This window comes from Schistocerca nitens, chromosome 6 (assembly GCF_023898315.1).
Source record: "Schistocerca nitens isolate TAMUIC-IGC-003100 chromosome 6, iqSchNite1.1, whole genome shotgun sequence".
Classification (NCBI taxonomy): Eukaryota; Metazoa; Arthropoda; class Insecta; order Orthoptera; family Acrididae; genus Schistocerca; species Schistocerca nitens.
In genome coordinates this window covers 327,280,935-327,353,023 of record NC_064619.1, presented here as the reverse complement: position 1 = coordinate 327,353,023, position 72,089 = coordinate 327,280,935, and positions in this window count along the sequence as shown.

The following is a 72,089-nucleotide window of genomic DNA, read 5'->3' as shown; positions in this document are numbered from 1 at the left end:
TCAATGAGCGTAGTTAAAAGCAAGATCGGGGTCTGACACTTGGCGTGCCCCCTCGTAAATTGCGTGCGTTGGGATTCAGTAGACAGAATGCGTCCACTTTCCTCGACTACTCATTGACATGTTTGGAAACTTTCTTTGTTGTAGTTGCACTTTGCATTATGAGGGCTGGTTTTCCTGATGAGGATCTACTTATGGACTTTGCTCCTAATTTACGTTACTGTGTAGTAGACCTACTGCAACTACTTAAACCGGAAACGTTTGTTTGTTTGGATACTCCGCTTCTTAGTTGCTACATTTCGCTAAAATATTTTCCTTTTTTTCAAAACGGCAAGTTAAGATGACCACTGCAACATGGTAAGATCAGTAACAATTTAATACTTTGAAACAGTTATGTGTGGTGTACGAGGAGTCTACTGTTGTTGACTGAGGAATACATTAAACACGAAAGCTGCGTCCAATAACAATAATTAACTTTCGGTTACATGACAAAACACAAGTCGAAGCACTGTCAGTTCATCTCAGTACCCAGTAAAACTTAAACTGGAAAGATCGAAAACATACTTTTGTGGGGAAGGCAAACGAATGACTGCGTTTTATTGGCCGCACACTAAGAATACGCAACAGGCCAACTGAAAACACTGCCTACACTACGTTTGTCCGTCCACTGCTATAATATCCTTGACAGACGTGATTGACTGTGCACGCAAAAACGTCCAAGGAACGGTAGCACGCTTTGTAATGTCACGAAATAGGGGAGAGAGGATCCCAGATTTGATAATCGAGTTGGGGTAACATTCATGAAAACATATGCGTTTTTCGTTGCCACGAGATCTTTTCACGAAATTTCAATCACCACCATATGTTCTGAATGCCAAAACATTATTTCCTAGGGTACTTACACAAGAAGAAACCATAGTAATAATGTAATTCAAGGCTCGCAAGAAAAGATTTAAGTAGTCCCTTTTCACGCACACTGTTAATGAGTGGGACGGTAGAGAAATAATCCGAACCTTCTGCCAGGCACGTAAGTCCGGATTGCAAAGAAATCCTGTTGATGTAGTCATGTAGATGTAACAACGAAATTATGTTGTAATTACGACATGTGACTTTCACTTGATCTGAACATCGAAGTTGTTTACTGTTTATTTACTTTTTGTTCATTAATTTCAGCCATATACGAACACCTAGGCGCGTTAAAGTGATATTGAAATAAAGTGTCATGCATGGACCAATAACAATAAGTTCCCACCTACTTGTTATAGTACTGCATTATCTGCCAGCGTATTCAGAAGTGGATATCGCATACGAAGTTCCTAGGGTGTTTGTAATGGATATTGCAGACGACTTCGACAAAGTTTGAATGTAGCTTCGTAAAAGTTCCGTGATCAAACGATCTGAGTTGCTGGCGAATACAGTTTATCCTCACTAGACAGTATATATTATCATTATACATGAGGTGAGTAGGGTTTCGCCGCGTTGCGGTGGCCGAGCGGTTCCAGGCGCTTCAGTGACGAACCGCACGGCTGCTTCAGTCGCAGGTTGGAATTCTACCTCGGGCATAGATGTCTGTGATGCCCTTAGGCTAGCTAGGTTTAAGTAGTTCTAGGTCTAGGGGCTGATGACCTAAGCAGTTAGGTCGCATAGTTCTTGAAGCCATTTTTTGACCTTTCGCGTAAATTTTCTTTACATAAACCGTCGTATCTTTTGATTGCGTTGACATAGAAGCTCACTTTTTTACACCAGCAAGGGACCGGTTACAGCAAGAAGTGCGATACATTTCCGCTTATTATGTCCACCCGTTCTGGAGGTAAACGGGTTTTAAGGGTTGGGTAGACCGATAGACGGTCAAGAAAGTGAGACTAGTAGGGTTCCGTTTTTACCGGTTTAGGTGACGAAATCCTAACAACGAAAACACTGAAGATGAGGGCCGCATAAATAACACCCGCTACTCTTTATTCGAAATGTTCTAGTTGCTGTCGATACATAAGCATATTAGTCGTAGCTACGTTTTCGATCCAAATCACGTTTACAGGAATGCAAATAGAATGTATTTGCCTATACACGTGGTAATTCACATCCCAGTATTAATGCCACCGCGTTTTAGAAGTACGAACATTCTCATTGCTAGCTAGCTTAAGAAACACTTCTGCTAATGAACGTTTTCTGGCTGTGGCGAGTCTAGTGGAGAATTCGAAACAATGCAGAATACGTTTGGCAGCTATGTAGCCGTTTATTTCCTGGGGTGGTGCAGAATTATCCTACAAAATTTACTCTCTAATAACAGTAATTTGTTATTTCGATAATCATCCCGAATGATTGTCGCATAAGTGGTGACATAAAGGAAGAAAATTCATGTTTTTGAGTCCAGAAAGCTCTATGCAACAGAAACTGCAGATTTTTATTGCGAAATTGCCGGCTTGTTCATGTCTGGGGTAATAATAGAGGGCTGTTTGCCTAGGTTGTCTGCTAGCATAGTGAAAGGAAGGTCTGGTTTGTTTTCGGTTCTAATCTCTATGGAGGCAGGTAGAATATCAGTAAAGCAATTTTAAGAAATTCTCGCGCACCCAATACGATTTATCGCTACCTTTATTCTGTACTGGCGCTCTGTGGATGTCAATATGACACTCTTGTAGAATTTCATACATGATACTGCCTCCTTTTTCCGCTTCTGTCAATAATGGAATTGACTTAAGTGTGGCACTGAATGATGTTTAAGTGAATTTCGTTATGAATCTTCACGCATTGCTAAATTTGCACACTTTCATGGTAGGTCAGCAATGGTAATCCAGTATGACTGGTCTGAACGTTGACACAGACCGTTTCGCGGGCGAATGCGGATAATATTTTGCTAATTCGTAACGGTCTGGGGTTTTTTGTCTGTTATCTGGATAAGCTGAAATTCATTTTTATTCGTCCGTTTCATACAAATTAGCGTTTCTTCTTTCAGTTCTGTCCTATGTTTACGTGTTGTATTTAACACACTAATCAGCATTAATATAGTCTTAGAAATTATGGAATGCAGTCTAAAAAAGTTCAGATAGTTTGTCAATTTCACGCCTGCGCATAGTATGTTGGTAGCACTTCGTCGCCTTGCCTGTTATGCTGTGTAGCAGACTTTAAAGCCGTGCGGATCAGCATAACGAAAAGGCGAGGGGTCTCGCTCGTTTTGTCCACGACTGTACTTGAGGACAATATTATGGAAATGGAAGAGGATGTAGATGAAGATGAAATGGGAGATATGCTACTGCGTGAAGAGTTTGACAGAGCACTGAACCTACTGACAGCCTTGGGAGAGCCAGCCCTGACAAAACTCTGCCATATGGTGAGCAAGATGTATGAGACAGGCGAAATACCCTCAGACTTCAAGAAGAATACAATAAATCCAATCCCAAAGAAAGCAGATGTTGACAAATGTGAAAATTACTGAACTATCAGTTTAATAAGTCACGACTGCAAAATACTAACGCAAATTCTTAACAGACGAATCGAAAAACAGGAAGATCAGTTTGGATTCCGTAGAAATGTTGGAACACATGAGGTAATACTGATCCTACGACTTATCATAGACGATAGTTTAAGGGAAGCAAACATACGTTTCTACATGGTGTATAACTTTGCTTCCGCCGTTTGCCGATAAGTGGCAACAACGGTAAGTAGCGGTCGAAAGAAACAGATCGCAGACGTCAGGCAGTTAGCTTGGACCTCGGTCAACATAACCTCATTCAAACATTAGTCGATTCGTGTCTGCATCATAAAGTTGTTCTTGATTGAAAATGTCAGTTTACGAACCTTATTCTCGTCATTTGCGGGAGGTGTTACTGTTTTCTTTCAGTATGAAGAAAACAGCAGCTGAGTCTCATCAAATGCTCTCAAGTACGTATGGTAAGAACTCTGTTAGTGAAAGAACGTGTCGTGAGTGGTTTCAACGCTCCAAGAACGGTGATTTTAACGTCGTAGACCGTCAGAGTGGTGGAAGAGAGAATGTTTTCGAAGATGTAGAATTGGAGAAATTGCTGAGTGAAGACTTGCGTCAAACTCCCATTTCAAAGCGTCTATGGGCATGATTAAGAAACAAGGACATTGGGTCCCGTGTGAGCTGAAACCAAGAGACGTTGAACGGCGTTTGTGTGTTTGTGAACAGTGGCTTCAGAGGCAAAAACGGAAGGGATTTCTGCATGCGGTTGTGACCGGGGACGAAAAATGGGTTCATTACGGTAACCCTAAACGCAAAAAATCATGGGGATATCCCTGCGTTTTTCCACGTCGACAGTCAAACCGACTATTCACGCTTCCAAGATCACGCTCTGCATTTGGTTGGACCAGCTCGGCGTCGTGTACTATGAGGTGCTAAAACCAAATGAAAAAATCACAGGTGCTCGTTATCGAACGCAATTAATGCGTTTGAGCAGAACATTAAGAGACAAACGGCCGCAATGCAGCGAGAGGTACGATAAAGTGATTCTGCAGCACGACAGTACTCGACCCCACGTTGCAAAAGAGGTAAAAACGTACTTAGAAACGTTAAAATGAGAAGTCCTACCCCTACCGCCGAATTCTCCAGACATTGCTCCCTCTGATTGTCACCTGTTAAGATCAATGGCGCATGGCCTGGCTGACCAACACTTCCGATCTCATGAAAAAGTCAAAAAACAGGATCGATTCGTGGGCCCGCTTCAAAAGATGAACAATTTTCTCGACGCGGGATTCGTACACTGCCCGAAAGATGGGAGATAGAAGTGGCCAGCGATGGAAAATACTTTGAATGATACATGTGTAACCAGTTTGTTTCATTAAAGCCTCATATGTTGAAAAAACGGCGGAAGCAAAGTTGTAGAGAGAGCTCTTGAAAATGTTGACTGGAATACTCTCTTTCAATTTCTGATGCTGGCAGGGGTAAAATACAGGGAGCGAAAGTCTATTTACAATTTGTACAGAAACCAGATGGCAGTTATACTAGTCGAGGGGCATGAAAGGAAAGCAGCTGTTGGGAAGTGAGTGAGACAGGGTTGTAGCCTATCCCTGATGCATTGAGAAAGCAGTAAAGGAAACAAAAGAAAAATTCGGAGGAGGAATTAAAATCCATGGAGAAGAAATAAAAACTTTGAGGTTCGCCGATGACATTGTAATTCTGTCAAAGACAGCATAGGACCTGGAAGAGCAATTGAACGGAATGGACAGTGACTTCAAAAGGAGGATATAAGATGAACATTAAAAAAATCAAAACGAGGATAATGGAATGTTGTCGAATTAAGTTGGGTGATGCTGAGGGAATTAGATTAGGAAATGAGATACTTAAAGTAGTAGATGAGGTTTGCTATTTGGGGAGCAAAATAACTGATGGTGGTCGAAGTAGAGAGGATGTAAAATGTACTGTCAATGGCAAGGAAAGCGCTTGTGAAGAAGAAAAGTTAGTTAACATGGAGTATAGATTTAAGCGTCAGGAAGTCATTTCTGAAAGTATTTGTATGGAGTGTAGCCATGTATGGTGTAACCTCTCCACACGAATAATGTTTAAATATTTAATGGAAATGGAGCCAAATGTAAACTCCCACAAAATTGATAAATGATAATTGACCAAAAACCACAGAATAATATTAATTAGATAATGAACCATGAACCGTATGTAACATCTCAACACAAATGATTAAACCTGATAAATTTTATAAGGACAGCAGCGCTGACCTTCGGCCCTGTATTCTGAATAAAAAAAAAGTAAAAACTCTTACCTCAATAATAACTGCATCTATATCTGCTCTTATTTATCGACACAGCTTCGTGCAATGCTGGCGTATATATATATATATTTGATTTTTGGAGGAAATGCATAGGAAATATTCTTTAAATTGAAATGATTGTTTTTCTTTTAATGAGTTACTTTATAAAAGAAATTATTATTGGGGCATTTTGTGAACAAATTAAATTACAATTAATATACATTATTAGATATGCGCAATGCTGCTTCTTTACCTTCTACAAAAATACTCATCGTCCTGAATCGTGACCAGCGTCGCGAGCAGAGCACACCGCGGATGCATGCCGACTCGCTACACACTACTGTACCAGACTGCCACTATTATCCAACTGTCGACTCGCGTGGTCAAGCGCAGACTAGCAACGATAAATAACTCTCTGGTCAGAGATTCTGTCATGTCTCGCCATCGCTGGTAATGAATACATACGTGTTTCATAACCCTCCACTGGGGGGGCAAAAATTTGGCAGCGATGGTGAGTCATTTGGACTTGCCATGAGCAACAAATTTTTTCTTAACTAATTAACTTTACAATCACAAAATATATACATATATATAGGTGCAGAACATGAAGTAAATATAGTGCACATGCACTGAGTACAGAACATATCAGGCAATGACAAAATGTATATACAATGAGTACAAAACATATTCACAAATGGCAAAAGTGCACACGCACAGTAGTACAGAACATATCAACAAATCACAAAAAATGTATATGCAATGAGTAGAAACCATGTTTACAAATGACAGAAGTGCACATGCACTGCAGTTCAGAACATATCAGCAAATTACAAAATGTATATGCAATGAGTAGAAATCATGTTAACAAAAATGATTTTCACTATGTTACAAGAATTAGGATAGGAAAGGGAAGGATTGCGTCATGGTTGTAGCACTTTAAGTTGCACGCAGCTGCACTGAAAGTCCATATCTTTCTGCAGAAGCACAACACCAAGTGAGACAATCTGAAGTTCTTTTCCCAGAAGTATTAATCAGTGTAGCCAGGACACTGAAACGTCGTAGTAATATTCCATGTTATCATTTTGGTAGTACATTAGGTGCACCAAACAGTGGGACCATAATAGCATCTCCATCGTTCACGGTGGTGGACAGCATGTCCTGTCAACACCACATTCTTGTAAGGTACGCCAACGTAGAATTAGTGCAAAAACCAAATATAGTGCTCCATGATCATGAGGATATACAGGACAAACGGATATTGCAGTAATTCCAGGTAATTAGGTTAGAAGGTGAAGGACATTAAGTCACATACTAGTCTTCATTGAGAATTACACTAGTAATGGGTGGCACTCATTGCCCAGTTATTGAACATTTCTGTACCATGTATGTAGTATTACAGAATAATGTTCATGAGTAGTTTTACAGAGAACATTGGCATTCATTATCTAATTGCAAACCATCAGAAGTCATCATTGAAAACAGGAGCTAATAAATGACATTGTGTTACATAATAATATTCATGAGACATTTTACAGAGAACATTGGCATTCATTGCCTAATTGCAAACCATCAGAAGTCATCATTGAAAACAGGAGCTAATAAATGACATACCGTTACATAATAATATTCATGAGACATTTTACAGAGAACATTGGCACTCATTGCCTAATTACAAACCATCAGACGTCATCATTGAAAACAGGAGCTAATAAATGACATAGTGTTACATAATAATATTCATGAGACATTTTACAGAGAACATTGGCACTCATTGCCTAATTACAAACCATCAGAAGTCATCATTGAAAACAGGAGTTAATAAGTGACATAGTATTACAGAATAATGCACATAATTAATCTAATTATAGTAATCATTGGCAGACATTGGCCAGTTACAAAGCATTATACTATATATTCTTTTGCTAGCAATGCATTGCGTTGGGTAATTACTGTGGAATGAAAATATTTGCTTTTGAGTTGTTGCTGCAAATGAAGATGTGTAACGTCATTCGTCATGAGTCAGCTGTAGCAAGATTACGAAACAAGTAGAGTATATGTAATCACATTCATAAATGACATGGGTTTAATGAACAACTGCTTATGGCACATTAATTTCATAAATAATTTCTCCTGCAAAATATACAAAAATGGATTATTAAACTGAAAGAAGAAACGCATGTTATGCTGAAAGGTAGTGAACTTCGAATTAACAGGTAGTGAAATGTGTATAAAAAATATGTGTGTTCCCTAGCTGTCCTTTCCAAAACCTTCAGTCATCATACTATGCAATATAACACATACTGTCAAAACGAACTGCAACAAATACTTAAATAACTACATAGCATAAATACATAAACTTCAACATTTTCATCATCTGTAAAGAAAAAAACTTCATTATCCATATTATCATAATTCCATTATTATCATCACCTGTAAAGAAAAACTTCATTATCCATAGTAGCATATTCTTCATCATTATTCATCATCATTCATTATCATCTGCAAAAAAATTCACTTCATTATTCATTATACAACTATTCCTTATTTCTAGCATATTTCCTCACTAAAACTAAGCTGTGTAGTTCTGTTTGACAGCCTGCATCAATCACCTCGTATTCTGAAAGAAAAAATTAGTTAAGACTGCTATTCTACGATGTGTATAGTATATTCTTGTTGATGCTTGTTAATTCTGATCCATTTACTCTTCCTCATGAGGTATTGCATCTTCTTTTGTTCTTTCCGAAGGTGAAATTCCCATTTCTGTTTAATTTATTTCCTTTACACGTTCTTTCTTTCTGAAAATGATGAACAAAGATTAATGTCTTGCATTTAATTCATATACCCATTAAATGAAAAGTGGTTTATAGTAACACAATTGAGCATACAGCATAGCATGACAGAAAACGTAATATGTGAAAAACATAGACAGTGTTCAGAAGCAAAAATGTACACAGTGTATCACAATGTAGCAGCAAAAAAAAAAAAGTAAAGTAGTCACGATGTTGAGATATCATAAGGCAAAATGTTAAAGTCAACTGGTGTTTGCTATATCTTAAATATTTCATAGTGCATACAAACAAAACAGGAAAACAATCATATATACATAAAAAATGGAAAATATGCACGGTCTGATGTGTAATGACAAGAGTAGCAACCTGCTAACCTTACTTTGTTGGGCACTTGCCAAGAAAAAATACGACAATCATCAGTAAGTAGTCACATAAATATAATTGCAAAAATGGTCATAAAATGTGTAAGTTCATCTGGAAAAATATGCACGGTCTGATGTGTAACGCAAAGAAGAGCGACCTGCTAACCTTACCTTGCCGGGCACTTGCCAAGAAAAAATACGATAATCATCAGTAAGTATTCATGTGAATATAAATGCATAAGTGGTCATAAAAATAGGAAATGGCATTACAGTCTGATAAATCATAAAGTATCTTCATTCAATAAAAGGTTTGACGTTCGATATTTGGTGGTTTCCTTTGGTTTTTCTGGTTCTCAAAGTTTCGACGTGTACAACATTGGGGTGAGGAATGCTGCGAATCCGATATGGACCTGCGTATAGAAATTCAAATTTACTGCACCTACCTTTTATTCTGTTGGATAAATAGTGTGTATGTACACGTCCAACGTGAAAGTCACGGCGTGTACAAACCTGTTTTTGCTGTCTTCTCCGGCGCTCTGCGGCACGTTTGATGTTGTTCATCGCAATGTCAATTATTTCATGGTGTCGTAGTCGACGAGATGTAGGAAAGTTTACTAATTCTTTAATTTTGTTAGGTGTTTCAACATTTTTCAGTATAACAGACGGAGATAGCATAGTAGATTCATTTGGTGTGGAATTAATTACTTCCTGGAATGAGAGTATGTGTGTGTCCCAATCAATATGTCTTTTATGGCAGTATATTCTGCACAGTTTACCAATTTCTTTCATTAATCGTTCACAAGGGTTCGAAGAAGCATGGTACCTGGATATATAAATCGGAGAAATGTTTCTAGCTCGTAACATACGTGTCCATATAGCAGATCGAAACTGTGATCCATTGTCGAAAATTACTTTCAATACATGCCCTACATGAAATAGAAAATGTTTTATAAATGCTCTCGAAACGGTTTTAGCAGTAGCTTTGCGTAACGGAGTGAAGGTAACAAATTTTGAAGTGAGTTCAACAGCGACAAAGATGTAGCAAAAACCTCTATTAGTTCTGGGAATCGGACCAAAAACGTCTACAGCGGCCATATGTCTCAATTTAACAGGTACAATGGGATGTAATGGAGGAATATGTGAAGTTGTGTCTGACTTAGCTTTCTGGCAGATTTTACATGACGCTAAAACTCGTCGTATACGTTTCTCCATGTTGGTAAAATAACAGTTCTGTCTCAGTATAAGAAAACATTTTCTGGCTCCATAATGTGCGTAACTTAAATGAGTATACCAAATTAATTTGTTAACAAGTTCGTCAGGAAAGCATAATAACCAATTGTTGCTGTCAGGATGAGAGCGGCGAAACAGAATGTCATTGCGTACAGTGTAATGGTTTCTAATCGTAACATTTTTCCTATCTTGCCAGAGGTGTTTAATCTCTTTCCACACGTTGTCTTTATTCTGCTCTTGTGCTATGTCTTGTAATGACGACGAAATGAAATTTTCAAATGCAACTTGTTGAATGTACATGACGCTGAAATTTGCTTTGCAGAAGTTGGTTGCGATGACTTGCTGAATGTTACTGAGAGAACGAGATAGTGCGCCTGCTACAACATTTTGTGTACCGGGAATGTGAACAATTGTGAAATTAAATTCCTGCAAATAAAGTTTCCATCTACTTAATCGGTCGTGAGTAAATTTAGCCGAAAGTAAAAACTGTATCGCTCTGTGGTTTGTGTAAACGGTGGTATGTCTTCCATAAAGAAAATGCCTAAATCTCGTAAAAGGCCAAACAACACATAATGTTTGAAGTTCTGTAACAGAATAATTTCGTTCAGCAGGTAACAGAATGCGACTTGCAAAAGCGATGTTTTTAATTACTGTACATCCATCTTCTTCAATTTCCTGGAAAATATGTACGCCTAAAGCGGTGTTAGAACTGTCGGTGGCAATGGAAAAATTTCTGGTAAGATCTGTGTGCGATAAAAGTGGTGCATTCAACAAAGCATGTTTCAAATAACATTCTCGTGAACAAGATTCTGCGTGTCAAAATTATTGCTTACGTTACTGGAATGTGCAACCTGTACTGTATGTAGTCAAATTCTTTCTGACGTGTTATTATTCTCAGGAGGATGCTGCAGCATTTCAACTATTTGAACTGTTCTGTTATTTCTTCGAGACGTATTACGTTCTGGATGATACCTATTGTCTGGTTCATTCATGATAATATGTTGTTGCTGATGTTCTTGCTGCTGATAAGACCGACTATTATTAAACGTACGCTGAAAATTGTGACCATTATTTTTACGTCTGTCATGATAGTCATTTTTATACGGTGCATTCCGATAGGAATTGAAATAGTGTGTCTTCTGTACATACTGATTTCCTTGTTGCTGTGTGTTACTATTTGTTGGGGGCGACGCTATACGCGTACGCGGCGAAACATTAAAGTTTGGTTGACCTTGTACATTACATTGTTGGTTAGGTATGCTAACCGGTTGGTTTTGTTGCTGTTGTTGGGAAAAACCTCTGTTGTTACCAAAACGTGGTTCCTGTTGCTGATAATTTTGACCATACTGATACTTAAAATTTTGTCTGTTGTTAAAGTTCTGGTAGTTTTCGTTCCTGAAGCGTCTATTAGCTTTGCTATTGAAATTGCGTGGCTGATCGTAATTGCTGTATGTTTGTTGACCTTCGTTATTATATGAAAAATTTTTGTTTATAAGGGAATAATCCGATTGCTGCACTTCTAAAAGCTGTAACAGATCTCTGAATGCCGAAATATTTTCTTTTTGCTGACCCGTTAAAAGTGAACTCTTAATGATCGTGGCAATTTAGAAATGCATAATTGTATAAGTGCAGATTCACTGTATGGTTCACTTAAGTGCTGATTTTGTTGGACCATGTGCTCAAAAAATTGCGTGACACTGGGAAAATTTGAGTTCTCATAATTCGGTAAACTAATGAGTTGATCCTTAATTCCGCGCTGTGTCGTCTTCGACCAATACGCTGACAGAAAAGCATTCTGAAACTCTTCTACTGAATAGCATTGCCTCGCGATCGGTCTCATACGAGTTGCCGGTTCGCCTTCCAAAAAACTGCAAATAAATTCAAGTTTGTGTGTTACTGGCCAAGTCGGTTGAAAAGCAAAGCTAAATTGTTGTATCCAATCCAAGGGGTGAATCTGTGTTCTGTCATTTTTAAATACTTTAAATTTTCTCACTGATAGAAAATGTTTGTAATCAAAATTATCGTCTCTGTACGTCTGAACAGGTTCAGGATTGAATGAGAATCAATTTGCCTGTGACTGTTCGGAATCTAAGTCACGTACTCTCTGTAAATTACCCAAATTATACTGACTGTGTGAGTGTGAGAAATGTTCGGAATGTGCCGCATGTTGTGACGTGTTATTAACTGAAATATTTTTTATCTCTGTCACTTCTTGTTGTAAAGTTGACAATTTTCTACGCAATGTATTATTAGACGAATCTATCTCACTGATTGTCTGTTGTAGATTTTGGAATTCAGGTGTTTGGTTAAACGAAATCGGTGAAGTATCGTCTGATTTGCTGTCATTATTACTTTCAATAACATCAATACGACATGCCAATTCATCACATTTTTCAGTCAGTATTTTTACCTGATCATCGTTTTTAGTGTCAGAAGCATCAATTTGTTTTTGTATTTTACGTGTGGTTTCGCTCAATTTTTTAACGTCTGCTTTGATGACATCAGAATCCTGTGTTAGTTCTAATTGTTCGAGTCTGTCTGTCACTGTCTGAAAGTCTGCTGTGTGTGTGTCTGTTTTCGATTTAAGATCGGAAATTTCATCACGTAATTCTGTGTTCAACTGTTCGATGGTATTAATTTCGTCTGACACTGTAGCAATATTGTTGTCTACGTATGTTTTTGCCTTCGCAAACAATTTACGTTTATCATCCTGTCTCTGTGCGGTGATTGTTTCCATGACTTGTCGTTTTACTTTATTCTGTTCCTGTATAAATTTACGGAAACGCGTATCACTGTTTTGTAGGTGAAGATTAAAACGTTCATCAGTTTGAGTGTTCTGTTGGTCGAATTTCGCGTCTGTCTTTGCATCCATTGTGCGCGAAAGTTCTGCTGTCATTAATTTAAACTCGTCGCGTAATTGTGTTGCCTTTTCAGAGCATTGTTTACCGACTGTACTAATTTCGCCTCTAAGTGATACTGTTGTAGCTGTTTGCATATCCCTTAATTCTTGAGCAACTGATCTAATTTCTTAGCTACTTTTCCTAGCACAAGCCTCAATTTCCTCACGTAATTGTACTTTAGTATCATGACATTGTGCGGCAACGGCTGTAATCTGTTCACTAAGCTGTCTGGAATTGTCTAATTTTTGATTCAACTGTTTGGAATTGTTGTCTAATTTTTCATTAAGTTGTTTGTGATTGTAGTCTTGTCTTTCATTCTGTTGTTTGGAATTTTCATTAAGTTGTTGTTTGAAATCTTCACTAAGTTGTTGTTTGAGATTTTCACTATTTTCATTAAGTTGTTTGAATTTTTCATCAAATTGTTGTAGCAATAGTGCCATAATTTGATCCAAGCCAATATTACCTACTCTATTCTCTGTGCTGTTTGATAGCGTACCTGCAATTGTCACATTTTGTGTGACCATTTGGTCATTCTGTAATTTACAAGAAAGTTTGCCAATCGGATGTACACTGTTAGTCACTACACCGGAATTAAATAAATCTGTCGTACTCTGATTACACTGTTCATTTTCATTAGAAAAATCTGTCCGTTCGTCACGTAAATCCTGCAAACCGGGTGTGTTAAGCTGGGCAGCGCTCATTGCAACAGAACGCCCCTCGTCATCAATTGTCGTCAAATTAACAGAGGACACAATTGAATTCGTTTGTTCAACGTTAAGATAAAAATCATTATTAATGGTCGGTACGCACTGATTGTCAGTAAACGGAGGATTGTCATCATTGCACTGTGTGTCACTATCGGTCAAGTTGTTTAAGTCGGCTATTTCACTCATTATACGTCGTGATGTACTATTAACAGTTTTGCGCGGCATTTTGACACAAATCAAAATTATTCACAAATGAAATAAGCACAATGCAAAAAGCAACAAACACAAATACAACAAAGAGCAACGAATTGCCGATGATCTGTGAAAGAAAGTGACACGATTAGTAAATGCGTTGCGCCAAATGCTAATTATATTTAAGTAAATAAGAGCAGATATATGACTACTTCTCAGAAGATTCACAAAGAAATACGATCGTGGTCCGGATGTCGCCAAGTGTAACCTCTCCACACGAATAATATTTAAATATATAATGGAAATGGAGCCAAATGTAAACTCCCCACAAAATTGATAAATGATAATTGACCAAAAACCACACAATAATATTAATTAGATAATGAACCATGAACCGTATGTAACATCTCAACACAAATGATTAAACCTGATAAATTTTGTAAGGACAGCAGCGCTGACCTTCGGCCCTGTATTGTGAATAAAAAAAAAAAGCAAAAATTCTTACCTCAATAATAACTGCATTTATATCTGCTCTTATTTATCGACACAGCTTCGTGCAATGCTGGCGTATATATATATATATATATATATATATATATATATTTATTTTTGGAGGAAATGCATAGGAAATATTCTTTAAATTGAAATGATTGTTTTTCTTTAAATGAGTTACTTTATAAAAGAAATTATTATTGGGGCATTTTGTGAACAAATTAAATTACAATTAATATACATTATTAGATATGCGCAATGCTGCTTCTTTACCTTCTACAAAAATACTGACCGAGCGAGGTGGCGCAGTGGTTAGACACTGGACTCGCATTCGGGAGGACGACGGTTCAATCCCGCGTCCGGCCATCCTGATTTAGGTTTTCCGTGATTTCCCTAAATCACTCCAGGCAAATGCCGGGATGGTTCCTCTGAAAGGGCACGGCCGACTTCCTTCCCCATCCTTCCCTAATCCGATGAGACCGATGACCACGCTGTCTGGTCTCCTTCTCCTAACAACCAACCAACAACCAACAAAAATACTCATCGTCCTGAATCGTGACCAGCGTCGCGAGCAGAGCACACCGCGGACGCATGCCGACTCGCTACACACTACTGTACTAGACTGCCACTATTATCCAACTGTCGACTCGCGCGGTCAAGCGCAGACTAGCAACGATAAATAACTCTCTGGTCAGAGATTCTGTCATGCCTCGCCATCGCTGGTAGTGAATACATACGTGTTTCAATGTAAGTGAAACATGGACGGTAACTAGTTTGGACAAGAAGAGAACAGAAGCTTTCGAAATGAAGAATGCTGAAGATTAGATGGGTAGATCACATAACAAATGAGGAGGTATTGAATAGAATTGGGGAGAAGAGAAATTTGTGGCACAACTTGACTAGAAGAAGGGATCGGTTGGTAGGACGTGTTCTGAGGCATCAAGGGATCACCAATTTAGTATTGGAGGCAAGCTTGGAGGGTTAAAATCGTAGAGGGAGGCCAAGAGAGGAATACCCTAAGCAGATTCAGATGGATATAGGTTGCAGTAGGTACTGGGAGATGAAGAAGCTTACACAGGATAGAGTACCATGGAGAGCTGCATCAAACCCGTCTCTGGACTAAAGACCACAACACCAACAAGAATGAATGCGTAAAATTTCCAATAACAATTTTCCCTATTTGAGGTTTCGAATAAACCTGCGGTTTCAGTACATAGATTCCAGACTATAGCCCAATTGTCATACGTTCATCCTCAGGAAACCACAAACTCACTCTTTCTTTAACTAAACAGTTTCTCATGCTCCATATTTCGTGTGCGAGAATGCCGGTCGATTTGAGCAAAGAAAACAAACTGACTTGAATTTCACCGAATGTCCTCCGAAGCCTGTACGTTCGGGGGATAAGATCGGCTATAGTGTCACCGCGAACCTATTGTATAAACCGGGGACGTAGAAACGACGGAGAGGCTTCGTCCCTCCGTAGCCTTCAGTGGTTCACAACCCCACAACAGGCCACAGCAGTCCACCGATCCCACAACCGCCCCACACCAAACCCAGGGTTATTGTGCTGGACCCCTCCCCCCCCCCCTCTTCCTCGGGAACGTCTCTTACCACACGGGTGGTAGAGTAATTTGGTGTGCGCGTACGTGGAAACGGTGTTTGCGCAGCAATCGCCGACATAGTGTAACTGAGGTGGAATAAGGGGAACCAGCCTGCATTCGCCGAGGTAGATGAAAAACCACCTTAAAAACCATCCACAGGCTGGCCGGCACACGAGACTTCGACACTAATCGACCGGGCGGATTCGTGCTGGGGACCGGCACGCCTTCCCGCTCGGGAAGCACCTCCTTAGACGGCGCGGCAAGCCGGGCGGTCTACGGCGCACATAGTGGCATACTGATTTGAAAAGATCGGCCGTCTCCGTCCGATGTCGGTCGTCGGCGGAATCCACCGATATCGGAGCCACTGTGACTGCAGTGACACATTGGGAACAGAGCAGCAGCGTCGATGTCATTAGACACGTGCCTGTCTGCTAACTGGAATCAACAAAACATTGCTTGCCTGCTTTCAGCAAGCCAATGGCTAACGCACTACTGAGACACGATGGAGGCGCGCCGCGTCGGCTATCCTGCAACCTTTCTCAAACTATATTAAAGAAACTATTCAATGAAAAATATGTTTATGATGTACTGCCAGTCTTTATCTAAAGGTCATAATTATTGTGATACTTAGGAATTACGTACGTCAGAGCACGAAATTGGAATCGTATGCAACGAAAAATACGGATCACTATGAATCGGCGTTTGGTGCTTATTAGTCCATGTATTACTGCATACGATATTAAGCTGACATACTGAATTTCTCTTCAATCCTGGAAGGAGTTCTTTATCTGCCTCGGATCTCTGGAAAATGGGTTGTATATACGTTCACTTCCTATGATGCGCCAGAAAATGAAATATTCATAACGTCCCTGATATCCCCTAAATGGTTCGAGACGAGATTTTGCCAAATGACAGCACGCAAAGAGTAGAATATTTTTTCATATAGTTAAAACGTGGAACTTTCTTCTGAACAGTGATATACGAGTAAATAAAGATTCATTCCAGTGGAATAATGCATTTTTAAATAGTTGTCGGTAGCTGGTGACATGAGACTTAGTGGACTTTGGAAGACGGTATGGCCGAGCGGTTCTAGGCGCTTCAGTCTGGAACCGGGCGACCGCTACGGTCGCAGGTTCGAATCCTGCCTCGGGCATGGATGTGTGTGTTGTCCTTAGGTTAGTTAGGTTCAAGTAGTTCTAAGTTCTAGGGGACTGATGACCTCAGATGTTAAGTCCCATAGTGCTCAGAGCCATTTGAAGACGTATGTGAAGAAACTCTACTTTTATTTTTGTACCTAATGTGCTTTCTCATAAGCTACTTATTACCCAAAGTCCGTCATTTAAACCGAGCTAGGTAACGCAGTTATTGGCACTCTGGACTCGTATTCGGGAGGACGGTGGTTCAAACCCGCGTCAGGGCATCCTGATTTGGGTTTTCCATGATCTCCCTAAATCGCTTCAGGCAAATGGTGGGATGGTTCCTTTGAAAGGGCACGGCCGACTTCCTTCCCCATCCTTCCGTAATCAGGTTGGACCGATGACCTCGTTGTTTGGTCCCCATCCCCCCAAATCAACAAACCAACCAACCCTCATTTAACAATCCACTGCTTCAGGATTCTGTCGCAATTGCAACTGCATTACCATTTGGTGACGTGACTCAGTGTAAACTCCACTTTGTTTTGGCTAAATAAGCAGATTTTAAGGTGGCAACAAGACAAATGTATGTGTTACTTAAAATTCGTCATGACGACACTCCTTTGAAAGTAAAAAAAGGTTAACAAGTCAGATGAAAATAAATCACTACCCCCTTTCAGCGCATTCCTGTAACCCAGTCAGTTGTTCTGAAATTTAGCGAAGTATTTGCTAAAACAAAACGGAGTTTACATAGTGTCACCTCACTAACAAGCTAATGCATTTGCAGCTGTGACAGAATCATGAAGCAGTGGTTTATTTAGGAACTGAAGACAAGTTAGGTCAATAACTTATGAAAAAGCATGTTCTTGGTGTACAAATGAATGTGTTATATCTTCACTTATCTTATTGCAGAGCCACACCAATTTACACTTCACCAGCTATCGACGACTCTAAAAAAATTACAACATTCCATCGGCAAAATTGTAGTTACTCATATATTGTGATGTTTTAATAGGTGAGATAGTTCCATATGTTAACCATAACGCAAAATACTTTGATATTTGCATTCTATTATTTACCAAAATATCGTATCGATGTCTTGAACCATGGAGATACGTGGGATGTTGGGAATATTTAATTGCTGCACACACGATCGCGAGTTAATACGCTACAGAAGGTGACCCATTGATCGTGACCCGGCCAAATATCTCACGAAATAAGCGTCAAACGAAAAAAGAACTAAACTTCTCTAGCTTGTAGGGGGAAACCAGATGGCGCTATGGTTAGCCCGCTAGATGGCGCTGCCACAGGTCAAACGGATATCAACTGCGTTTTTTTAAATAGGTACCCCCATTTTTTATTACATATTAGTGTAGTACGTAAAGAAATATGAATGTTTTAATTGGACCACTTTTTTCGCTTTGTGATAGACGGCGCTGTAAGAGTCACAAACATATAGCTCACAATTTTAGACGAACAGTTGGTAACAGGTTTTTTTAAATTAAAAAACATAACGTACGTACGTTTGAACATTTTATTTCGGTTGTTCCAATGTGATACATGTACCTTTGTGAACCTATCATTTCTGAGAACGCATGCTGTTACAGTGTGATTACCTGTAAATACCACATTAATGCAATAAATGCTCAAAATGATTTCCGTCAACCTCAATGTATTTGGCAATACTTGTAACGGCATTCCTCTCAGCAGTGAGTAGTTCGCCTTCCGTAATGTTCGCATATGCATTGACAATGCGCTGACGCATGTTGTCAGGCGTTGTCGGTGGATCACGATAGCAAATATCCTTCAACTTTCCCCACAGAAAGAAATCCGGGGCCGTCAGATCCGGTGAACGACCAATCCACCTGTCATGAAATATGCTATTCAATACCGCTTCAACCGCACGCGAGCTATGTGCCGGACATTCATCATGTTGGAAGTACCCCGCCATTCTGTCATGCAGTGAAACATCTTGTAGTAACATCGGTAGAACATTACGTAGGAAATCAGCATACATTGCACCATTTAGATTGCCATCGATAAAATGGGGGCCAATTATTCTTCCTCTCACAATGCCGCACCATACATTAACCCGGCAAGGTCGCTGATGTTCCACTTGTCGCAGCCATCGTGGATTTTCCGTTGCCTAATAGTGCATATTATGCCGGTTTACGTTACCGCTGTTGGTGAATGACGCTTCGTCGCTAAATAGAACGCGTGCAAAAAATCTGTCTCTTGTGACCAGTGGCAGAACTGTACACGACGTTCAAAATCGTCGCCATGCAATTCCTGGTGCATAGAAATATAGTACGGGTGCAATCGGTGTTGATGTAGCATTCTCAACACCGACGTTTTTGAGATTCCCGATTCTCGCGCAATTCGTCTGCTACTGACGTGCGGATTAGCCGCTACAGCAGCTAAAACACCTACTTGGGCATCATCATTTGTTGCAGGTCGTGGTTGACGTTTCACATGTGGCTGAACACTTCCTGTTTCCTTAAATAACGTAACATTACGGCGAACGGTCCGGACACTTGGATGATGTCGTCCAGGATACCGAGCGGCATACATAGCACACTCCGGTTGGGCATTTTGATCGCAATAGCCATACATCAACACGATATCGACCTTTACCGCAATTGTTAGCGGTCCATTTTAACACGGGTAATGTATCACGAAGCAAACACCGTCCGCACTGGCGGAATGCTACGTGATACCACGTACTTATACGTTTGTGACCTTTACAGCGCCGTCTATCACAAAGCGAAAAAAGTGGTCCAACTAAAGCATTCATATTTCTTTACGTACTACACGAATATGTAATAAAAATGGGAGTTCCTATTTACAAAAACGCAGTTGATATCCGTTTGACCTATGGAGCGCCATCTAGCGGGCCAACCATAGCGCAGTCTGGTTTCTCCCTTCAAGCTAGACGAGTTTCGTTCTTTGTAGTTTTTTCGTTTGATGCTTATTTCGTGAGACATTTGGCCCGGTCACTATCAATTGACCACCCTGTATACAGTCCATGTTCTCGAGACTGGAGGTAGAAAGTGATCTCCTCCCAAGTTTAAAGAATAATTTATTATGTTAGTAAATATCATACACAGCTGTGAATGTGATTTCGAATTTCATGCAATGTGTTACTTATATGCAAAATATGACAATAACTACAATATAACGAAATGGTAAGCATTTCACCATGAAGCTGACACACAAAGCCGTAAGTAACATAAAAGTCAATTTTTTTACCTAATTGTTCCTTTAAAGTCGCGTGAGAAATATTGCAGAGCAGCAGGAGCACATGCGACGTTCTATTCGTAGTGGCAATGCTGCACCGTGGTTATTGGGCTAACCAGCATTCTCCGCGTGCACCCGTAGATGCATATAGCTACACGGAACAGAGCGGCGGGTCGCCACACGGGTACAGACTTTTTTTGTTAGAGCCCTTGACCACGACAAGAATTTTCGCCGTCTGCTGGTCCATCAAATTCGCCGTGTTTCGCAGTGGTAGATTGTATGAGAGCATGTCCAGAGGACGTCACGGCAAAACGACCAGTCTAGCTGTCGGATTCAGCTTCGGCTTCCCACTGCAGGGCTGGCAGCCAAATGGAGCGCCGGCCTCCCAGTTGGACGTGTTGTAACATTTCTGCGTGTACACGGGCCGGCAACTCTTCAGGTATGGGGAATGATTAGTTGCATCTTAGCCATTGCACATGCTAGACGTGGGCTAAGACAAGCGAAGAAAATAAGAATAGATGCCTGACTTTGGAAGCATGGAAGGAAGCATCGAAGGATATATGTGCACACCATACAGAAGATTTTCAGATGCTGCGATAAGGAAGAAAACGATACAGATATGTAATTTCATCTCAAATTTATTTTGCTTAATTTTTACTAATACACATTCTTTCTCCCTGTATTTACTGTCTGTTTCATATAACGTGTGAATATGTTACCATGGAATTTTTTCAATTTCAAAAAGAAAGTAATTAGCGAATTTGTAAGGTGAGCATGTCATTTTGGTTTTTGTATGTCATCGACGTGCACGTCAGAGAGAGGGGGCAAGTTATGTTGCTATTAAACAATCTTTGGTCTTGTGGCACAGTCTTTGCCTCTGCACAGTCTGATACATTCTTAGTGGAAGTGTAGTTCGTTATGGAAAAATTGTGATTCTATCTGTTAGACGAAGAAAGATGTAAAGAGCAGCAAGGATAAATATGATGCATGTATTGTAGGTGAAAAGAATATAAATTTTGAATAGAGTTTTTTTTTGAAGAGTGGAAGTTTGAAGTAAGACTTCAGCATTATGCAACTAGTTTGTCGGAATGATTGTCAGCTAGTTATCGTTGTTCACTTGCTCAGAGCTGAGAGAAAGACCACCCACTTCCCTGAGTCATACATCAACGTATCAACTGGTTAAGCTGTTTAATTTTTATAGAAATTCTTTGTAACATTTTCCCTACAATGGTGCTGGCCGTCAGTGTAGGGCCCGTGAGACCGCGTCTGCAACGCCATCTGCATCCTGTAACGGCTGAAGACGAATGTCAGCACACAGTAACCCAAGTTCCATACATCGGTATCTGTTTCAAACCCGTAAACATGTCGAGATTTGTGCCTACGAACTACGATTTGCGGACAGTATTGGTTTTCTGTTATCACTTGAAGAAAACTGCTGCCAAATCGCATCGAATGCTTGTCGAAGCTTTCGGCGAACATGCTCTTAAGAAAGCACAGTGTTTCGAGTGGCTCAAAAAATTCAAAAACGGTGATTTTGACGTGACAAAGACGAGAGCGGGAAACCACCGGAAAAGTTCGAAGACAACGAATTGCAGGCCTTATTGGATGAAAATGATCCTCAAACTCAGCAGGAACTCGCGGAACAATTGAATGTGACGTAGAAAACGTTTTTCTTCGGTTGAAAGCTATGGGAAAGTGGGAAAATGGGTTCCGCATGAACTGAATGAAAGACAGCAAGCAAATCGAAAGGCCACTTGTGAAATGGTGCTCGCCAGATACAAAAGAAAGTCGTTTCTCCATTGAATATGACACATGATGAAAAATGAATATACTTTGAGAATCCTAAGCGTCGTAAAGCATGGGTGAATCCGGGCAAACCATCGACATCCGCTGCAAGACCAAATCGCTTTGGAAAGAAGACAATGCTCTGTGTTTCGTGGGATCAGAAGTCTGTCATCTATTATGAGCTGCGAAAACCTGGTGAAACCGTTAACACTGATAGCTACTAACAGCAAATGATGGATTTAAATCAAGAATATTGCTCCATGATAACGCCCCATCAAAAGCAGAAAAACGGGTCAGAGTAACGTCGAGGCGTTCAGTTGGGAGATACTATGGCACGCGACACTTTCTCCAGACTTGGCTCCGTCCGATTATCATCTGTTTGCATCACTGGGAACCCTCTCGCTGAACAACGCTTCAATTGTATGAAAATGTACGAAAATGGCTCTCTGAGTGGTTCCCTTCAAAAGAAGAACTGTCTTTTTTTTGGCATGACATTCACAGCCTACCGGAAAGGTGGGAGAAATGTTCAAATGGCAATGGAGATTATTTTGAATAAAATATTGTTTATCAGTTTCAAACAAAGGCGTGTAATTATTGCAACCAAATTCCGGTGTCATTCTTCTACTCCTGGGAAATCATTGTTCACTTTGTAAAGTATAGTATTTGAGCCGTGGTAAAAATTGCTGTTTTGAAGAGAGCGCCGCAGCGCGTAGTGTGAAGCAGTCGTCCTCCGTTTCTGGCGGTGGCGCCGCTGTGGCAATCGCAGTTTTGGTGTCTCCCTCTGGTGGGAAAGGGGAAAGGTTGCCTCTTCACGTGCATTTAAGGGGCGCTATGAGCTCGCCAGTTGGTCAGTCTGGGTCTGTCTCACGTCCGCATTTGTTAGGCAGTTAGTGTCTGTCTGTCGTTCGGATCATCCTTTAAAGTCGGCAAAATGAGAGTATTTCCACTCCGCCAGTAAGAGAACTCAGCGAGTGGTCGCCCGGTCGGGGCTTAGTTCCTGCATCTGAGTCTGCGCGTTAGGCCGCCAGTCTGCTCGATTTTGCTCAGGCAATGGTCATTGGCGGTTGGATCGATCGGTTGGTCGGTCGCGCACTGAGACACAATATAACATGTCCGTCTTGAGCGTCGGCGCATGTTAGGTCGCTACGGAGTCCAGTGGGCCGCGACGTATAGCGAGGGGTAGTGACTTCGCGGTCGACACAAGAGCAACGAGAGTCAACCCACGACATCATTCTGGCCGGTGCGAGCTGCGGCGCCGTGAGACGGGAGATCGGCCCACCTTCCTGCGTCCGTTGAAGTGGCTGGCATCGGACGGTTCGGGAGAGCGATTTGGGGGTGCTGCGCCAGGTCTTCTCGAGAAATCGCAGTTTCTTAGAAGTTAAGTGATTGGTGATATGTTGTTTGATTTACTCTTGTTAAATTCTACTTGTTTTCTTGGTGAGGTCACCAGCCGTTTTGCTTTCGTGTCGTCCCACCATTCTTCTCCGTTGGCCCACCCGCGGGAAGGTGGTTGTTTATAAATTGGGTGGTCCGTTTTTCCCTTGTGGAGTAGGGGCGGGTTAGAGCAACCTGCGATTCGGGTTATTCGGTAATCTCCCTATCAATCTACCATACGTTAGTAGCTGCTTCTGTCATGTTTGTCGGATTTGGTGTGTTAACGGATTTATTGCTTGGAGTGTAACGGCGTAATACCTGAAATATGTTTTGATCTTTGAAAACTTTGACATTATTGCCTATGATCTTGAGAGGCGGTATCTGTGTACTGTAGAGAATCTTAACTATTGTTTGGCCAACCGTGTAGAATTTTATATAAGATTGCATTTCATGGGCTTTTATTTAAATGATCATTTTAGTATGTAAAGTTGCCACCCTTCACCGTAAGACTTTTCTTAGAAGTTAAAATTAAGTTGCACCTTCGGTGGCAAGGTTAATATTTTAATTGTTAGTGTTTTGTACTATTTCCATCCCTCCTACGGGGGTGTATAGTTTGTGTGCTTGTGTAAATTGTTAAAACTCTTAGTTTAAAGTAATCTGGTGTGTTGCAGATTTGCACCAGTGTAGTCTTTCAGAGGCTGTTGTGAGCAGTCGTAACTACGGCCGTGTCAAAAAGGAGCGGCAAGGTTCTCTGCCCGAAAGCTCATACAGTCAAAACTTGTTTCTTTCTGCCTCTGAATAAATTGTAACTTTGATATTTAGAGGGTGCTTTCTGATTATAACTTTAAATGTGTTTCTTTTAAAAAATGCTTCTAGGCACTATTAAAGTGAATAAAATTCCCATTTGTTAAAAGGAATTTGGTTATGATTCCATCGGTTACTCCCTGGCAACTACTTCCATGCTTACATAGTGTGATTAAATGTGTTAATGTTCTTGATGAATCGCTAGTAAATAAAATAAATTCTTAAGAATATTCTATGAAAATAAATCAAGGTTCACTATTGTACAAACCAGTTTAATGTGTGAAGATCGCAGGGAGTGTTACACTTTCTTTTTGAATAAATGCTTCATTCTAAAATCCTTGTCCTGGAATATCATTTCATAGGAATGGTTACTCTTTCAATACTACTGATTAAAGAAGGTTTATCATTAGGGGTGACCACATTGCATCATTTGATATGCAATAGTTTGAATACTGTTTGGAAATTTTATTTAAAAATAGATATCTAGCTTATACACTGCCTGCTTGCTGTTTGCTCTTGTGCTTTCTAGAAATCTGCAACAATGATGACAAGACGTGAGGTTAGTGGAAATTTTGAATAGGGCCAAATAACTCTTTTACTTCACTTGGCTCTGAGCACTATGGGACTCAACTGCTGAGGTCATTAGTCCCCTAGAACTTAGAACTAGTTAAACCTAACTAACCTAAGGACATCACAAACATCCATGCCCGAGGCAGGATTCGAACCTGCGACCGTAGCGGTCTTGCGGTTACAGACTGCAGCGCCTTTAACCGCACGGCCACTTCGGCCGGCTACTTCACTTGCACATTTAATATAAAGACAAGTTCTATTCAGACCAGTTACAGTTCAATCAAATTAGATTCTGTTCTCTTCAGTCAAAGATGAACAAGCGAGTTTAATTTGGATCACAGTTTGTGGTACATAGTTTGGTAATACGCAGACTTGTAGCAGAGTAGTAGGTACGTGTGGGCTAAATTTCACACAAAAACACATAGTGGTGAACTTACAAACTGATTGGTGATAGTATTCGCTGACACACGTCTACTTAGTGCTTCTGAATGCGGGTCTCTCATAGTTCGACTCTGCCTAATCATATGAGCAAACTTAGTATAAAATCATTCTTAGAATGAGATTTTCACTCTGCAGCGGAGTGTGCGCTGATATGAAACTTCCTGGCAGATTAAAACTGTGTGCCCGACCGAGACTCGAACTCGGGACCTTTGCCTTTCGCGGGCAAGTGCTCTACCAACTGAGCTACCGAAGCACGACTCACGCCCGGCACTCACAGCTTTACTTCTGCCAGTACCTCGTCTCCTACCTTCCAAACTTTACAGAAGCTCTCCTGCGAACCTTGCAGAACTAGCACTCCTGAAAGAAAGGAAGGTAGGAGACGAGGTACTGGCAGAAGTAAAGCTGTGAGTGCCGGGCGTGAGTCGTGCTTCGGTAGCTCAGTTGGTAGAGCACTTGCCCGCGAAAGGCAAAGGTCCCGAGTTCGAGTCTCGGTCGGGCACATAGTTTTAATCTGCCAGGAAGTTTCATATCAGCGCACACTCCGCTGCAGAGTGAAAATCTCATTCTGGAAACATCCCCCAGGCTGTGGCTAAGCCATGTCTCCGCAATATCCTTTCTTTCAGGAGTGCCAGTTCTGCAAGGTTCGCAGGAGAGCTTCTGTAAAGTTTGGAAGGTAGGAGACGAGGTACTGGCAGAAGTAAAGCTGTGAGTGCCGGGCGTGAGTCGTGCTTCAGTAGCTCAGTTGGTAGAGCACTTGCCCGCGAAAGGCAAAGGTCCCGAGTTCGAGTCTCGGTCGGGCACACAGTTTTAATCTTCCAGGAAGTTTCAAAATCATTCTTCTTTACGGCTGAAATTTTGTAGAACAGTACAAGCTTTCACTGTCAGTTGCGAAATCTGTGGAGTCATTTAAAGGTTGGCGGAAAAATCCTTCATTTATTGGCCATTGTGTCATATGGAAACACTACAATTAGTCTAGCTTTATTTCAGCAAGAGCAAAAATTGAGTTCAAGTTCTTGGCCACCAGAGGAAATAAATAAATTATTGTTTAGTGCAAATGCTTTAGTTTCCTACTGTAAGTGGACTGCTTCTGTGTTGGTAGCGCTGTGTAGCGCTTTGCATTGGATCTCTGACTGCGCTTCCTTTGTAAGAGACTGCGTGGCTGGTTGGACTCGTTGTTGGAGGTTAACCGCCAGTGGTGTTAGGCAGTTGGAAATTAGTCGCCAGCAGTGATGGAAGTACTGTTGGGCAGTTGGAAGTGAACGGCCAGCAATGATGGATATTAGATGTGAGAAGTTAGCATTGATGGAGGGTAGAGGCCTGAAGTGTTAGCGTAGGCTAACGATCTGTACATGTTCTACTTGGAGATGGAATATTATTCATGATTATATATATATCTTTATACTAGATGTCAATGACGATTTATGTTTGTGTCTGAAGTGGATGTCACATTATTAAGGTAAAAATATACATTATTTGGTTTGCAACAAAATCTTTCCTTTGCCAACCACATGCCTGTTAGTAGTTAGTGGCTTTAGTAGTTAGAATCTTTTATTTAGCTGGCAGTATTGACGTTCGCTGTATTACAGTAGTTCGCATAATGAAGATTTTTGTGAGGTAAGTGCTTAATGAAATGGATATGTTATTGTTAAGATTTCTTTTTAGTCAGGTCCATTCTTTTGAATTAATTATTTGAAGTCAGGTTGTAATTTTTTTTAACAGTCAGATTGCGTTACGCTAGAATATTGTGGGTCAGTGTTGACACGATAAGAAAAAGTAAAGAGAAAGTAGGCTCAGTACGTTCAGTTTCACTCAGCTGTTTCAGAATCAAATAACGTAGAAGTTTCATCTTCTCAGTCATTCAGCAATTTAAGTATAGACACACACATTTAAATAAAGAAGTTTCACTACGAATACATGAGGCTATTCCTCTGGAATATTCGAGAATGCCCCGGGAGGACGCGGGTTCAGTGTGTTTCTTTGCAACCTTTTCCATAGAGACCTTTCTTTCGTTACACTTGAGTCGCAGACTTTATCATAAGAACAAACATCCACTACAATAAAATCATAATTTGCATCTACTACTGCCATCAGGGCTAACGATTAGTAGTATTTATGAATGTAAAAAAACTGAACCACTTTTTTCTGGTTTGATAATCCTGATGTGTTTACCATCAATTGCCCCTGTGCAGTTTGGAAAATTTGCAGTAATTTCAAACCGACATTCTATATTGATGCAGTCACGTTCCTTCAGAATGGACAAGTGTGCATTATAACAACTACATTTTAGTTCTAATAATTATTTTCTAATCTAAAATTGCAATGGATATCGGTGACAGTATTTGTTGTTGCAGGGCACACGAAGTAAGAAAAAACTATCATTGTTTCAATTGTATTCCGCTTTTCTTTTCTTATCAGGAAAGAAGGTAATAAAAATGGGTCAACATAGGAGATAATCGGATGAAATGTCACAGAAAAGGGAACGAAGAGAATAAGAGCATTTTTGGAGCAAACAAGAAGTGTAAATATATGTTTTTTGAGCAGCCAAAGTATCTATTCAAAGTAGCAGATAGACGAGGAAAGTCTTCAAATATGTCTGATAATGGTGACAAGGTAAGACTTGCTGATATGTAGACTGAAAGACATTGTCACCAACGTGAAGAACACCTACAGAAAGACAGGAGAGCTACAAATGAACTGGACAGGAAAATGAAGACGATCATTGATGCATCTACTGAGAATTGTCAACGTAGAAGCCCCAACTGTAGATAAATATAACAAGAAGATATCGCAGATTTCCATTACGAAGTAATGAAACTTATTAAAAGAATTATATCGAAACAACGAAACAGAAGCGTGCAGCAGCATCTCTCCACTATGCCTGGGAATCATGCGTCACATGAATACCAAAATTTTCGTGGTTCTTCATTGTACCGAACATTATGGCCTAATCAACATTGTAACTATTCAGTGTGCACACCTGTCGAACACTCTCATCTCTCAACTGGTACAACAGTCATTTTTATCTTAATATAAACAAAATAACTTTATTTATTGATTTTCTTATTGTTTTAAAAGTAATTTTTTTAAACTGTGGTATTGATTTCTACACAGAAAATAAATATTTTCTAACAAGTAAATTTCAGTTGTCTATTCACCTCAGTGTCAGTGCAAGCAGTTCAGGAGGAGAGATACAGTTGCGCATATTTCTGTTTTTATGTTGCCAATGAATTCGTAAACTTGAGATTCATTTGTCAAACATTGTTTCTGGTGTCCTAAAAAGTTAACATGCTTTGTGTCGTCCTATCATAGTATTTGATATAGCGCACTAAAGGCAGTAAACTGAAATCGGTCTTGCAACACAGGCTGGACCCAACAGTTCCTACGTCGACGTTGATTCTTTTTGTAAAAAGAACAGAGTGCAACGAGGGTGCTACCATCCGTATTATCCATCCTAACGCTCTGTTGCACAGAGCTCGACTGCAGTTATTTCCGGCGCATCCGTTCCGGCAGCCCGTTTTCCTTCCAGCCGCTGGAGACGCCAGTACGGCAAAAATTTCCTGTCGTGGACAAAGGCCCTTACTCTAAGAACAGAAAGAAAGCCGGTAGCCTGCGTGCCGACTCTGAGCGCTGTCCAGCACAATTACAAGCTACTGCGGGTGCACACAGAGAACGCTGCTTAGCCCGCTAGCCACGTTGCAGCAATGCCACTCTGAGTAGATCCTCGGGCCCTCTGCGATTTCAAAGAAATATTCGGTGAAAATTTTGAGTTTCCATTGCTTATAGCTTTATACACTGAAGCGCTGAAGAAACTGGTATAGGCATGCGTATTCAAGTACAGAGGTATGCAAACAGGCAGAATACGGCGCTGCGGTCGGTAACGCCTAAGTGGCGCAGTTGTTATATCGATTACTGCCACTTCAATGGCAGTTATCAAGATCTGAGTTTGAACGTGGCGCTATAATCGGTCACGAGCGATGGGACACAGTGTATCCGAGATAACGATGAAGTGGGGATTTTCCCGTACGACCATTCCACGAATGTGCTGTGAATATCAGGAATCCGACATCGCTGCGACCGAAAAAAGATCCTGCAAGAACGGGACCAACGACGACTGAAGAGAATAGTTCAACGTGACAGAAGTGCAACCCTTCCGAAAATTGCTGCAGTTTTCAATTCTGGCCCATCAACAAGTGTCAGCATGAGTACCATTCAATGAAATATCATCCATATGGGCTTTCGGAGCCGAAAGCCCTCTCGTGTACTCTTGATGACTACCCGACACGAAGCCTTACAGCTTGCCTGGGCCCATCAGCACCGACATTGGACTAATCATCTTGAGGTTGAAGCTCTTTTTTGTCTGTGTTTGCTTTAACAGTAGAATATGTTTTTGGGTGGGGTCCGCCTTTAGCAAAACACTGTAAAACTTTAGCAGACACTGTAAAAACGCAATAAAGCAGGAAAACCACACCATGTGGTAACAAGCCAATAAAAAAACCCACTGATGATGCTGCAACTGCAGTGAAACATGTCTGGGACAAGAAACAAAATTGTGTTTTACTAAAGACGGACCCCATCCAAAAACATAAGCTAACGGCATTGAACTGTTGACTGGAAACATGTTGCCTGGTCGGACTTGTCTCGTTTCAAATTGTGTTGAGTGGACGGACGAGTACGGGTATGAAGACAACCTCATGAATTCATGGACCCTGCATGTCAGCAGGGGACTCTTCAAGGTGGTGGAGGATATGTAACGGTACGGACCCCTGATATGCCCAGATACGACTCTGACAGGTGACACGTACGTAATCATCCTGTCTGGTCAGCGCATCCATTCACGACCATTATGCATTCTAACGGACCTAGGCAATTCCATCAGGACAGTGCGACACCCCACACGTCCAGAACAGCTACAGAGTGGCTCCAGGAACATTCTTCTGAGCTTAAACACTTGCGCTGGCCATCAAACTCCCCAGACACGAACATTATGGAGCATATCTGGGATGCCTTGGAACGTACTGTTCAGAGAAGATCTCCACACCTCGTACTCTTACGGATTTATGGACAGTGCCGAAGGATTCACGGTGTCAGTTCCCTCAGGCACTATTTCAGACATTAATCGAGTCCATGCCACGTCGTGTTGTAGCACTTCTGTGTGCTTACGGTGGCCCTATCGATATTAGGCGGGTGTACCAGTTTCTTTGGCTCTTCAGTGTGTATCAGCTGCATGGTCAAGTACCTCTCATTCCAATATCGGTCATCGTTATCGTGATCTTTCACATGCGAGTAACACACTCTATGAAATTGGAAAACGTTGCAGTGAAAGACAGGATTTGCTCTGTATTTTCGTTTGGTGCATTTTACGCAATATATTGCTATATATGAAATTTAGCTAACAGATTGAATTTTTCTTTAAACTTCGGAGAAGATCAGTATCTACGTTCAGTGTCGACAAAATGGATTGTATATAACACGTTCACAAGCGATTTGTGAATGCAGTAATTAAATATTCATAACATCCCTCATATATGCTAAATGATTCAAGATATCGAAACGACATTTTGACATATGACAACATGCAGTAGCAGAGTATTTGTGACATGGATAATGTGGTGTCACCGCTAGACACCACACTTGCTAGGTGGTAACTTAAATCGGCCGCGGTCCTGTAGTACATGTTGGACCCGCGTGTCGCCACTGTGTAATCGCAAACCTAGCGCCACCACATGGCAGGTCACAAGATACGGAATAGACCTCGCCCCAGTTGTACGGACGACATAGCTTGCGACCAGACGTACGAAGCTTTCCTCTCATTTGCCGAGAGACAGATAGAATAGCCTTCAGCTTAGTCCATAGCTACTACCTAGCAAGGCGCCATTTGTATCAGTGCTTATAGCTTACTAAAATTCAAGAGAGATGTATTCCAACAAGAGAATAAAAGTTAAGTAACATCTACGTACTTTTCTTCTTATTCATTGATAAGTCTCATGTTCCAGAACTTCAAGCCCGTCTGCGTTAGTTTAGCGTGCACCTAGCTACCTCATTGTGTCTATGCTGTATGAACAAGACACAACAGATAACATGTGCAACTATCTTACCTAACACGATACAGCGGCAGCTGTTGTGCAAGACCCCAAGAGCACTTGAACACCCAAACTTTTGAATGCTGTTAAATGTGATGTAGCTGCCGTAATTTGAAATACGTGACGCTAAATATAGTACGCTGTGCTAAATTTTTCCTCTGCACTCGGCGAAACCTTGCATCAGGGACACGAGCACACCGTTTCTTGTCCGCGTTTTAAGGAGATTCTGCGAATGTGCAACTTGCGTGAGAACTGCAGTCATTAAAACAAAGGCGTTTTTCGTTACGACGGGATCTTCTCATGAAATTTCAATCACCAGTTTTCTCCTCCGATTGCAAAAACATTCTGTTGGCACCCACCTTCATAGGGAGAAATGATAATCAGGATAAAATAAGAGAAATCAGAGCTCGCACAGAAAAACTGAAGTGCTCGTTTCTCCCGCGCGCCGTCCGATTAGTGGAACGGTAGAAAGACAGCTTGAAGGTGGTTCATTGAACCCTATGCCAGGCACTTTATTGTGAATAGCAGAATAATCACGTAGATGTAGATTGTCTTACGGACCAAATACATACGGACTTGATAAACAATGTGCACGGTTCATAACTTGCACTACTAGCCCTTACCACTCATGTACAAGTTTACGTCAGTGCCACACAGCAATAGGGTTTTATCGACGTTCGCTTGGCATAAATCCCACTAGGCTGTGGCAGATTCCACAGATATGCCAATGCACTCACTATATAGAAAAATTAGATCGGACATCAGTATATGTTATAATTATATTGATAGGAAAACCTATTTTGGGGGATTGTTGTTGCTGTTGTGGTCTTCAGTCCTGGGACTGGTTTGATGCAGCTCTCCATGCTACTCTATCCTGTGCAAGCTTCTTCATCTCCCAGTACCTATTGCAACCTACATCCTTCTCAATCTGCTTAGTGTATTGATCTCTTGGTCTCCCTCTACGATTTTTACCCTCCACGCTGCCCTCCAATGCTAAATTTGTGATCCCTTGATGCCTCAAAACATGTCCTACCAACCGATCCCTTCTTCTAGTCAAGTTATGCCACAAACTTCTCTTCTCCCCAATCCTATTCAATACCTCCTCATTAGTTACGTGATCTACCCACCTTATCTTCAGCATTCTTCTGTAGCACCACATTTCGAAAGCTTCTATTCTCTTCTTGTCCAAACTGGTTATCGTCCATGTTTCACTTCCATACATGGCTACACTCCATACAAATACTTTCAGAAACGACTTCCTGACACTTAAATCTATACTCGATGTTAACAAATTTCTCTTCTTCAGAAACGCTTTCCTTGCCATTGCCAGTCTACATTTTATATCCTCTCTACTTCAACCATCATCAGTTATTTTGCTCCCTAAATAGCAAAACTCCTTTACTACTTTAAGTGTCTCATTTCCTAATCTAATCCCCTCAGCGTCACCCGATTTAATTTGACTACATTCCATTATCCTCGTTTTGCTTTTGTTGATGTTCATCTTATATCCTCCTTTCAAGACACTGTCCATTCCGTTCAACTGCTCTTCCAAGTCCTTTGCTGTCTCTGACAGAATTACAATGTCATCGGCGAACCTCAAAGTTTTTACTTCTTCTCCATGAATTTTAATACCTACTCCGAATTTTTCTTTTGTTTCCTTTACTGCTTGCTCAATATACAGATTGAATAACATCGGGGAGAGGCTACAACCCTGTCTCACTCCTTTCCCAACCACTGCTTCCCTTTCATGCCCCTCGACTTTTATAACTGCCATCTGGTTTCTGTACAAATTGTAAATAGCCTTTCGCTCCCTGTATTTTACTCCTGCCACCTTCAGAATTTGAAAGAGAGTATTCCAGTTAATGTTGTCAAAAGCTTTCTTTAAGTCTACAAATGCTAGAAACGTTGGTTTGCCTTTTCTTAATCTTTCTTCTAAGATAAGTCGTAAGGTTAGTATTGCCTCACGTGTTCCAACATTTCCACGGAATCCAAACTGATCTTCCCCGAGGTCCGCTTCTAGCAGTTTTTCCATTCGTCTGTAAAGAATTCGCGTTAGTATTTTGCAGCTGTGACTTATTAAACTGATAGTTCGGTAATTTTCACATCTGTCAACACCTGCTTTCTTTGGGATTGGAATTATTATATTCTTCTTGAAGTCTGTGGGTATTTCGCCTGTCTCATACATCTTGCTCACCAGATGGTAGAGTTTTGTCATGACTGGCTCTCCCAAGGCCATCAGTAGTTCTAATGGAATGTTGTCTACTCCCGGGGCCTTGTTTCGACTCAGGTCCTTCAGTGCTCTGTCAAACTCTTCACGCAGTATCTTATCTCCCATTTCATCTTCATCTACATCCTCTTCCATTTCCATAATATTGTCCTCAAGTACATCGCCCTTGTATAAACCCTCTATATACTCCTTCCACCTTTCTGCCTTCCCTTCTTTGCTTAGAACAGGGTTGCCATCTGAGCTCTTGATATTCATACAAGTGGTTCTCTTCTCTCCAAAGGTCTCTTTAATTTTCCTGTAGGCAGTATCTATCTTACCCCTAGTGAGACAAGCCTCTACATCCTTACATTTGTCCTCTAGCCATCCCTGCTTAGCCATTTTGCACTTCCTGTCGATCTCATTTTTGAGACGTTTGTATTCCTTTTTGCCTGCTTCATTTACTGCATTTTTATATTTTCTCCTTTAATCTATTAAATTCAATATTTCTTCTGATACCCAAGGGTTTCTCATAGCCCTCGTCTTTTTACCTACTTGATCCTCTGTTGCCTTCACTACTTCATCCCTCAGAGCTACCCATTCTTCTTCTACTGTATTTCTTTCCCCCATTCCTGTCAATTGTTCCCTTATGCTCTCCCTGAAACTCTGTACAACCTCTGGTTCTTTCAGTTTATCCAGGTCCCATCTCCTTAAATTCCCACCTTTTTGCAGTTTCTTCAGTTTCAATCTGCAGTTCATAACCAATAGATTGTGGTCAGAATCCACACCTGCCCCTGGAAATGTCTTACAATTTAAAACCTGGTTCCTAAATCTCTGTCTTACCATTATATAATCTATCTGATACCTTTTAGTATCTCCAGGATTCTTCCAGGTATACAACCTTCTTTTATGATTCTTGAACCAAGTGTTAGCTATGATTAAGTTATGCTCTGTGCAAAATTCTACAAGGCAGCTTCCTCTTTCATTTCTTCCCCCCAATCCATATTCACCTACTATGTTTCCTTCTCTCCATTTTCCTACTGACGAATTCCAGTCACCCATGACTATTAAATTTTCGTCTCCCTTCACTACCTGAATAATTTCTTTTATCTCGTCATACATTTCATCAATTTCTTCATCATCTGCAGAGCTAGTTGGCATATAAACTTGTACTACTGTAGTAGGCATGGGCTTTGTGTCTATCTTGGCCACAATAATGCGTTCAGTATGCTGCTTGTAGTAGCTAACCCGCACTCCTATTTTTTTATTCATTATTAAACCTACTCCTGCATTACCCCTATTTGATTTTGTATTTATACCCCTGTAATCACCTGACCAAAAGTCTTGTTCCTCCTGCCACCGAACTTCACTAATTCCCACTATATCTAACTTTAACCTATCCATTTCCCTTTTTAAATTTTCTAACCTACCTGCCCGATTAAGGGATCTGACATTCCACGCTCCGATCCGTAGAATGCCAGTTTTCTTTCTCCTGATAACGACGTCCTCAGGAGTAGTCCCCGCCCGGAGATCCGAATGGGGGACTATTTTACCTCCGGAATATTTTACCCAAGAGGACGCCATCATCATTTAATCATACAGTAAAGCTGCATGTCCTCGGGAAAAATTACGGCTGTAGTTTCCCCTTGCTTTCAGCCGTTCGCAGTACCAGCACAGCAAGGCCGTTTTGGTTAATGTTACAAGGCCAGATCAGTCAATCATCCAGACTGTTGCCCCTGCAACTACTGAAAAGGCTGCTGCCCATCTTCAGGAACCACATGTTTGTCTGGCCTCTCAACAGATACCCCTCCGTTGTGGTTGCACCTACGGTACGGCCATCTGTATCGCTGAGGCACGCAAGCCTCCCCACCAACGGCAAGGTCCATGGTTCATGGGGGGGGGGGGGGTTGGGTGATTCTGAATGAGATATAGTACATTAAGTTTTGGATTGTATCATCGAGCAATTCACTTGTGGCGTTGATAACCATAAATCATATCATCGTCGACTGTGTGACTCCAGCATTTATTCATGCTTCTGACATCTTTTGAACTTATGGTGGGTCAAGTTTACCTGTACTGTAGGTACATGTACATTGTACATGTATCTGAACATTCGCGAAAGCTGTCTCACTGGTTTCTCTGATATTCACTTAAATATGGAGGAGGGGGGGGGGTCGAGGACGGTGTGCTTTTGGGCTTTATGTCTCTCTGCGCCTCATTTGTATTCTAGTCAAGTGACATTCATGGTAGATAGTACTACTTGAATTTAATAATTTCCGCGAACGGCAGTTTCTGTTTGGAGTTGGTTGTTTGCAATGGAGAAATCGGCTTTCCTGCATAGTGTCAACACGAGCTCTCTTGAATCTGTTTTAAGCGCTAACAGGAAAGAAAATTACCAGGAAAAGTTAGCTGCAAACGAAGTAGGGTCTCCCAGATCAGGTGCGTTACTTGAGAAAGTGACGAAATCAAATAAGCGTTACTACAAGCAAACATTTAACAAATAAGTGTACAATAAGTGTAGGTCTTTGTGTGGGTGCACCGTAAGAATTTCTGATTTTCAGCCAGAAAGTTAATTAGTTAATTAATACATGAATTAGGGGTCTTGTATATTTTTCCGAAAAATAAAAAAGCATAAAAATACAAAACGGAGGATAGCGAAAGCTTAAAAATTATTTTGTTCTTGCCATAAATTGTACTTAATTACGTACAAAATAACAAAATGCCACAAAAACAGTTCTTGCTTCTTTCAGACAAGTCATGCATATTATTATTATAATAATTATTACTGTTATTATTATTATTATTATTATTAGTAGTAGTAGTAGTAGTATTATTGACAGTGGCTGGAGGTGTATAAATATGTTGATAACCATAACTGCTATACAGCAGATGCTATTAATTTCTCATTCTCATATTTATCTGAATTTAAAAATTTGTGACCACCCGAAATGTATACCTACGAGCCGCCACTACCATGATATATGAATAACTAAAGATTTTTTTTTTCAGTCGATAGTTGCTGAAATAAGAATTACTGTTGCTTTGCAACAAGACAAGAGATGCAATTACATGTTTATTTTTAAACCGAGAATGTGCTTTTTCGTAAGCTATTGACCTGGACTGTCCTCAGTCCATTATTTAGGAAACCACAGTTCCAGGAATACATCACAACTGCAACAGTATAAGCATGTAGGTGGGGTGACATTATATAAACTCCACTTCGTTTTGGCAAAAGAAGTAAATTTTGGTATGGTAACTAGAGACGCGTAGGTAAAATTTTATAACGACTGCATCCACAGCCTTGGTAAAGTTACTGAAAGCTGTCATCCCGCTTAGGCTGTACCAAAAATCTTTAATGTATATTCTGGTACAGTCTAAGTGGAATGACACGTTTCAGTAGAAATGTAGGTATTACTCAGAATTCGCCACTGATGATGCTGGTCTGAAGAACGAAAAGTGGAAAGAAGTTTGGGGCAAATAAATCATTCCTTGCGGTCTAATTTTGGTAAAATCATGTAAACCAGTGTATTTTTAATGATGGAAAATGGAGATTAAAACTTGCCAGAGGATTTTATTTTTATACTGCAATGATTTGAGAAATATGAAAGTTCGCGTCTCACATTGCACCACCTTTCAGTTCTGATCCCCATTCAAAGTGAATTCCTGAACTGTTTCACAAGTATCTTTTGATGTGTTAGTATATAATCTATTTTCATCTTTATGAATAGTTGTAGCCGGATCACAAATGGAATTAATTGTTCTAACGAATAGAATGATGATTCTTTCTGACTCGAGAAACGTAGCCCTTGTTAAGACATTATATTTCATAGCTCTGAAGATCTGCTTTCCGACGACCTGCAGAAGTGCATACTAGTCAAGGAGAATACAGATTTTCGGTATCTGAGGAACTGAAACATGTCTGAGGTGAATCAATTTAGTCCTTCACCCGTAGGATCAAAAATATAGTGTGCTATTTGGTGTGAATTTCTTCATATTTCTCAAATCTTTGAGCTGTAGAAAGAAAATACTTCGATAAATCTGAGTGCAACTGTTAGTTATTAAAAACTGACTGGGTTACAAGAACGAGCTGAAAGTCCAGTAAAAGGAGTCATTTATTTTCGTCTCACTTGTTAACCTTTTTTTACACTTCCAAAGAATTGTCGTCAGTGTCGAATTTTGAGTAACACATACATTTCTCTTGTTGCTATGTTAAAACTTTTTTTTTTTTTTTTGCCGAAAGTGGAATTCTCACGATGTCGCTTCACTAACATGCTAACGCAGTTGCAATTGCGCCAGAATCCCGAAACAGTGGATTATTAAATGAGGATCTAAAGACAAGTCAGGTAAATAGCTTATGAGAAAGCACGTTTGGTATAAAAATAAACGTGGAACTTTTTCATATATCTTATTCCGAAATCACTCTAATACTCATATTAACAGCTACCGACGACCCTTAAAAAATACATTATTGCACAGGAAAGAATCTGTAGTTATTCGCATATCGCTGTAGAGAAGAAAGTTCCACATTTTAACTACATGGAAAAATACTCTACTCTTTGCTTGCTATCATTTTGCAAAATCTCGTTCCGATATATCGAACCATTCATGAGATATCAGGGACGTTATGAATATTTCACTCCCTTTCGCACGATCTGACGTGAACGAACTATATAAATCCATTTCTCGAGATTGGAGACAGATATAAAGTTCCTTACAGGGTAAAGAAAAATTTAATACGTCAGTTAAATATTATATGCAGCAGTATATGGGCTAGTAAGTACCGAACGCAAATTCATAGTGATTCGTATTTTTCATTGCACACGATTCGAATTTCGTGTAATGATGTATCTAACTCCAAAACTTTTAATGTAACGCATTCTACAGTTTTTGAAATCTTGATGCCCCCGTTATACATTCTCATGATTTTATTGAGCGAATATCATTCTAACCCACCAGACTTGTATCTTTCTTATCATTTGACATCATTCCTCTACAGCGCAACGTAAGTTTTATACTTTACCAGTACATAAGTTTGACGTATGGAAATCTTGTTTATTATGTCTTCTATTATATACAATGTTTGTATACATCACATATGCGGCAGTTTCCAGAAGCAATAGAAAATGGCCTAATCAAAAGGACGGAGCCAGTAGTGCACTCAGAGTTCTCAGCGGCGAATGGTGCGGCCTTCGCTAATTAAACAAACTGGCGCGAAATGAGCGCATCCTCCGAACACGGAGAAACTAATACTTACGTATTTTCTGTGTAACCTTTACACGAAATGAGTCACCAGTCGAATGATACTTATATTGCCTGATATCATTTAAATCTCAACATTGCTGTGAGCGTACTTCTTTCACAGCTGTATGTACTGAATTTAATGTTGTGAGTTACATACGACTATACTACTCAGTTTCCTTTTCAGCTCGGGAAGGAATGGTTTCCAATGGACAGTTAAGTCGTTACTAGTTGCGCAGTGTCTCTGATATTGTTGGAACGTAACATTTAAATATTACTTTAAAGAGGATGACTGGTCAACTCTAAAAGCATGTGTAGGAAAAGTATAGCCAACTTGCCAGCAGTCGCCATATTGGACCTATTAGGCTGGTGTTTGTGTATAGACCGCTTTAGTATTTTTAGCCGTTTCTATTGAAGAAGCGAACGCAACCACCTCATGTGCTTTCAAGGTAGAACACTAAGCTTCAAAGTGAGCGTCTCGATTACTCAGACACAAAAGTTAAGCACGATTGTAAACGACTTCGCATTTTCCATTACAGCAGCGAGCTCAGACATCTTGTTAAGTAGCTTTACATCAATCGTCTTGAATACTTAACAACAGCAACAGAAAAAGATATCAGATCGGAGATCATCGTTTTTACGAGGAAGAATCAAAACTGCAGGACTGGCATGAAAATGCTGGGACAGTTTCCGCTAAAACAATTTACAGAAAGTAGCTGAAGCAAACTATTTACTGGTGCAGAAAATATACTCCTTCTGGAGCAAGCTTTATCTAAGAGATCGAATTAAATGATTTGCTTGTACAAGATCTTCTATTACAGTGCTTCCGTAATATCTAATTTATTGTAGAAAGAGAACCAATATATTATGTGATGTATGTGTTGTAATGTTTTTTTTTCAAGGAATTGTTATGGAATTAAAGTATTGTGTAAACCATAAATACCATAGAAATAACTGCCATGAAATGAACAGTGTTCCCCATACAGATGTATCACCCAACCACGAAGCATTCACAATATTCTTGGTCGGTAGACAACAGTCCACACATACAAATCTCGATTACAGTGTAATTAATACCTATGCCATGTGGGCCTACAGATTATTATATGTACGTTTTGAATTTTCTGTAAAATTATACAACAAACATTGACACAAATATTGTATCTATTACTCGTGTCTGAAATTGCTTAGTCTAGCTGTAAATCACCGAGAGTTAAAAACATCGTCTGTACTGTTTCGATTAAATTCGCATGTCTTATGTTTTTATTGCTTTTTTAAATTCCTCTATTTGTGACAACGACACACTAAATGCAAGTAACGGATAAAACATTCTAGAGCAGTCTTCAGAAAACTAACATTAATTACCTGCAGGTAAAAGCAATGATATATGTCAATAAATTAATTTCACATCATTACACAGCAACTTTGATCGCAAATGGATTCTTGTATCTTTAATTTCAAGGTGATTACATATAGCAGTAGTAGTATTAGTAGCTTTATTCATCTGTAGATCTCTTTTTACAAGGATATGGGACATGCCAAAGTATTTATAAAATTAGATTAATTTAAAATAAGCTAATTTGTATATACATATATTTACAGACTTCTAGTTAGAGACAATCATTAGATTTACTCCTGGTATACAATACATTTATTTTTACAAATAACTTATTAAATAATGTAATGCCACATTGTTCCTCATATCTCACAAGCAGTCACTGCACACACTATACACACATTGTTTCATAACACTTCACTCACTACACACACACACACACACACACACACACACACACACACACACACACACACACACACACACACACTCACTCACTCACTCACTCTTGTGATCTCTGGACCATTTTATGTACCGCAACTTCCCATTTGCTATCCTGAAAAACTGAATCAGCATCCCTCCATAATGAGTGAGATGTTGAGCTCAGAAAGAGGCAGAGGTGTTAGTATTGTGCCATGCATAGCTTGGGGGTAAGTATTTCTAGAAAGGAAAAAAAGAAGGAAAAAAAACAAAGTGAAGGTGTTATGTGGAATGTTGAATATTTTATAATCATTATTTATTTGTATAACATTTTTTATCAATCGCTACTCTGTTTTAGCTAAATAATCCTTCAATGTATAAAATGTATTGCATAACAGGTACTTTTTAGCTGTCTTTTTAAATAAGTGTATTTTTGCAATTTCGTTAATTTCGTTTGGTAATTTATTGTACAGTTTTATTCCTCGATAGAAAATGCTGTTTTGAGTTTTGTGTTTATTTTTTCTTGGTAAATGTAAGTTGAGTCTATATCTTGTTGTATGGCATGGACAGATCTGTTTGTGCAGTAATTACCAATGTTATTTTTGATGTGTACAACTGAGTGGTAAATGTATTCACATGAAGCAGTTAAAATCCCCAGTGTTCTGAACAGACCTTTACAAAGAGCTCGACTAGTATTTTTGGCTATTATTCTAATGGCTCGTTTCTGGAGTTTGGAAATTGAGTTCATATTTATGCATTTGTTCTTCAAAAAAGAATGCCATAGCGAAGAACTGAGTTACATATGAATAATATGTAACTAAAAGACACTGCGTAGTACACACTGATGATAGGATTCTAAGGGCATAACATGCTGATGACATTCTGTTTGCAAGTACCTTTGTGTGTTCACACAACTTCAACTGGGAATCAATATTCATTCCTAGAAATTTTGCATTTGTTACAGTCTATAGAGGTGACATCTACATTTAATTTATACATAAAACTCTTTTTGCTGTATAGCTCCCTTCGGGAGAAACTCTATAAAGCTTTCGTCCTTTCTGACATTGAAAAGTACAGCCGGAAGCACAGCACTGAGGCTCTATTTCAGTGGAAACGTTCGAAAATACTGACTTGTTAACGCTACACACGTAAGCGGGGGTTGGAGGGGGGAGGGCAATGTGACTGGAAGTGTCGCGTGACGCTATTTCAGCTAATCACGAACTGCAGATGGCGGCAACAGAAAGGGAAAGGATGGCCATACCTTGCCTATACCGAGCTTTAGTGGTGAAAATACTATACAGATCGTTTGTCAACTCTGTATCATCAGAGTTCAACATAGCGTCGCGAATATTTTGCTTGGTGTATGATAAACACGGAGGTATAAGGGGATGTGGCGCTAAGGACTTAAAGGCTGTACGTTGCTTTGCAGCCGGTGCCGCCAGGTCAGATACCCCAAAAAACAGCAGACAATTGCTTCTTGTTGTGCGCATCCAACAGCTGTTTTAAATGGAAAATTTTACATTACTTTCGCGGAATAAAAACTCGCCAGGAATGAATTTTCTGACATTTTCTGTTCTTAAGTGGATATATGACCCAGTAATACCACATATTTAGTCTCATTAATGTGACTTTATTTTTTTATACGTTTCGAATAACGAAGAAGGGAAGTATGTGATTTGAAAAGGCTACTTTCGAAATCCACCATTTTCCCTACTATGGACTGACATAACTAATTTTGGCCTATGTCATCTCAAAATGCTGAGAACGTTGTTTCTTGTCGTAGCGTTCACTCAGAGAGCTTATCGAGTCGTATTAATAGGAAATCTAAAGGAAAATGACATCGATAAAACCATTACAGCAAAAGTAAATAGCCCACTCAAAATTCATGTGTATAAAAGAAAATGTGGCTTAAACTAGTCGACTGAAGAATGACATGTGAGTCCTTTACACCTTAGATTATAATCAGAATAATCAGTACACGTGTAAGAGACACAAGGTAGCGTTTTTAATCACAACACCTCCTGCAGAAGCTAATGTTTAGGATAACTAACACGATGGGTGTCTGCTTCAAGTTTGAGACTTAGTGAAAACTCCCCTAATTATACCTCCATGGTAATAAATCATCATTAATTGCTTCGTGCTATCTTATGCAGTACGAAATTTAGAGTTTAACTGACAGATATGAAGGCCAAGACACAAATCTGGACTGATGACCTCAGAACTTAAGTCCCATAGTGCTCAGAGCCATTTGAACCATTTGAACACAAATCTGCAGGTCAGACTTTAGCAAGTCAAGATCTGTAATTTAACAACTGGGTTGTACATTAGCACAGTGCATTCTGGGCCGGGTAACGATCTTATGTCAGGGTTACTCATAAGGAGTCAAAGTGTCAGGTTGCACACTTGAGTGACTTATAATCAATGTCAGCTATCACTCCCTCCCTACAGGGAATCAACCAGCATGTGTATGTTGTACATTCATGATCATCCAGGGGAACAACCACACACTTTAGGCAAGTGAATTACTAAAATTTTTGGTTACCAGCACGTGTATGTGATACATTCAAGATCATCCAGTGGAACAACCACACACTTTAGTCAAGTGAATTACTCTAATTCATGGTTACACATGGGAATCCCTGCCCTACTCATCATCTTCAGCAAGTGGACACACACTCCAACACTTGTCACATGATATAAAATTTGTGGTAAAAACTTGAACCAATGGGAGCACTATAAAAGGGAGGGAAACCCCATGGACTAATCAGATTCGAGCTCCCCCTTCCCAGTATCAACCTTTCTAACTAGCTCAACTCTCTAAGTCTCTTCATTTGGAGTCAGAGCATCATGGGGGAGGGGTTCAGGTTTGCTATAAACATATTGTTAACAATAATTCTCCATAGTGGCAGGATTTGGAAATAGTAACAATGATATAACAAATTAACTAGTAACTTATCATCAATAATTTCTTTGTTGGAATGTATTATTTAGAATTTATTTATATTTTTATAATGCTATTTGTGATGCACATATTATATTTTTTATTTACAGTAATTTATCATTTACTAAAAATTTTTTATTTACAGTCATTTGCTGTTTACACAGTATACTATTTTTACAAAACAATTTTCTATATACAGAAATTTTCAATTTTTTGGTGTATGTACTTATTTACAAACGAATTTTTTTCTAAATACATACGACTACTAGATACAAGTACAACTTAAATATACTTTTCCTGTAATCTGTCTAATAACACTGTCTTTGTCACTGGTTTCATCATCATTTAATGTATACAGTATTTCTTTTATATATATATATATATATATATATATATATATATATATATATATATATATATATATATATATACAGTAAATGTACAGTATTTATTTCAATGTATACAGTACTTAACATTTCCGATCATTTCTTTCTATTTAAAATTCAATCATTTCTTTTCTATGTACAATGTATATGAGTAGATGGGTGATGGGGACCATCAGCATCGGGTGAAGAACATGGCTGGCACACACACACACACACACACACACACACACACACACAGCTATGATGAGTGGTTTAGCAAGCTATTTATTTTGGTTCCAAATGGTTACTGGCGAATGTAGTTACTCTTCCATACAGCAGTCTGTATGAGCAAACCAATTGCATCTTTACCTACAGTTACTCACTGTGGCTTTTCATGACACTTAAAATAAAATAGCTCGATGTAATGGTCGAGCTGTGCACATCTGCTTTCGTGCCCCACAGCTAATTCACTGCAAATAATAATATGTAGCTGTGATCCTGCAGACAAATAGACTATACAGTGACTAGAATTGCCAGTTAATAAAATACACAGAAACATAAAATAATAGATAAACGAATGGATAATTAAATAACAAGGCTTCAGTTCTAATTCATGAAGATGACAGAATTATGTTGAATAATGTTTATTCCAGAAAGGACATCTCAAATAAAGCGGAAGTGGTCTTATGATAATCATTTAAATACGACAGAAAATACCCTTATCAAAAGCAGTAACATTACGATGAGAGCGTTATGAAAGTGATAGAAAAATTGCCAAACTAAACAGTCATCAAAGCCTCATGAAAACTAAGTCCATTTCGTTATCACAATACTGGAAAGACTCTCCAGTTCAAATTAGTTCAGAGTTCAACATGCTGATTCACAATTTAACATACGCAATACGAAGAATAGTAACTCATATTCTGTCTATTCGCAGTTCCATAAATCCAGTGGCAAATCTTAGATTCCTACTCTGGAGAAAACTGAGATCTCTCGAAATGTTAAGTCGCTTCAGAAGTTAGAGTATTGTAGCAACCATTCACCACCCAGAAACAATCACCTATGTGAGTGAATCATGCACGTTACTCTAGGTGGTCTGCCTTCTTCCAGAACTCATCACAAAGTGTCGAATCGCTCCCTTGAGCTTTTCATTCAAAAAGTCTCAGTCTCCACTTCTTTCCCATAGTTTTCCTCTACTGTCTGCTTTTCCATAGGCTGAAGCCCATTCCCACCAAAAATATATCGTCCTAGACATGATTTGACTCATCTTGATCACTTTCCGGCACTAAACTAATATATGAAAACAATATTCAAATAAAAGAAATGTTATAAATATTCGGTTACACTCAGAAATTTACAATGAATGTAAGTTCAAATGGTTCAAATGGCTCTGAGGTCATCAGTCCCCTAGAACTTAGAACTACTTAAACCTAACTAACCTAAGGACATCACACATATCCATGCCCGAGGCATGGTCGTGTGGTTCCAGACTGAAGCGCCTAGAAGCGCTCGGCCACACCGGCCGGAAATGAATGTAAGTAATAGTTTGTAGATAAATAGATAAGCCAGGATTCTTGCACAAGTGTGTTCACTTTAACTGAGAAAGAATTGTAGTTAAATCATATTTAAGCAATTATTTCTGCCCCTTGACAGCAGCGTCTTTGGTTCTCTTCTCTTTTCAATTGTGGTTTCTGCTAACTCATGTGTTTGACCATTCTTAAACTAGCAGAGTTTTTTAATGGCACTTGCAGACAACATTTAAATAAAGTTGCTGGCAAAATAGTAAACTGATCATAAAGAAAGACACAAATGTGGCAAAATATAAGGTACTGATGCTGTGTTAATTTGTTGGGTAAATGTGGAGAATACAATGTTCTGACAAGAATTTGTGTAATAAAACAGATATAAAAGACTTCATAAGGCAATAAATAAAATAGATTCAGACGAATGACTTTCTGAGATGATATGTGTAGTGCTGTGCTATCATCCGAGATATTGTATGCTGAAATCTGTTGACGCAATTAGAAGTTGTTAATTCAGAGGTTCATTGTGTCAATGTTTATTCGCTGTGAAGTATTTAGTTCTGAAGTTTCAAAGATACTGAAATTCTGTTGTGTCACTGGAGCCGCCCAATTTTTCTGAGATTGTATGTGTATTCAGATTTGCATTAATATATGATCTGAGTTATTGCCGAATCTCAAAGAGTTATAACTTAGCCACCTTTAAGATTGCCTGACTCCGTGCCATTTCTTGAAGCATCTTCTGTACAAAACCCATGCGAATATTAGCAGTCCAGATACTCAGCTTAGGGATTTTCCCTAGCCGGCTATGCACTCCTTGTCTCTGCACCTGGACTCGCTGGTACTGGTAACCTAGCCAGAAGCTGGAACTGTCATGGCCTGCCCTGAGACCTGGGCCCATTAGCTTTCGGCCGCACAACAAATTCATCTTACCTCATACCAGTACTGGGCGGCCGAGTAGCTCTTCTAAATACGCGGAACGTTAGATATTCTGCACACACTTGCACATGAACATCAACTGTTGTAACGGAACAGCTGCGGGGTTGAAGTGATGGAAAACGCGGCGGGATCCGCGGAGCGGCCTACGAACAACAACACAACGGGAGAGGATGGACACGACCAACGAAGGACCTTACGACAACAACAAGAGCGAAACAACAGGGTCAAGGAAACCTAACAAAACAACCACGTCCACTCGTAAACGAAACACGAAAGTAAATACGCTGTCTAAGGCGAGACGTTATGTCCTAAGACGTACGCAAGGTTAGACTGTCAGGCTGAGCTTTTTTTCTTCTTTATTGAATTTCGATTCCCCCCAAAGGGAGTGGGATGGCAGCCGCTTAGTATGCCGCTCTTCAGCCTACAGACTTTGTTAAAAAGGTGAAGAGAATAAATAATAAAAACAGGCGATAAAATCGGAGCCTTAAATGGGAACACGGCGAAAAAATCGTGGAACTTAAAACATAGAACAAAGGGATGATGATGCTAATAAAATACATATGAAGCAGACAGGTAAAATAATAGACAGACAATTAAAAAACACGGCGACAGTCTGGTTTCTGTTCACAAAAGACATAAAATTCTCACCCAGCGACAGCATGGTTTCTGTTCGCAACACTAGAAAGACGAACAACACTGAACATTCACTGGAACACTGCACTAAAAAGTTGACAAATGTGACATACCATAGATGAGAGTAGGTGGGGGAAACTGGACAGATGGTGGGAAAATAAAAAAAAGGGGGGAAGGAGAGGAAAAGCGAAGGGGGGAGGGGGGAAAGTAGCCGAAGGAGGATGAGGACCCATAAGAGGGGTGGGGGGTGCTGGGCAGACGCGACAGGGAGTGGGGAAGGCAGAGGAGGGGAATACAAAAGGACTCAGGGGGGGCGGAGAAGGGAGGTAGGGAGAGGTTTGGCGGGGAGAAAACAGGATGGAAGGAGGACGGGGAAGAGGGGGCCCAGGGAAAGGACGGAGGAAAGGAGCGGGGTGAAGATCAGAGTTGATAGGAGGGATAGATAGAGGGAGAGAGGGCATCATCCGGGAGGGGGAGTTGATGGAAGCCACCTTGGGAAAGGAGATGAAGGGTGTAGAGATCAAGGGTAGGGGGGACACAATAGTGAAGGCGTGGCAGGGGGCGGGGACAAAAGAGGATAGGAGCAAGCAGGGGGTGAGGGGGATCAAGGAGGTGTAGAGTATGTGGATATGTTCGAGGAATAGGAGCAGATGGGGGAAAGGAATGAGGTCATAGAGGATCTGCATGGGGGATGGGAGGTGTATACGGAAAGCGAGGCAGAGTGCATGACGCTCAAGGATTTGGAGGGACTTATAGAATTTTGGGGGGGCAGATATCCAGGCGGGACTGGCATAACAGAGGAGCAGGCTGAGCGAGAGGCAGGCGCTTAAGTACGCTATCGGGGACGCCGCTATTGGCCGCTGCAACTACGTGTTCGACTGTGGCCCTCACGCTAAATGCGGGCCAGGAGGCGCGCGCCGCCACAGCTTATGGCGCGATGGTGCAGAGACCTCTAAGGGTCTTCAACGTCCATGATGACTGGCGGGGATTCATATTCCGCGCCGCGCGGTACCAGGTCAACTATTTACAAATAAGTACGCAGCCACACACTCAGTCACTCCAACGAATTGTGTGAATACGGTAGGGCGCCGATTCTGTGTCCATAGCTGAAACGTTTGTTATCATGGTGGGACAGCCCTAGTTTCGGCTGCAGTGCACTATGTATCTCATGGCCCCTCTATCGGAAGAGTACCTGTGCGCCATATGTGAAACTGCACAGGCATCCTCGAGGACGAACCTCTTGTAATAATTGATAGTGAGAGCCTTCGAGGCCACACAATGCACACACACTATATGAGCCACACAATCTCCGCAATCTGCGACCCATTCGTCTCGTCTTTCATCAGACCGATAATCTTCTTGCAATGAGGTGTTATTCCAGAAGGATTACTGGCCGCGTATCCAGACTCGTCGAATGTTTCGTGATCGCACGTCATTACTTCATACGGATTCCAGCCTTTCACTTGGGGCCAGCGAAGTTTGGTTTCATAGAGTCATAGTGAGAGCGGAACGTGTGGAATTTGGAGAGGTCCAAAACACACATACCAATACAGACAGGCTTTGTGAAGTGCAGTGTAACGTTAGCTATCTCCACAACGACTAGTTCTTCATTGAAGATGGTAATTCGTTTGAAATCTCTTGCACCACAACATTCTCCATGGTTTTTCCGAAAGTTAAATTGTTCATTAACTTGTAAAAATCTTTTTCAAAATTACATGGTGTGAGAGGCTTCTATTCGGTGTTTACATTAATGTACTCGTCAGCCAGCAATGCTGCTTGACGGAGATTCCATGGGTGATACTAACAAGTTCCATCTTCAACCTCACAATTGCTGGAGGTTTCTGTAATAACGCTGTTTGTTCCCCAGCGTTGTGAACAGTTTCGGTATGGAATATTTAGCGGGACTAAGGCGTTCTGGAAATAGCAGCAAGTAGCTATGCTCGTCATGCAAATGGGTGGGGTAGTCCCTTTCTACCTCCAGGACATATCCCTCACAAACACCCTCAGGCATTTCATGGATCTTTTCCTTCAAGCCAATGACTTCCTCCTCCAGATGGTACACTTTGTTGCATGGCGTACCTGCAGACGTTATTTGCATTCAGGTAAACGATGTAACTTGAAATCGCTAGATAGCCTGTATTACGTCTTACTCATTCATGACTCATTTATCTTGGTGTACTTGTGCATGGACTGGTGAAGTCCCCTGCAAATACTGTGTTCGAAGAAGAGCAGCATGTCATTGTCGGTCAGCAGCTCGATGCTGACACTTGTCTTCCCTAACTTTGCACCCATGGAAGCCCTGGCACTGTGAAACAGTAGGAGGCAGTACCAAGAATGTATGTGCCCATGCATACACTCCAGAACTTCTCTAATATGTCCTCAGAAGGATTTAGTTGACTTCTTCCCGAGATTGTCACCTGTGATATGTACAAGACGGCATTTTCTTTATCCCTTCTAATGTTTTTTGAATCTTTACATTCGCCTAAGAGCCTTGTTGTTCTCTGCGTTTGTCATCTTGATATAAGGCTGTGTTCTGTCATTCAAATGCTGCACATAAGATTCACCTCTCATAGTTGCTACCTTGGCAGTGCAATCTAAACCCGTTAACCTTGTGTTGATTGCTTCCTTACTTCGCTGGATTCTATCATTCAACTGAGATTGACCTTTCACAGCTATCCAATTCCGTTAATCTTGCGTCGACTGTTTCAATTTTTCTGTCAATGTGTAAACGTGTGTTTGGCTTGTGCTTCACCCTTTCAGGATGGGCACATGGTATTCCTGCGAATTTGTCCATAGCCTACAATACACTGACAGAATTACGTTTTGGTTCACTGCCTTTCAAGCAGAATCTCATCGAAGTGTCGTCTATATCCTTCCTCATTCGGTTTCCTAGGTTTTTCAATAACCAGAAAGCCACAGTGCGAATTATTCCAGCAGTCCCCACAATAACCGACATGTTTCGCATTATCCCGGACCAAATGTTTCAATATCATTGACTATGTATGCCTAAAATAATACACATCAACTAGCACATGGCGATCAAACCAAAAACATTTCCGGATCTCATCCTGGTTTTCCACTGTGATGTTTTCAAATATGAAAAAGCTGTTTGGGTGTACTTTATCAAGTGGTGGGATATCGTTGCCTTCTGGTACGTTACTCCTCCAATATCATGCAAGATCTCCTGCAGTACCTAATATTTCGGTTGAAACATGGTTTCTGAAAAGATATATTATACATGCTCAAAGCAGACTGTCTCAGGATGTGACAACAGTGTTAGAACAAGATTAGTCTTCTCGCAGTCTGAAGGTCCAATAATAAAAGGACGTATGTTATCGGGAAGTAATGAGAGGTTCTTTTTCTTCCTCTGGTTCCCAGCATCATCATTACAGAACCAGTCGGTTACTGCAATACTCCTGTGGTGGAAGTGTTTCGTGCACTTGATCATGATGAACACTGGGTGCTCACATTGGTATAAAGTTTACCTCTACAGATTTTATAGGTTATGCGGCTATACACTTGGTACAGAGGGTATACAGGAACTGATATACTTCTGCGTTTCGTTCATAGGATCACTATTTTTGCTCAAATAGTCTGAAAACTTACAGTAAGCTGCTCTTAGATACGGCTGCCTGCAGCACAGTATTTCTGTAGCGATCAATGTTGCACAGGACATACAGTCTTAATTTACAATATTTGAATGTGTTGAGTATATATTCAGGCCCTATGAATTTAACTGTAACATGGCCTCTTCATACATACAAAATGTGATGACTTTAATGTCCTAACATTTAAATGTCTATTGGAGTATAGGGTGGATCACACTCATCTGTCATCTTTTTCTTAATGTAACTTAGAACACTGCACATATATTCCCAATCACACCATGAACATCCAACTTTGGAATCAACACATTGTACTTTTTCAACTTTAAACATCATGGCAAAATAATTATCTGGCTCTGTATTTACTCATTTAGTTTCACATGCTGATGGTAGTATGCTTGATAGTGATCTGTGGTACTATGAAGTGATCTGTGGTCTACTGCTGCCACTGTGGCAGTGTGGACAGTAGTATGTGGGAGACCTCATCCAGCAGTTCTTCTAACGCCACATCAAGGGTGCATTGCACTGCTGGAACATCAGCATACCAATCTAACAGTCTTATTCCACTTGTGCTCTTTTCCACTTGTGCCTGGGCACACTGGCTGGTACCTGCTGCTGCTGGTGCTTCATCATCTCACTATGGATGTCAGACCTCGAATGAGGGGTGTTTGGGCAGCTTGGTTCATAATATCATATAGGGATACATTGGGAGATCTCATTGCTTATTGGTCCTGACTTTGTATTAGTCCAGGGGGGGGGGGAGGAAGGGGATTCCCCTGGGTGTCCTTGAATAATTCCCTGTGATTCCCCAGGGGAGGAGAGTGGGGGATGACCTTGATTAATAGTCGCCCAAGTAACCTGACACTGGAAGACCTTATCAGTGGCCTTGAGGGAAGATCACTATCAGGTCCATTATGCCCATTGGATTACATTCTTCAAATGACGTGGAAGTGTCTACGACTATGTTTGTCAGCTTTCATGCAGAAAATCAGTGTATACCCTCCCACAGTTTTCAAATAAAAGCAGCATTTAGGATAATTCAGCTTCAGTTTAACACAGCGATATTGATTGCAGCGCTATTTGCAGTGTAGATTTTAGCATCAGTGACAGTCATGAACAAGACACAGACGCTTTTGGATCACATTCATTGGTATGAACACTTTCATACCACAATTGAACTCAGCGACAAAATATGGATTGCCGGGCCGGCCGCGGTGGCCGAGCGGTTCTAGGCGCTTTAGTCCGGAACAGCGCGAATGCTACAGTCGCAGGTTCGAATCCTGCCTCGGGCATGGATGTGTGTGATGTCCTTAGGTTAGTTAGGTTTAAGTAGTTCTAAGTTCTAGGGGACTGATGGCCTCAGATGTTAAGTCCCATAGTGCTCAGAGCCATTTGAAGCATTTTGGATTGCAGGAATACTGATCAATTAGAAGCAGACATGCGATGAAACATGACTGTTGCCAAATGAGCATTAGGGATTGACCGTACGAAAGATTTTATTATGCTGCTATTCGACAGTTCTGTGGCTTAATGTTAATGTGAAATGTTAAGTTGCTACAGGCAGAAAAAAGAAAATCAATTTTGATGACATATACGTTTTTATTTCTAAGTAAAAATTAACTATGGGGCTACAACAGCTCAACACAGAAATTGTATTCTGAAATGGCTATGAAAGTGAAAAAAGGTCTGCAGTCTCTTAGGTAAGTCATTACAATCGTTCATGATTCAGCTGTAGAGTGAAGTACAAACTGTGTTCGAAACCGAGCTTCGCATTCATTCTCCAAGCGCCCATATCAATTAACGGAACCCAATTGCGTCGGATTAATTGACAGCGAATGGTGTTAGAGCCATCAACAATGTATCTGCATACGGCTTAGACTTGATAATGGCAGGCACGTACTGCTCGTGTGACAGCTCAAGCACTGTCTTTTTCTGATTCCTTTACTGCAGTGGTACGGCTTCCCACGTCGAAAAAGATGTTTTTTTTCTTTTTTCTTTATTGTGATTTTAAACACCTTATACAAAGGCGGGCTGTCAGCAGCACAATACGCCGCTCTTCAGCCTTGAGTTTGACAACAAGTAGTACATAAAGGTGGCCCAGAGTAGACAGTAAACACGGTGGGCAAAAAATGTAGACACTAAAAATCGAAAAAACATGGAGCCGTTCACACTGGACGAGAAACATCACTAACACTAGGCGACACGGTGCACAAAACATGGATGATGGCGACGGCACGTGAACGGTGGTGGCGTGACGGCGAACAACACTACACACAAACGAAGGCACACACACGAAACACGGATGGCGATGATCTCCGGCGCGCGAATGTTCACTGAGCGTGTACAAGTCCTGGGACCTGCCAAGAGAGGAGGAGGAGGAAGGGGAGTGGGAGAGCAAGAGGGGAGAGGAGAGATGCCACAGGCAGGGGAGAGAGGGGGAGGGAGGAAGGGGGAGGGGAAGCCCGGGGGAAGAGGGGTCGAGGGAGAGGATGGGGGAAAAGTAAAGAGAGGGGAAGGGAAGAGAAGGGAGGGAGGGTGCCTAAAGGAAAGGACACCGGAAGTGGGTGGTGGGGCAGGGTCAAAGTTGATAGGAGGGGTAGATGGAGGGGAGGAGGACATCATCAGGGAGGGGGAGCTGGCGGAAGCCACCTTGGGAGAGGGTCAGGAGGGTGGAGAGATGGAGACTGGGTGGGATGTGCGAATACAGGCGCAGCGGCGGGCAGGGGTGGGAGAGGATCGGGGAGACGAGCGGGTGAGGAGGATCGAGTTTATGGGAGGTGTACAGGATCCGTATCCTTTCAAGGAAAAGGAGGAGGTGGGGGAAGGGGATGAGATCGTACAGGATCCGCGTAGGGGAGGGGAGACGGATGCGATAGGCGAGGCGGAGAGCGAAAAAGATGGCTTATGCACGTTATTTATGCCTTTGTCCGACGCCTTTAAAATGTATTTTGTAGCTCATTTACTTTCACAGGCCAAAGAGTTTTATGTAACCCAATGCAGTACAATATGTTTCAAAAAGATAAATCCGGTTTCATTAGATCATATCTTGTACATGAATTCCTTGGGGTGAATTTTAATTTTCTTATCGAAAGTAAAAGTTTGTCTTGGTATGACCAGTGAGTTACTGGTTCAGGTGGTTGCCGGTAGATGTCTCCTTGATAAAGGCAGCTTGCTCGATCGCTCTATCAGTACCCAACGTGCTTTGAGTCGAAACGGCCATAACACTGGAATAAAAGCGTTTTGGGTTCTTCGTTTCAGCCGTTGAATTCAGTTACAAACTGTGCGGGTGATTTTCGTCGAGATCAAAGGGCCTTTTACACGTTAATGTGCGTCTGAGCACACCACCCTCTGTCCACAGTATTCAGTCTGCGTTTACACCAACACCAGCCAAGAACAATGCAGCTGAATCAGTAGTCCGAAGGAGCTAAACTTTGAAAAAGAGGACTGGTTTAAATACCTAGGACGAAGAGACACTCTTTGGAAAATTGGAAATTTGTGGTAAGGACTATGGGACCAAACTGCTGAGGTCATCGGTCTCTAGGCTTACGCACTACTTAGTCTAACTTAAACTAACTTACGCTAAGGACAACACACACACCCATGCCCGAGGGAGGACTCGAACCTCCGACAGGGGGAGCCCCGCGAGCCGTGAGAAGGCGCCCTAGACCGCACGGCTACCCCGCGCGACACTCTTTGTGTGTTTTGGTATATTACACTGTATACATGGTAATGCCGTGATGATGGGGAAATGTAAACGTATCAGAGGTAGCAGACACTGGTCCGGAAACGACCTAGCGAAAATTGTAGGCGAAAATCGCTCTGTTACGTTTGTCACTAACATTGTAGGGCAGTAAACTGTCAGAGGCGGTAGTATGGACCTAAGCAGGAAAAAGTATCTGGTAAACATGGGCGCTAAAACGCGTACCTGAAGAGCTACGAGTACTGGTTCATCTTCGCTATTGTGAAACACATATCTTCTACTAATCAATTGTCATAGTTTTTAAGTTACGCGTTTTAGGGCTTATATTTACTGGATTTTTTCCGGTTTTGATCCATACTATCTCCTCCAAAAATATGTAAAAGAAAGAGCTTGCAGTAGAAGGGCTATGTTTCACAATATCGAAGATGAACAAGGGCTTGTAGCTCTTAAGGTATGCAACTTACAGCCCATGTTTACTAGACATTGTTTTCATGATTTGGTCCATACTACGACCTCTGAAAGTTACCCACCCTTCAATCTTAACAATCACAGTACTTACATGTATTCCACTGTCTGAGGTATCAGAACAATATTCGCTTATAACTTTCGACTCGGTCGTTTCCGAACCAGCATCCTTTGCCTCAAAGTGATACATTTACCATTCTCCATGAGCCCTGAAGGTTTGTAATATCAGCAAGGGATCGCCCTGCACGAGGAGAAATGACACTTTAGTAACCAAATCGATCAGTGCAGGAAATTGGCAACTGGCAGAAGTCATCCTGATCTGAAATTTTCTATGTTTTATCACCTTCCTCGCTAAGCCCCATCATTCCGGAAAGAAGTCGTGCCATATATTATGAATATTAAAGCACTTCATCTAGTCCGCACACCTGGTCTGCCTCTCCAAGTGCTTTACCTTCGCACGGGCCGCACACAGATAAATTTTCAATCGGCGACTCATTCACTCACAACGGCTTGTCTGTGCAAACACTATCTGTATTGATCTCACGAGCGGCGTTCCCTGTCACTTGAGGCCCATAAACAAACTCAGAGCCCCCATAAATCAAATTAAATTACGCCACAAATCCATATTATGGATGTCATCCACAGTCGGCGATGCGTTATTTAAACTGGCTGCAGTCCATTCGAGGAGTTTGGTCCCAGGATTCACCAGCGTTGGCACTAAATTCCATGTACAACTGATATGTCAGACTAAATTTCCATAGATAACATTTATTGAGTAAATTCAGTTCACAAATACAGTCATACACGTTGACAGACATCAGCCGTCACATAACTTTGGTACGTAATGACAAAAACACAGGTACTGTAGATCAGACGTCCTACCCCAACGATAACTCAAAATGAATCCCGACGGCGGCTCTCAAAAATGTATTTGTACGCAGGCCTCTCCCCACCAGTTAAGGGTATACAAATTAACGAAAACAATCAATATTTACTTCATAGAAGAAGCATGCTGCCTGAGAGACAGCACTGTTATAATTTACATTAATTTTTACATCAAAAAATTTGGCCTCTGTGTGTTACAGTAATCGTAATGTGTACTAAGGTGTCAGCAACAATATTTGAGTCGTCTTTTCCTTCCACAAATCGTTCTGCCATCTCAGCGAAATAAAATAAATGTAGTTACTACGAAACTGATGAGCAAACCATGCCATCTTAAAGGAAATTTTGTATTGATTGCAAAACTGATCTCAAATTTTAGGAGTCTATGAAGTTTCCGAAGTTATGGAGAATTTAATATTGTGATCAATATTTTATTAAAAGTAATAATAATTCACCAGATGGCTGATGTCAATAGATTGATATATTCACTGACAAATATAGTGGTGTGCCGCTGTCATGTAACATAGCTACAAGAAACTTGGACTACACGTAGAAAGAACTGCTGCAGTATAGTGCAGAATGTCACAGAAAGAAAAGGGTAGTGAGACGAACAGAAATGACACTGAAGTCCCTGCGGTTTATGATGGTCTACTGGACATTACAAAAGGCTGAACATGTTTCTTGGGAAGGTGTCTGACCACCATGGACGGCAGTGCATGCTCTGTAACGTGCTCTCACGCTGGCCACAAGGTTGGTAAGGAATTCATGTAGTAGGACGTTCCGTTCCCTCACCAGTGCGTGTGGTAGCTGCTGGATGGTCGCATTCGCCGACAGCCCCTCGTTACAAGACTCCTCCACGTGCGCTGTTAGATGCGGTCTCTTATTGTCATCTACAACAATGAAGTCAGGGCCGAAGGCTCCTCCGAAAACAAGCACTGTACTCCTTTACACAGTCTCGCAATAACGGTGACCCTTGGGTGTGTTCAAAGACTTGGAAGTCAGTACGCCCATGCATTGTTGTGCCTTCACACACCTTAACACCTGGACCACCAAGACGTTCATGTTTCACGGTGTTCCTGGGTGCATTACATGTTCCCACATCTCGCCAAACTGGAGTACGTTCATAATTGCTACTCAGACTGAATCTGCTCTCATCCGAGAAGAGCACGCGACCCCACTCCTCGTTGGTCCGGTCCCTACGCTCTAGACGCGAACGGTGCTGTAGATGTGCAGTTTCAACGGAACGTAATGTACTGATCGTCGGAAATAGCGACTATCCGGGGCAGTTGCCGTGCCACTGTGGAGCTAGAGATTGCGTGCCATGCAGTCCTTTTAGATGCACCCGCTGTGTGACGTGTGTTCTTCTTGCCAGCTGCACAATGTAGCGGTCATCTGCTGCTGTATTTGACCGTGGCCGACCACCTGCTCTCTTTTGGACAGCAGTGCCTTTGGTTCTTAACGCTCCCCATGCACATGAAACAATGCACTGAGGAATACCGGACTCCTGAGCCAGACTCATCACACTTCGTCCTTCTTCCAGTTTCCCTGTCATCCTTTCTTGTACGTCATGTCGTCTCCGGGTCATGTTCTAATGAAGAATCCTACCAAAGTTCACCGCACCTCCTCGCTCCTTGACATACTGCCTTTTTCCGTTCCATAAACTGCCTCGTGTTGCGGGGCAAGCCCCATTTGGCGCTATACTCACACTGACCTCAAGTTACGTGACATCCAGCTTTCTGTGCACTACAGAGACATTTGGCAACATGCTCCCGCACTTTCATTCATTTCCATCGAGTTGCTAACACGTTACATTGTTTTATCTAATTCGTCCTTAAATTCTGTATAGCAGTGTATAGATGAAGTACTAGAGTTGTGCGACAATTTCCGTTTTTTAAACAGATTGAAGTGTATACCTTGCAACAAATTGCCTTGTTTCTTTTCTGCCGAAGTAATTACACTCGTTTTTGGATTCTACATGTGCAGTTTCTGGAGTATGTGTACTAATACTGCATTTCATTACTCAGGTATCGAGAGCACTTAATATTCTGTAACTATAGCTGGAAGACATATAGAATGGATATTGTACCACGAATGAATCAACAGACGCAGTGTGATTAATTGGAATACAACAGAAGACTTTATGATTTGTCATCATATTAACTATATGTTTTTCTTTCTGAAATGACGTCGAAATGGAACGAGTGTAATTGCTTTGGCGGAAAAAGAAACAAAGCAATTTCTTGCGAAGTATACACTTCTCTCTGATTAAAAAACGAAGGATATGAATTATCCATTTGTGCGTAATCAGCCGGCCGTTGTGGCCGAGCGGTTCTAGGCGCTTCAGTCTGGAACCGCGCGACCGCTAAGGTCACAGGTTCGAATCCTGCCTCGGGCATGGATGTGTGTGATGTCCATAGGTTAGTGAGGTTTAAGCAGTTCTAAGTTTTAGGGGACTGATGACCTCAGATGTTAAGTCCCATAGTGCTCAGAGCCATTTGAACCATTTGTGCGTAATCGTAAACAGGTTTCCATTTCTTTGCTATAATGTGAAATGTTGGTTGTGGTGACAGACTGATGCAACCGGAATCCACTAAGTAACTCTTACCATAATTGTTAAAAACAGCAACCAGTAACTTCCATTCTCAAGGCACAATACAGCAAGTATACCAGACGTAACATTACCTTCACACTACGATGGGATTAAATAGAAATGCTATTTCAAAAACGATCCTCATATGCTGGTGTCGAATCAACGCGATCAAAGTGTCATATCGTTAAAGAGACACTCAGACGTTCCGTTCCCTCACCAGTGCGTGTGGTAGCTGCTGGATGGTCGCATTCGCCGACAGCCCCTCATTACAAGACTCCTCCACGTGCGCTGTTAGATGCGGTCTCTTGCTGTCAACTACAACAATGAAGTCAGGAAGGAAGGTTTATCTGTTTAGCAAGAGTAATAGAAGGCAGATTTCAGACTACCTAACAGATCAAAACGAAAATTTCTGTTCCGACACTGACAATGTTGAGTGTTTATGGAAAAAGTTCAAGGCAATCGTAAAATGCGTTTTAGACAGGTACGTGCCGAGTAAAACTGTGAGGGACGGGAAAAACCCACCGTGGTACAACAACAAAGTTAGGAGACTACTGCGAAAGCAAAGAGAGCTTCACTCCAAGTTTAAACGCAGCCAAAACCTCTCACACAAACAGAAGCTAAACGATGTCAAAGTTAGCGTAAGGAGGGCTATGCGTGAAGCGTTCAGTGAATTCGAAAGTAAAATTCTATGTACCGACTTGACAGAAAATACTAGGAAGTTCTGGTCTTACGTTAAATCAGTAAGTGGCTCGAAACAGCATATCCAGACACTCCGGGATGATGATGGCATTGAAACAGAGGATGACACGCGTAAAGCTGAAATACTAAACACCTTACTCCAAAGCTGTTTCACAGAGGAAGACCGCACTGCAGTTCCTTCTCTAAATCCTCGCACAAACGAAAAAATGGCTGACATCGAAATAAGTGTCCAAGGAATAGAAAAGCAACTGGAATCACTCGACAGAGGAAAGTCCACTGGACCTGACGGAATACCAATTCGATTCTACACAGAGTACGCGAAAGAACTTGCCCCCTTCTAACAGCCGTGTACCGCAAGTCTCTAGAGGAACGGAGGGTTCCAAATGATTGGAAAAGAGCACAGGTAGTCCCAGTCTTCAAGAAGGGTCGTCGAGCAGATGCGCAAAACTATAGACCTATATCTCTGACGTCGATCTGTTGCAGAATTTTAGAATATGTTTTTTGCTCGAGTATCATGTCGTTCCTTGATGAAAGGAGAAAATATAAAAATGCAGTAAATGAAGCAGGCAAAAAGGAATACAAACGTCTCAAAAATGAGATCGACCGGAAGTGCAAAATGGCTAAGCAGGGATGGCTAGAGGACAAATGTAAGGATGTAGAGGCTTGTCTCACTAGGGGTAAGATAGATACTGCCTACGGGAAAATTAAAGAAACCTTTGGAGAGAAGAGAACCACTTGTATGAGTATCAAGAGCTCAGATGGCAACCCAGTTCTAAGCAAAGAAGGGAAGGCAGAAAGGTGGAAGGAGTATATAGAGGCTTTATACAAGGGCGATGTACTTGAGGACAATATTATGGAAATGGAAGAGGATGTAGATGAAGACGAAATGGGAGATAAGATACTGCGTGAAGAGTTTGACAGAGCACTGAAAGACCTGAGTCTAAACAAGGCCCCGGGAGTAGACAACATTCCATTAGAACTACTGATGGCCTTGGGAGAGCCAATCATGACAAAACTCTACCATCTGGTGAGCAAGATGTATGAGACAGGCGAAATACCCTCAGACTTCAAGAAGAATATAATAATTCCAATCCCAAAGAAAGCAGGTGTTGACAGATGTGAAAATTACCGAACTATCAGTTTAATAAGTCACAGCTGCAAAATACTAACGCGAATTCTTTACAGACGCATGGAAGAACTGGTAGAAGCGGACCTCGGGGAAGATCAGTTTGGATTCCGTAGAAATGTTGGAACACGTGAGGCAATACTAACCTTACGACTTATCTTAGAAGAAAGATTAAGAAAAGGCAAACCTACGTTTCTAGCATTTGTAGACTTAGAGAAAGCTTTTGACAACGTTAACTGGAATACTTGAAAGGTGGCTACACTGAGCCACAGCGCCAGAGATCGCTAGAAAGCATTGTTCCGCCGCCTCCACGGGCTGTCATTATTGAGATGTGCGAGTAGTCAGTGCTTGTCCAGGACTCGTAGTAGTCAGTTGGTGTTCAGATGTGCTAGTAGGGAGTGCTTGCTGAGATGTGATACTGAAAGGTTCTTGTTCAGATGTGGTAATAGCGAGGCGGTGTGGAGATATATTGTAATTATGAGAGTGATTTTGGTCAATATATGAAGGTAACGAAACTTGATTTATTTTTCATTATTTCCATGTTTTAAATAATGTGTCATTACAGGTTCAGTCAACAAAGCATCTGGCTTGTGTTCTTGGATTAGAGTGTAATTGTGGTTCTCTTGAGTAATTATGGTATTTGTATTTTCTTTAATTAATTCAGTATAATGTTATTTAAAAATTGTTGTGTTGTTGAAGAAGAACCGTGCCAGATGCGTACGTTGAGTCACACTCCCACACACAGAACAGTTACTCTTGTGCTTGTTGTTGCGTTGGTTTTATAGTTGCTGGGGGCTTAATTAATTAACTGTGTTAATGAAAATTTCCATTTCATTCTTTGTTATTGTTCTAAGCAGTCAGATTGCGTAATAATAATACTCAGGGCCAACCGTTACGAGACTTCGTAATCGGACAGACAGCTACTAAAGCAAAAAAAAAAAAAAAAAAAAAAAAATTAAAATTATTTGCATTAATATTTTTATTAAGCCCCCATGCACGTGGCGACCACTGCTTCGGATCGTCCCTTGGAATTCTTCTGATTGTAGAAATAGTAAACAGTAGCATTGTTGTAGCAATTTGTAGTTTAGTAATTATAGTCTATTTTGCATGTGTAGATTTGGTAATTGTCATTCTTATAATGGTATTTTTTTCTCTGAATTTGATTGTTGTCTTGTATACGCGTTGACGATTTAGCGCAATTATTTCAATTGTTCGTTAATAGTGTTTTTTGGGAAACATTTCGAGTGAATGGTATTGTTGATTATAAAGAGTCATTGTGTGTAATTTTCGTACTGTGACGAGTTTTGTATGTTTTGTAAATGATTACGCGATCGATGAAAAAGGCAAAAATGATGGATAGTCAGAATGACGAAATTGTTGACATGGCGAACTCGCCAACACAGGACAACAGTACGATAAATAATGAAGTTGAAAACAATTTAATAAGCAGGGAAAATAGTCCAGAACCCTTTCAAAATTTTTCTCAATCAGAAAATTTAGAGAATACGAGATTAACGATAGAAGATTCTGGAATAGTATCGAACACAGATAGCTTTACAGCTATGACGAAGGAAACTGGTTTTGCGGGAAATGTTAGGGGCGAAAAGAATTTCGAACCGGCTATTATGGAGCAGTTGTTGGGTGCAATATTAAATTTGGGATCACAGTTACGATCTGAATTGAAAACAGATAGGGAAACAATGGGATCACAGTTACGATCTGAATTAAAAACAGAGATTGGAACTTTGGCAACACGGTTAGACTCACAAATAGGAACAATTAAAACTGAGATAGGAACAATGGAAACACGATTAGATTCACGAATAGGGACATGTTTCAGAAACATGAAAGATGAATTAAAGAAAGAAATTAGAGAGGAAGTACAACCGATTTTGAATTCTCACAATAATAGATTAATTGCAGTAGAGATTAGACAAAGGGAACAGGATAGAGAACAGGAAGAAAGAGATCGCGTGATAGTACAAAAATTTTCAGAGCTAAATTTACAATGTGCACACGATAAGGAAGAGATATTTGAGAGAATCGAGGAATCCGTACCAAATGACAGAATAAATAATCTAACACAACAATATGAACAGTTAACTACCAAATGTGTCAACACTGAAACCCGAGTCGCGACACTTACGGAAGACGTAAATAAACAGAAAGAACAATTAGGTGACTTATCGGAAAGAGTTGAGGAGATTTCAGATAAATTGACAAATCTTAGTTTACATGGGGACAGAGATTCAGATGATACAGCTCCATTACCATTTGCAGAAACCGAAGAGTACCAGAACATAAATAAGCATGTTGAAAATCAGGGAAAATTTAATGAACGCGTTAAAGGGGAAGTTGAGGCATTACGAAAGCAAGTCAAACAAATTGAAGGCGAAATCGTAGGAAAGGACAGCAAAAGAAATTTGGAATCACAGTTAGCGGAGGGGTTTGAAGAAAATAATTTGTTTCATTTACGGGATGCAACAAGAGAGCGCCAGGCGCGCGAACTTGACAATAATCGACATTCGGACTGGAACAGACGCGGTAGGTCTTTGTCGCCGCGAGGCGGAAGCTTTGACTGTAAACACTTCTTGACTGTTCGGAAATTTAAGATCTTTTGCAATTCTAGGAATGACATACGTCCATGTTCATGGTTGGATCAATTTACGTACGCACTTCCGCCAAATTTGCCATTAATTCACAAACTGAAAATTATGTGCAGCTATTAATGTCCTCAGGGGATTCACTACACTAAGTGAATATGTGTCGTAGCGCTCACAGGGCCCCGAGCTGTAGTGGTGCTATTTCCCTTTTAGTTTTCTGCACCGCTGCCTACTCTTTCACTATTCTTTGTATCTAAAAAAAAAAAAAAAATCTTCTACTATCCATCTATCTAGACAGTAGGTAAAGATTAACCGGATATGACGATTTTACCCAAAAGTGACTTTGGAAATTACCGTTTGGACTTACTATATTTTCAGCAGCATTCATTCGTAGCTTAAACGAAATTTTACCTGTTTATCTTCGTGACAATATTACTTCTTATGTTGACGACATTCTTATTGCTAAACGTTCTTGGAGTGAGCACAACAAAATTTTGGATTCATTATTAAGTATTTTTGCACGAGTTGGCATTACAGTGAACTTAAAAAAATCTGAATTTGGTCGTTCTCAGGTGAAATTTCTCGGTCACATTATTTCTACAGAAGGTATTCTTCCTGATCCAGAGAAATTAGACGCTATTCGTAATTATGCTGTTCCTTCCACAAAACGTGATGTTCGTAGTTTCCTTGGTGTCTGTAATTCTCTTAGACGCCTTGTTAGATTGGATGATTTGGCCACACCTCGTTTACACATTTCTGTTATGCGCACTTTAGTTCCAGAAAATGCTTTCGTAAATTACGAGAAAATTGTTACTTCAGTAATATGGAAAAACGTATTCGATCTGTTCTTGCCAAATGCAAATTATGTTAATAGGCTAAGCCGCCAACTGTTTCTTACAGAGCACCGTTGTTTCCTATCGTTCCAGCGAAATTAAAGGAGATGGCTGCAGTCGATTTGTTCGGCCCAGTGGTTCGTTCTACTAATGGTTTTGCGTACATTTTCGTAGCAGTGGAGTTGACATCAAAATATGTGTGTTTTACACCTTTACGCAAAGCAACAGCTCGTTCAGTATCTAATGCTTTCATCAAACATTTTCTTAAAGAAGTGGGTCACGTTGATAAGGTTATATCAGATAATGGATCACAGTTTCGCTCTAAAATTTGGCTTCGTACTCTACGGCGTCGTAAAATTAAACCAATTTTTATTTCACTTTTTCACCCTCAGTCTAACGCTTCAGAAAGATGGATGAAGGAAATCAATAAATTGTGCCGTCTTTATTGTCATCAGAATCACAGAACGTGGGATCAGTATCTTCATATTTTTCAAAACATTCTGAATGAACTTCCTAATGATTCAACTTCTTTACCGCCACTATTGATATTAAAAAATAGAGCACCGATAAATCGCATTTCTGAAATCGTTCCTTTTCCGCCTACACGGAAACTGCGGCATTCTGAAGTTGTGAACCTGGCTCTGCAAAATATTGCATCTGTGGCTGCTAGAAGAGAGAAATCAGCTAAACGTCCTGGTCGTTTAAAAACTTTGTCAGTTGGTCAGAAGGTATTAATTAAGTCTCATCGTTTGTCTCACAAAGGAAAAGGCTTATGTCGCAAATTTTTTCTGCTTTATAACGGTCCGTATAGAGTTCGCAAAATTATTCATGATAACACTGTTGAAGTAGAAACTCTTAAATCTCGGCGCTCTAAGGGAATACATCATATATCGAACGCAAAAATTTTTGTAGAATGACATACTTTAGAGAAACTAACAGCTACGTAAACATGCGGAGAATGCAAGAGTACCGCGCTGTGTTTTGGCGGCGGCACATACTCAAAGCAACAGTCAGTCTGCGCGCCGCACAAGGCAGTCGTTGACCGCAAACAATCACTTCCTACGTCACGCGCCTACAGCTGATCGAGCGCTCAGTGCGAATGCACTGACAGACGTAAATAAATACACAGTTTAATTTCTCCGAATAAATTCTGTATAAAGCTATAAGGACTTCATAAATTATGTTATTAACGTTCAGTATTTTTCAGGATACGGTTGTATAAAGTATTTAAGACCTTCAGGTAAATTCTGTGCGTGTCCGACGTTAAGACGACTTGCTTTGGAGAAAATTTTCAGGAAGAAGGTCATTTCGAAGAAGAAAGTAATAAACAAAAAAAAGGTAACGGTTAATTGAGTTTATTTTTCAGGTAACATAATTCCACTTAGGTACGTACTTCAGACGTAATTTGCTGCTTGCGATTACGTGATTCATACTTTGTGCTAATTTCATGTTCTATGAATTTACTAGTGAAGCGACGTGCTTACGCATATTAACTGATTTTGACAATGATTAATTAATGAACAGGGTTGTTATTTGTATATATTATGCATCGCTTGGCTGCTATGCTTTTTCACTGATGTCATATTTTTCTATTATGTGCCTGCTGTGCTTATTTATTTAAATTATAATTGTCACCTGATTAATTGTGCTGATGTGGTTAGATATGTAAGTTATACTTTGTGATTTATCTGCTTGCGCCTTCATGTTTACTTATTAAGATTACATATAAACATTTATTTGCTTATGCTGATACGATGCTAATGACCTGTTTATTATGATAGATAACATATTTGCTGCCTTGCTTATGGATTGCATATTTACACATTTCTGTTTTGTTGTCATAACTACTCTTCAATTTAGTATATAGAAATGCTGATATACTGTGTACGTACATAGAGTTTAGGTCACACTATTGTATTAATTATAGATTGTTCGCTTGGCAGAGCCTCGTTGTAAGAATTGTGCTGCATCCACTTGTTGACATTCTGTTCTCTACTGGTATATTTACTCGCTATTGCTTGTTTTGCATACGCTCAGTGCCTTATATTTTTAAGATAAGAAAATGAACTGCAGTAATTCGACGAACGACATTAGTACAAGAAAGCATAGAAGTCACATGAGCTGAGGTTTTATGGAAGCTGTATAAATTTATGCTAATAGGAAGGAAGCTAACGACATGACAGACCAAAACTAGGTTTAGACCATTGACAGTATTACACTGCATTTTCGTGAGCAATTGAAATAGGAAGTGACACTTGACACAAAAAATACTCCACATGTTTGCTTCTGCTATGATTCTTGAAGTGGTGTACACACTGTGAAATATTATGATCATTCACACTCCGTAATCGTACTTAATTACTGAGAGTTATTCGAACTAAGTCTGTTAGAGGTCATGTATGCATTTCTTTTATTTAATGATGGACAAGGAACCAAAATGTATCTTATAATTTATAATGAGTAGAAAATTTGGGTCAGATGGATTACAAAGAGGTTGTGTGTTGACACTGTATCTTCGGATTGTATGGATGATGAGGTTTGCATTAGGATTTTATCTGTACTGTTCGAGGAGACTGACTAGAGGAAGGAGTTGCTGTGGAAGCGAAATGATATTGGTGCTGAGGTTTATATGTTATCGACGTATTATTGAGGTATTGAGATTGGGTGAAGTTGATGATTATTGGAGTTTTGGTGGATAAGAGGTAAAGTAAGTGAGGAAGATTAAGTGATGATGATTGGAGTTTTGGTGGATAAGAGGTAAAGTAAGTGAGGAGCATATTCTTTTTGTTGGTCCATATGGAACAAGGAGGATGAAGATGGCAGACTAGAACACCCAAGTAGAAAGAAGATTGCCTACACACACACTTTGTTAAATCAATCAGCAGTATACACTTTTTTTTGAAGAGAGGAAGTATTTGCATATCTTGGCTCACTGACAGTTGTTCAGCAACAGTACAATGTGATCTGGCTTGGCAAACATTGGTCTTGACATGATGACTATGACGTTGACTTAACTATTATGGACTGTTATACATTGCTGCCACTAGTACTTGGTACACATGATGAACATCAAATCTTGGACAGAGTTACATTTACACAGTTAACACTATTCAATTACACAGTAGTACTTAATGTGGATGAAAGATGAGTGGATGTGTTTTGTGTGTTTTCCTTTTCTAATCCTACCCACCTATCTCCTAAATATTATTTTATTTGTTGGTAGTGGCTTGCACTGACACCCATAAATGTTATAGGTTTACTGGTATTTGTGTATTGTAATAGTTAATGTGACAATTAACTGATATCATTTGTGTGTTTATTATGATTTGTATGTTTAGTGTAAGAGCATTGATTATATTTTGTTAAAGAAATTGTATGTGCATTCAAACTATTGTTCATGACTGAACTGTCTCAGTAGTTATGGTGAATAGTATGGACTGTTACTTGCACCTTTTCTACATGATTGGTGCTACAAGGATATGTTTAATTTCTGCTGATGAACTGTGTGATCAGTGATTGTAAAAAATTATGGACTGATACTTGTACCTTTTCTACATGATTGGTGCCACTAGGACATGTTTAATTTCTGCTTATAAACTCTGATGAACAGTGTGATCAGTGCTAGTGAATTTTATGGAACTGCTTCTGCTGAGAAATGTGACTTGTTGCTGTGTGCACCTGATCAACATTGCTGGTGCCACTAATGGACTGCTTCTACTGAAATGGTGTTACTTGTTGCTGTCTGCACCTGCTCAACATTGCTGGGTGCCACTGATGGATTGCTTCCACTGAAATGAAGTCACCTGTTGCTGTGTGCACCTGATCAACATTGCTGGTGCCACAAATGGACTGCTTCTACTGAAATGGTGTTACTTGTTGCTGTCTGCACCTGCTCAACATTGCTGGGTGCCACTGATGGATTGCTTCCACTGAAATGAAGTCACCTGTTGCTGTGTGCACCTGATCAACATTGCTGGTGCCACAAATGGACTGCTTCTACTGAAATGGTGTTACTTGTTGCTGTCTGCACCTGCTCAACATTGCTGGGTGCCACTGATGGATTGCTTCCACTGAAATGAAGTCACCTGTTGCTGTGTGCACCTGATCAACATTGCTGGTGCCACTAATGGACTGCTTCTACTGAAATGGTGTTACTTGTTGGTGTCTGCACCTACTCAACATTGCTGGGTGCCACTGATGGATTGCTTCTACTGAAATGAAGTCACCTGTTGCTGTGTGCACCTGATCAACATTTCTGGTGCCACTAATGGACTGCTTCTACTGAAATGGTGTTACTTGTTGGTGTCTGCACCTGCTCAACATTGCGGGTGCCACTGATGGACTGCTTCTATTGAAAAAATGTTACTTATTGGTATTTGCACCTGTTGACCATTGCTGGGTGCTATTGCTGGAACTGTCAACTGCTTATTCATGGGCTATGGAAAGCGTTTATGTGAATATTTGTATAAACTGATTTTTTTGTGTATTACTGTTTGTGGAAAGTTATGAGACTCTTACCTGCACATATTCGTCATTGCTGACGCTATTGATTGAACTGTTTAACCACATAATACTTGTGTAAACTATTATGTAAAGTCACATGTATGAAAGAATTTGTATTGCTTACTGTATTTTATATATTAGGTTATTGAAAGGTCAGTGCAAAGCCAAAATTTTATCTAGTTATATGATATTTACGTATTAATATTATCTTTTATTTTTGTCTGTATTTTTTTGACGAATTTGGTGGTATTTTCACCACCAATGCTGGCAAAAATACCATCAAATTCTAGCCGTGGAGGAAGGGCATATGAAAGGTGGCTACACTGAGCCACAGCGCCAGAGATCGCTAGAAAGCATTGTTCCGCCGCCTCCACGGGCTGTCATTATTGAGATGTGCGAGTAGTCAGTGCTTGTCCAGGACTCGTAGTAGTCAGTTGGTGTTCAGATGTGCTAGTAGGGAGTGCTTGCTGAGATGTGATACTGAAAGGTTCTTGTTCAGATGTGGTAATAGCGAGGCGGTGTGGAGATATATTGTAATTATGAGAGTGATTTTGGTCAATATATGAAGGTAACGAAACTTGATTTATTTTTCATTATTTCCATGTTTTAAATAATGTGTCATTACAGGTTCAGTCAACAAAGCATCTGGCTTGTGTTCTTGGATTAGAGTGTAATTGTGGTTCTCTTGAGTAATTATGGTATTTGTATTTTCTTTAATTAATTCAGTATAATGTTATTTAAAAATTGTTGTGTTGTTGAAGAAGAACCGTGCCAGATGCGTACGTTGAGTCACACTCCCACACACAGAACAGTTACTCTTGTGCTTGTTGTTGCGTTGGTTTTATAGTTGCTGGGGGCTTAATTAATTAACTGTGTTAATGAAAATTTCCATTTCATTCTTTGTTATTGTTCTAAGCAGTCACATTGCGTAATAATAATAGTCAGGGCCAACCGTTACGAGACTTCGTAATCGGACAGACAGCTACTAAAGCAAAAAAAAAAAAAAAAAAAAAAAAAAAAAAAAAAAAAATTAAAATTATTTGCATTAATATTTTTATTAAGCCCCCATGCATACTCTCTTTCAAATTCTGAAGGTGGCAGGGGTAAAATACAGGGAGCGAAAGGCTATTTACAATTTGTACAGAAACCAGATGGCAGTTATAAGAGTCGAGGGGCATGAAAGGGAAGCAGTGGTTGGGAAAGGAGTGAGACAGGGTTGTAGCCTCTCCCCGATGTTATTCAATCTGTATATTGAGCAAGCAGTAAAGGTTCGCCGATGACATTGTAATTCTGTCAGAGACAGCAAAGGACTTGGAAGAGCAGTTGAACGGAATGGACAGTGTCTTGAAAGGAGGATATAAGATGAACATCAACAAAAGCAAAACGAGGATAATGGAATGTAGTCAAATTAAATCGGGTGATGCTGAGGGAATTAGATTAGGAAATGAGACACTGAAAGTAGTAAAGGAGTTTTGCTATTTAGGGAGTAAAATAATTGATGATGGCCGAAGTAGAGAGGATATAAAATGTAGACTGGCAATGGCAAGGAAATCGTTTCTGAAGAAGAGAAATTTGGTAATGTCGAGTATAGATTTAAGTGTCAGGAAGTCGTTTCTGAGAGTATTTGTATGGAGTGTAGCCATGTATGGAAGTGAAACATGGACGATAACCAGTTTGGACAAGAAGAGAATAGAAGCTTTCGAAATGTGGTGCTACAGAAGAATGCTGAAGATAAGGTGGGTAGATCACGTAACTAATGAGGAGGTATTGAATAGGATTGGGGAGAAGAGAAGTTTGTGGCACAACTTGACTAGAAGAAGGGATCGGTTGGTAGGACATGTTTTGAGGCATCAAGGGATCACAAATTTAGCATTGGAGGGCCACGTGGAGGGTAAAAATCGTAGAGGGAGACCAAGAGATGAATACACTAAGCAGATTCAGAAGGATGTAGGTTGCAGTAGGTACTGGGAGATGAAGAAGCTTGCACAGGATAGAGTAGCATGGAGAGCTGCATCAAACCAGTCTCAGGACTGAAGACCACAACAACAACATCATGTCGTTTTTGGAAACCCAGAATCTACTATGTAGGAATCAACATGGATTCCGGAAACAGCGATCGTATGAGACCCAACTCGCTTTATTTGTTCATGAGACCCAGAAAATATTAGATACAGGCTCCCAGGTAGATGCTATTTTTCTTGACTTCCGGAAGGCGTTCGATACAGTTCCGCACTGTCGCCTGATAAACAAAGTAAGAGCCTACGGAATATCAGACCAGCTGTGTGGCTGGATTGAAGAGTTTTTAGCAAACAGAACACAGCATGTTGTCTCAATGGAGAGACGTCTACAGACGTTAAAGTAACCTCTGGCGTGCCACAGGGGAGTGTTATGGGACCATTGCTTTTCACAATATATATAAATGACCTAGTAGATAGTGTCGGAAGTTCCATGCGGCTTTTCGCGGATGATGCTATAGTATACAGAGAAGTTGCAGCATTAGAAAATTGTAGCGAAATGCAGGAAGATCTGCAGCGGATAGGCACTTGGTGCAGGGAGTGGCAACTGTCCCTTAACATAGACAAATGTAATGTATTGCGAATACACAGAAAGAAGGATCCTTTATTGTATGATTATATGATAGCGGAACAAACACTGGTAGCAGTTACTTCTGTAAAATATCTGGGAGTATGCGTGCGGAACGATTTGAAGTGGAATGATAATATAAAATTAATTGTTGGTAAGGCGGGTACCTGGTTGAGATTCATTGGGAGAGTGCTTAGAAAATGTAGTCCATCAAAAAAGGAGGTGACTTACAAAACACTCGTTCGACCTATACTTGAGTATTGCTCATCAGTGTGGGATCCGTACCAGATCGGGTTGACGGAGGAGGTAGAGAAGATCCAAAGAAGAGCGGCGCGTTTCGTCACAGGGTTATTTGGTAACCGTGATAGCGTTACGGAGATGTTTAATAAACTCAAGTGGCAGACTCTGCAAGAGAGGCGCTCTGCATCGCGGTGTAGCTTGCTCGCCAGGTTTCGAGAGGGTGCGTTTCTGGATGAGGTATCGAATATTTTGCTTCCCCCTACTTATACCTCCCGAGGAGATCACGAATGTAAAATTAGAGAGATTAGAGCGCGCACGGAGGCTTTCAGACAGTCGTTCTTTCCACGAACCATACGCGACTGGAACAGGAAAGGGAGGTAATGACAGTGGCACGTAAAGTGCCCTCCGCCACACACCGTTGGGTGGCTTGCGGAGTATAAATGTAGATGTAGATGTAGACCTTCCCCCCGCCCCTCCGCCCGCTAACCTCCCGCCCATCCACCAGTCGCATACCTTAATTCCGTAAAACTCCATGCGACCACGAAACTGGATAGCAACCGACAAACGGGCAGGACAAGTGTATGTCACTTCGACGTCACTTCTCAATAAGCTTCGGGAGAAATTAGTTTCTCCGTCCTCTATCTGGTTTGCCAACGCCTACTGCCGTCTGGATTGAATGTTATGGGACACAATGACATGCTGCGTAAGTGTACTCCGTGTAAAATTTTTCCTGATGACGGTTCTCTTTGAACTGTAGCATGGATAGTGCGGATGATAGTGTTTCAGTCAATAGTGTGGAGTCTGTCGAGTCTGGAGCCAGAGTAAGGACGCGATGTTATCATAAAACTCTATACATCACAACAGAGGAGAGACGAAATGATACCGCGATCTATTTACGCAGAATATATATTACGTTATAGCCTAAATGGAGAAATTATCAATGATAATGGATTTGTGTGTGAAAAGAAGGAGTGTGATTGCAACAGTATCCGTCTAAGGGTTAGAAACCATAGCGAATTACATTTAATAATAAATTCCAGTGTGTCATGGAACTAGAGGTGTTATTATTCAAAACTTTGTCAGTTAGTTACGTATACTATAACAATGACTTTAACCATGGTCTTATCAGTTAAGGGGGATAGGACGTCAAACGGGCCGACTTGGAGCAGGAGAGGCATCTCAGGACATTTTAATTCCCAGTGTCTATACTTTTACAAATAAATTCAAAAAACTTTGTCAGCATCACCAGGAAGG